The sequence below is a fragment of the Labrus bergylta genome, chromosome 24, assembly GCF_963930695.1.
Source record: "Labrus bergylta chromosome 24, fLabBer1.1, whole genome shotgun sequence".
NCBI lineage: Eukaryota > Metazoa > Chordata > Actinopteri > Labriformes > Labridae > Labrus > Labrus bergylta.
Window position 1 is genome coordinate 1,927,913 of NC_089218.1, and position 70,536 is coordinate 1,998,448.

At 44.9% G+C, this 70,536-nt stretch overlaps 3 protein-coding genes and 2 long non-coding RNA genes across 7 annotated transcripts; 1 reads left to right on the top strand and 4 right to left on the bottom strand.

The window, feature by feature from the left end:
- Positions 1–396: 396 nt before the first annotated feature.
- Positions 397–38,192, bottom strand: pudp (pseudouridine 5'-phosphatase). Of its 2 annotated transcripts, XM_065952167.1 has the most exons (5): positions 38,138–38,192; positions 27,234–27,329; positions 18,979–19,197; positions 18,083–18,312; positions 397–1,198 (listed from the first exon to the last, which is right to left on the bottom strand). In XM_065952167.1, the coding sequence occupies exons 2-5, from the start codon at positions 27,304–27,306 to the stop codon at positions 1,022–1,024; spliced, it is 699 nt and encodes a 232-aa protein (XP_065808239.1). In that variant the 5' UTR covers positions 27,307–27,329; positions 38,138–38,192; the 3' UTR covers positions 397–1,021. The 2 variants fall into 2 exon arrangements, with proteins under 2 accessions (XP_065808239.1, XP_020513481.1); XM_020657825.3 differs by lacking the exons at positions 27,234–27,329; positions 38,138–38,192 and adding an exon at positions 20,003–20,125.
- A 1,477-nt stretch (positions 38,193–39,669) lies between these two features.
- On the bottom strand, positions 39,670–43,275 carry LOC136178175 (uncharacterized). The gene is made up of 3 exons (XR_010665558.1): positions 41,959–43,275; positions 41,693–41,804; positions 39,670–41,422 (listed from the first exon to the last, which is right to left on the bottom strand). It is a non-coding gene; the product is annotated as an uncharacterized lncRNA (long non-coding RNA).
- A 52-nt stretch (positions 43,276–43,327) lies between these two features.
- LOC136178166 (uncharacterized) lies at positions 43,328–46,621 on the bottom strand. The gene is made up of 3 exons (XR_010665553.1): positions 45,925–46,621; positions 45,515–45,677; positions 43,328–45,281 (listed from the first exon to the last, which is right to left on the bottom strand). It is a non-coding gene; the product is annotated as an uncharacterized lncRNA (long non-coding RNA).
- A 10,091-nt stretch (positions 46,622–56,712) lies between these two features.
- pnpla4 (patatin-like phospholipase domain containing 4) lies at positions 56,713–62,398 on the top strand. The gene is made up of 7 exons (XM_020657829.3): positions 56,713–56,955; positions 59,466–59,654; positions 60,266–60,360; positions 60,716–60,851; positions 61,590–61,655; positions 61,735–61,887; positions 62,175–62,398. Exons 2-7 carry the CDS (start codon positions 59,475–59,477, stop codon positions 62,304–62,306), a joined length of 762 nt encoding a protein of 253 aa, XP_020513485.2. The 5' UTR covers positions 56,713–56,955; positions 59,466–59,474; the 3' UTR covers positions 62,307–62,398.
- Positions 62,399–63,406: 1,008 nt separating this feature from the next.
- sts (steroid sulfatase (microsomal), isozyme S) lies at positions 63,407–69,673 on the bottom strand. Of its 2 annotated transcripts, XM_020657827.3 has the most exons (11): positions 69,401–69,673; positions 68,918–68,955; positions 68,594–68,775; positions 68,336–68,457; positions 68,016–68,138; positions 67,516–67,927; positions 67,285–67,421; positions 66,249–66,386; positions 65,889–66,048; positions 65,546–65,667; positions 63,407–64,943 (listed from the first exon to the last, which is right to left on the bottom strand). In XM_020657827.3, exons 3-11 carry the CDS (start codon positions 68,755–68,757, stop codon positions 64,438–64,440), a joined length of 1,884 nt encoding a protein of 627 aa, XP_020513483.2. In that variant the 5' UTR covers positions 68,758–68,775; positions 68,918–68,955; positions 69,401–69,673; the 3' UTR covers positions 63,407–64,437. The 2 variants fall into 2 exon arrangements, with proteins under 2 accessions (XP_020513483.2, XP_020513484.2); XM_020657828.3 differs by lacking the exon at positions 68,918–68,955.
- Positions 69,674–70,536: the final 863 nt, after the last annotated feature.

Genomic DNA, 70,536 nt, shown 5'->3' on the forward strand with positions numbered 1-70,536 from the left:
ATTGATCTCAGAATATTTAGGGAAGAAACAAACTTGATTTTTCTTCTACAAACAGCTCTGAATGGGAACGAGAGGTGGCAAAAGTATGCATATCTTTAACCTGAGAAGTAAAGGTACTCCGGTTGCAGTAGGAGCACTGATTGGTCCTGTTTTATGCCGTGTCAGAGTAAAAAGCGTCCCTCTGAAGGACGATTCTAGGCGCTGTTTGTGTGCAAAGCTAACTGAGGACTACGCGATACCTGCAGCGATATGACTTTGACGATTCTCTGAACATCTGATGGTCATTCAAATAAAATGCAACAATAACTCAGATTCATTAATTAATCCAATTAATCATTAAAACTGATATCAAAGAGAAGAAGAAAGACATTAAAAAACCAACAACCAGGCTTTAGATTTGTGTTATGCATTCCTTTATTTGATTTAGAAAGTGTTGAAGCACGATGTGGACGAAGTCACGAGTAATAGGTTTGTGCTTTTTCTGGATGTTTTAGGCGATTCAAAGCAGGTACGTCACATGAAACCCCTCTCAGTGATGAGTTTGTGAGCAGGACAAGAACAGAACTCCTTCAGACTGTCTTCTTCTTGTGGATAAAAGGCCGCAGAGATGAGGATTGAACGTGAATGTGAGTGCAGTGAAATCCTATTTGAGCAGCTGAGATGCCAGGATCCTGCAGAAACACCCCCCCTCTACAAGGAAAGCATGCATGATGGGCAGACTGTGAGAGGGGAGTCAACTCGCAGCCTCTGCAGCCTCTTTACTGGATTACAGCGAGGAGAGGAGGGGCGTCTTTGGCATTTCAATAAGGCCCCTAAACAAAAAGTGCTGACACAGGCGGATCCTCTTTGGGGACTTTTACCACAAAGTAAAAACAAAAGAGGCACAAAGTACCTGCTGCAGGCGTTACAGGCTGATTCAAAGACAAACACCCCCAATCAAAAGAAAGTCAGATAAAACAGAGAAGACGATTTGAGGAGCTCTAATTTGACACGACGACTCGTTCATTTGGGTTCTTCCGGTTCAGTCAAATTGTGGGAGTCCAAAGAGCTGCGGCTGGAACTCCTCCATGCTGCGGAGCGTCAGCGTGGCCTCCCGGGTCAGGCTCCGGTTCATGTTGTCATCGGGGATCATCACCACCTGCATCCCCGCCGCCAGCCCCGCCTTCACGCCGTTGGGAGCGTCTTCAAACACCAGACACTGAGCAAGGACAGAGGAGAGGAAACACAGAGCGATATTATCCTTTAAGCCTATTAGGTGCCGAGGCTTTCACAGAGCTGACACCTCAAACAAACACACTTTTCCCTTTTCAGTCTGATGAGTTTGATATTCCTCCGAGGAGTCTCACTCCGACACATTAAAGATCCATTTCATCTACAGTTTTCACCCCCTTTTCATCCGCTTTGTTTGTGTTTGAGGCGTTCAGGCGCTGCTTTTAACACGATTCCATCAAAGTTATGTTTAAATCTCGAGGCTGGAAGCATCAAAAACACCTGCATGCAAAACATCAATATCAACAGTTTAGACCTAACTGAAATTTTCTCTGTTTGGGTTGTTGTTATTTTCCCTCCAGATATTTCATCCAGTCTGAAAACAAGCTAAGCACCTACAAAGAAGCTGTGCTAATGTTAGTTGCAGCTCAGCTCCCAGCCCCTCGGCTCCCAGCCCCCTGGCTCGCAGGCCCCTGGCTCGCAGGCCCCTCATCTCCCAGCCCCTCGGCTAGAAAGAAGTGTTAACGTTAGCTGCAGCTCGGCTCCCAGCCCCCTGGCTAGCAGCCCCCGGCTCACTGCCCCCTCGCCTCCCAGCCACCTCGGCTTGAAAGAAGCTGTGCTTATGTTAGCAGCAGCTCGGCTCGCAGCCCCCGGCTCGCAGACCCCTGGCTCGCAGGCCCCTAGCTCGCAGCCCCCTCGTCTCCCAGCCCCTTGGCTAGAAAGAAGCTGTGCTAACATCAGCTGCAGCTCGGCTCGCAGCCCCCTGGCTCGCAGCCCCTTCGTCTCCCAGCCCCTCGGCTAGAAAGAAGTGCTAACGTCAGCTGCAGCTCGGCTCCCAGCCCCCTGGTTCTCAGGCCCCTAGCTCGCAGCCCCCTCGTCTCCCAGCCCCTTGGCTAGAAAGAATCTGTGCTTATGTTAGCTGCAGCTCGGCTCGCAGCCCCCTCCTGTGTCCACTGCAGCAGGTTCAACCCTACAACCCGTCCTGCATATTTATGATATGAAACACTGCTCGCTCTCATTTTGTTTTATTGAGCGTACACTTTAATCTATCCGTCCCACTTCCTCTTCCTCTTGAATAGACGACCGATTGGAGCAGACTCCTCTCAGGCTGTCTTAGAGGGATTCTTCATACAGGTGTTCTTTTGACCTTAAACACTGAGGGATGCAGTTGCAGATTAATGAGACTCAGTCGTCCCTGCTCGTCTGATTAGAGTCACAGAAGCTCCAAACTGGATGATCTTATATCAAACACAATGAGGATTACTGGCTGAATACCCAGTATGGGACTCTCACAGCAGGGAGGAAACATTATCGTCTGAGAAGTCAGAGAAAACTCTTCCTCTGACTCGAGAATCCGGACTATTAAGAGTCTTTGCAAAACTAACAGGGCCGAACTCTGAGACTGAAACTCATCTCACTGAGACAAATTATGGAAATATGGAAATATGGAGGCTAACTGGTGTTTGAAACGCTTATTACTGCACGTGTTGAAAAGAGGACATATGAACAGCTGCAGTAAATTAACACGTCTGAACCTTCAGCGGGAGGTTAATCATTTTTCAGTATCCAATAATCAGAGAGAGAGAGAGAGAGAGAGAGAGAGAGACAGGAAGAAGATGAGGAGACTGATCAACAAGCACAAATGAATATTTACTGGTACAGATATACTGAACTGTGTGGGAGTCCAAATCAATGACAGATAACCTGAATGTGTGAGGATGAAAGTCCACATTTCTCTCTCATCTCTACAAATCTGTCCGTTTCCTGCAGAGGCTGAAATGAGGGGTTTTTTTTCTGACGGCGGTATAAAAGATAAATAAGGAGGTTACTTATCTTGCAAAGCTGCTCTTTAGTTTTCACACACTGACATCAAGAAAGGTGAACATGAGGAGGATACGAGATCTTTGAGAGAGGATATGAAATATAAAACGCGGCTGCACATTAGCTGAAGGAGACCCGTTCTGCGTCTACATCGGCCTGTGCAGCTCGTCCATCACTGTCATCATAATAAAGAGAAACTGTTGAAATGATTCTGATCTGAAACTATAGGAAATAATAATGAATAAATAATGAGTCCTTCTCTCCAGGAGAGTTCGGCTGCAGCTAATTTTCAGAGGTCGCCCTGCCTCTCTGCGCTGCGTGGTCATGGCAGTGCTGCAGGTTAATTGCACGACACACAATCAAATAATCGTCTCATGAGATATCGCAAAAAAAAAAAAGAGATTCATATTAGAATATTCATTTGCAGCACATTCTCCTGGTGAATCGTAGGCTCAAGTAAGGAGTTTGAGTATCTCAGGTCTCGCTCACAGTGAGGGTAAGATGGACCGTCGGCAGTAATGCACGATGACGCAGGGTGAGGAGCTTTGAAGGGAGCGCGGAGTAGAACCAGGAGTCAGTTGAGGTGGTTCAGGTATCTGATCAGGATCCTCCCGGATGCCCAACTGGGAGGAGACCCCCGGGGAAGACCCAGAGCTCTCTGGAGAGATTATTATATCTGGCCTGGGATGGCCTCTGGACCCCCCCAGGAGGAGCTGGAAGATGTTGTTGGGGAGAGGGAAGTCTAGGCTGACTTACTTCACATCTCAGATAAGAGGAGGAAAACTGAAGGATCATAGCGACGTCATTTCATGTTTAAGGTTTTTAAGGACTGCAGAGACAAATCACACGTTTACAAATCATCCAAAGGAGTTGATCCTGAGTCCCATCTTCAATCATCTGTACAACTTTTAATGTTTTATTTGCATGTTCTTCTTCTTTAATATCATTTATTGCACTCTCTGCTCTGATCAGGAAACCCTCCTTAAGACTAAACTCTCTGAGCTTTAACATGAATATACAGTAAATGGCTCTTTGTTTCTGCAGCTCAGAGTGAGTTCATTAGGGAGTAAAGCGCAGCTCGGAGTTTGTGCTGGGAAGCGGCACTTCAGTGAGAATAAAGCAAACAGACGTTCAGTGAGTGGAGAGCTGCACAGAAGGCAAAGCGGATGCTTTAAGAACCTTTGTTCATGTCGCCTCTAATACTCAGGTAGAACAAAGAGAACTCCACTCTCCTCCAAAACCTAATTGACTTCTGTGATGTCACTAAGCCTGAAAACTGGAGGATGAGGGGAACAATGGCGGCGGAAACACAGAGTACACAACGGAGGGCCCCCGCTTGCTAATTCCCCTGATTTTGAGCAATTAAAACCGCTAATTACCCCGAGAGCCGGAAAAAAAATGACCCTTTAATCTGCCTCCAATGTGCTGCAGTGAAATGCATGAAAAGAGACAAAGATATGGAGCCGTTCACAGAGGATCGATGGCTCGGCCAGAGGAGGACTTTACAACAATGAAAAGAGAAACTCTCATAAAAACAATCTACAGAACCACTCTACGAGAATCAATGCTTCGACTACGCCTTCATCTTTTAGGACCGAAAAGGTCAGACACAGCTGACGGTTCACTGTTACTGCATCCTTCGCTCTAAGAAGCACAAATAACTTTACAAGTCGTCCAGACCAGAACAAAGCTCCACAGAAGCTCCCCGTCCTTCTCCTTCCATCTCTTAGACCGTCATATACGTTTAATAAAGAACAACTCTTCTACTTGAGTGTTTGGAGCGGACACGGCGCTCTGCAGGGGAGGTTGTTTGGCCAGGTTTTACAGCTGCAGTGTTCAGCAGGTAATAACGTTAAGACGCAGCTGATCCCTGCATGAGGAACGCAGACACGATGAGATGGAACAGAGAAAGAGCAGAACACGTACTTACTAATAAAGCGTCATGTTCTGAAAGAAAGTTTCTGCAGACTCATCAGGGCTCTACTCTAAAGAGATCTCCTGTATGCATCAGGTCCCACATTCATTCAGCTCTCAGGGTTGCTTCTTAGCGATGCCAGCTGCTCTCTTGACAGGTTTTCCCTGCGGGTGAAACTGTGAGCCCCCCCCCCCCCCCCCCCCCTCCCCCTCGTCCGCCCCCCTCTCTCTCTTTAAGATTTACAGCCCGTCCTCCGGCCTGCATGCAGACACATGCAAGATTTATCAGAGCCAACAGAATCAACCTGAGTCAGCGAGACAAAGGTGTGCACATACATACACACACCTTTGCTATTGTCTCCAGCACAATCCCCCCCCCCATAACACACACACACACACACACACACACACACACACACACACACACACACACACACACACACACACACACACACACACACACACACACACACACACACACACACACACACACACACACACACACACACACACACACACACACACACACACACACACACACACACACACACACAGGGGCGTACAGTAAAGCCTTTTAGAGCAGCGACTTGTGGCGAGATGACAGCAGCCGATGCTCCTGTGATGTGATTTGGAGACGATCCAGATCTCTTTTGGCTGCGGACAGCAGTTCGATAAAAAACGCCTCGGCATGAGAGAAACCTGACGGAGAGCGGCTTCCTGCTTCATAATCACATGATCGTTTCCTTTACAGGCACACACATCAGACGTTCTGTGCTTTCACCCTGAGGGGGCTGCACCGCCGCCGTCTCCTCTGCATTCACTCCATCGCTGTTCGACGCAAAGAGACGAGTCAACAATGACAATGAAAGAAGATAATCACAGCCTCTCAGTTTCTCACATGAACCTTTGTTAGCAGTCCCTCAGAAATCAAACATCACTTCAGGGCTGTAGGAGAGCACCGGGCGCAGGATTTAACGCTCTGTGAGGATCACTAATCTGCTCTGATGAGATGCAAAGTGCAGGATGGGGAGCCGCTGGCAAAATGATACATTTTCACAGCAATTCATTGATTGCATTAAAGTGAAATTAGAGAAGATGCAGCGGGACTCAAACATACTGCAGCAGAGTACAGCGAGGTCGACACAGATATTAAGTTATATATCAAGTTATCCAAGTTGTCGTGGCTTAAAATCTAATTTTTGGGCCACTTGTTGAAATGTCTCGCTTCTCCTTCTCCATAATGTTTTTAAAGGACGGTCCTGACTTAACACAACTAACTCCTGCGAGACATACCTGCATTTTATTTTCTACCAGGGGCGTGTCCAGAGGGGTGGCATGGGCCCCCCTTGAAATCTCATTGGCCACCCCATGTGCCACCCAAAGAATCCTTAACTATGATTGGCTATATGCCTTCCCCACTATTCAGGCTGTTGCATCAGGCAGTGTGCAGATGTTTGTTTGCCACCTTTTAATTACTTTAAATTGAGACTTTGGATGAATATTATTTGGAGTCCCTGGCGGATTACGCTTAGAAGATGAGATGTTCCCTTTATCTTGCAGCCTCCACGGAGCAATGTGGCCCAGTATGACTCGCAGCTTGAAGCCGACGTGTCAGCTGCATATGTGACAGCGTGTCTGTGTGACATGTAACATGGCTGAGGAATGAATCTGTCAGCGAGGAGATGCTCGCCACACAAACCCGTTTGATAGCTCTCCTCTGCAGTGTAAACGTTCATCGCGCCCTCTGGAAGCACAGATGGAAAGAAAGCAGGTTTTTTCTGCAGCGCTCCCCCGTCGTCACTCTTTGGCTTTTCATTTGGCAGTGGTCGGGTGTGTTTTTAACTTTTCAGCAGGTTTTGTACTTCCATCCTTGGCTCCCAGCTTCAGCTCTGATAACCAGTCGATGAGGGCTGGGATTCAGTTCAAGAGGAGCGGGGCTGTTTGAAGCGGCGGCCATGTTTTCATCTTTTTGACATCTGCCCGTTAATACCCAGCGGAGACCACCACTCCTGGGCTGGAACTTGGAACATTTGGCTAAAATATTGAGCATTGCAGTGCTTCATTTACTTACTTAAGGATGCAGGATGTGGTGGAACAGTCAGATGAATTGAGTCCTCTGTGTTTGCCTCTAAATGATTCAAATATCACAAGGTCAAGATGAGAACGTGAGCGACCAAAACGTGGTTACGCGTCATGGTTCCTGCAGGCTGGATAAAGGCAGCTTGGTAAACTTAGAAACAGGAAACAGTAGGAATCACTCTCGTTATATTTCTAGAGGCTGCTCTCCTAGCGACTGATCTGGTGTTAAGACGCAGAGTTCTGAGTCGAGCACTGCAGGGGACCCGGGCTCTCGGGGACCGAGGGTATTAAAAGAATACTTAAAACCTCTTTTAGAACACTGAACGGTTTATGCAAAGCACATTTCAATTCATAGTGTGGGTGCATTCTAGATAGATTTAAACGTGCTCAAACAATCAATCAATCGATGTTTATATTGTCTGTCATCTTGAGGAGACCAGGTCCAGGTCTTTGTGTTTCATACACAAATAAGAGGAGTTATTGCTCGTCTCAGTGAGAAATGTTCCTCACAATACATCATCCAGTACGTCTCTACGACCTGAGCTGCACATGAAAAAGACTTGTGTGTTAACTCGGAGACGAGGCAGCGATTGTTCCCTGCAGAGCCGTGAAAAGAAGACGCATCACGTTAATGTAGCAACAAAACCCTGGCTGTTATTTACAGCTATGATGCACGGCTGCTGCCCGATGCGGGACTTTAACAAGCTGACGCACCGACGTGTGTGTCAGACACACTACACATCTGTGTGTGTGTGTGTGTGTGTGTGTGTGTGTGTGTGTGTCATACATGTATTTGTGTCCTGGGAGCAGTGGGGAGTGAATAAGCGACAGTGACAGATTGCCGACCACATCTTCTAAATGATGGTGGAGCCCCCGAGCAGCTCCAGCGCAGGATGTGTAACATTTCATCCTCTCCGTCGCAGAGAGCAGAAAATAAAAGCCAGCGCTGACGAGAGCAGAGCCTGATGATGGAGGACGAGAGCAGCGCGTATACGATGCTGCACAAACTGACTTTAAGAGTTCAAGTGTGATGATGAGGCTTCTGAGTCCTCAAGGATTGATTACATAAAACAAGATGTTCAGGAGAACATCTGGTATCAAATCCTGGACTGTAGTGTTGCCACGTTCTTCACTAATTTAAACACTGGTCCTTATTTTAAACATATTCTGTCTAAATAACCGAAAGGTACAAAACGTTTGGACCTTCTCCTGCAACAGTTGAACAGAATGTCATGGCTGCAAAGGAAAATGTTCTCCATCAGAATCAGAATTACGTCATCAACTCCTGAGTTAAGCGAGGTGAAATTGTTGATTTGTCCATGACGTCTGGTGACATTTAGGAGGCAGAGTTTCATAAAAAAAGGTCTATTTCTGAAAGGATTAAATGACAAACAGTGTTATTTTTGCCTTGCTGAACACAGGACTTCCTGTTTGAGGTTTTCATAACGCTCTCTCTCTGCAGGGATACTTTCTGTGATGATGTCACCCATGTGGTGAATAAAGGCAAACAGTGATCCTTTAGCAGATGTTTTTACACTTGTTTTAATCATTTGAGCTCACAGCATTCAGGAGTTAAAGGAGTTTATATTAATATGCAAATGTTCTTAATGTCATGGGCACTGACATTCTCCTCCATAATAACACTGACAGAGACATCGTTAATGAGACTGTGTTGTACTCTCACAATAGTTAAAAAGAGGGAAACCTGGGGCGAGTTCCTGTTCTGCTATTAAAGGATAAATATGTATTTATTCTACTTTTTCTAACTGCCTCAAAGTCCCATAAAAAGAACAAACCAGCCGCGCATTAGTCCGTCCTGCAGCACTTTTTTGCTTCCCGACGCTGAGTGTGGATTATTACAGTATTTGTGCAATCATTGTATTTAAATGTGACAACTTCAGGGCCAGTGAAATGTACATTTGAGTCGGCCATTTGCGAAAACACAAGCTTGTAATGGACACTTTGATTAGGAGCATTAGTGAAAACAGAGAATGTTACCGGCTGCTTCACTGCTGCAGGACGAAGCAATCACCCGGAGCAAGTCCACAACTCTTTCTACACTTCAGGTTACCAGAAAGAGGAGACAGGTTAAACAACACCAGATACCTGCTTCCATTATTTATGTTGTTTGGAGGGATCTCGTCGGCCTGGGACTTTTACCGCCTGGGACCTTTACCGCCTGGGACCTTTACCGCCTGACACAAAGCACCCGCAACAGAGTCAGCCTTTTTTTTTCTCACAACTGTTCCATTATGAGATAACGTGCGACTGTGCTGGGCGTAAAGAGATTGCAATACGCTGAAAGACGAGCTCGTGGACGGCCTGAAGACTTCACCAAAAAAAATACCACCACTGAGCTAAAACGAGAGTCTGCAAATCTCAGCGCCACCCTGGCCTCCTGAGCTCTGCCTGTGATGTGAGGAGGAGCCTGCAGCCGGCTTAGAGCCCACACATCTCCAAGTGTGTGCTGATAAAAGTATCCAGCCGAGGAAAAACACAAACAGGGCGGAGGGATGGATGCTAGTTTCAGCGAGTCATACGCTACACTAGATAAGAGAAATGCAGAGGGCTGCAGAGTGCCGGCTAAGTGGTTTGAAATCAACTCGGCCATCGCTGCACTTTAAACCATCCACCGACCCGTAATATTTAGTCCGTTTAGACCGGAAAAGCTTATGGTGATGAATTTTTCAGAGAGCGGGAAGAGGAAACATGAAGTGAGCCTCTTGGTCCGAGCTGCTTTGAAACCTTTCAGGACTGTTTTTAGAAACTTGGCATCAATTTTGAAGCACAACAGACGCGGCGACCCCCCGGCCGTCTGACTGCAGAGACACAAACAGACGACAGTGATGAATGAAGCGTGCAGGGTTGGAAACTCAGAGCTGATTGGGTCTTGTGTGAATCCTTGTAAAAGCCCTGAGGGCGGGGCCGACCCTCAATCATATAGTTGCCGTGTTGTTGCAGTATCATGATCTGATCCTGTGAACCAAAAGGGAATTCACAGACTGCATCCGCCCCGTGTGAGAAACCTTTTTCCTGCTCTCTCTCTCTCTCTCTTCACTCACTGCTCCTCTAAGATGAAGCTTTGAAAATGATTCATGTGATGTAATGTAATGTTCACAATCTTGATGGTTTTTTCATGAATACGTGCAAATTAACTTGGCCATTGTGTTCGGTTTGGGGCTGAAAATTGTTCCTCCATCGAAAGAAAAAGTTTGAGATCTGCTGACTCATCAGAAGATGTAGGTTCATGTATTTACTGGTTTACTGGGAGGGTGTGGGGGCTGTGGTGATTGGTCAAACCTGCACAGAATTTGTGAGGATGGGTTGAATCTGTCCTGGAGGGACGAGCGTTTCTGCTCCACTAGAAGGATCTTGTGTTCAGCGGCAGCCGAGTCGTAAATGTAAGGATGAAGTCTGAGCTCCACAATGTGCAGTGAAGAAACAACTTAAGATCACTTAGCATTTCAAGAGTGACCTGACCCTCTCCCCTACATTACATTTAACATTTCCATATTCAACACTTAACGCTGGGCCTGGTGTCCTCGTGTGCGTCTGAGGGAGGAGAAGGCTGAACGTGGTCAGCTCTGTCAGAGTGCTAATGGCACAGAAAAGGACTGCTCATGTCTTAATTGTACCTGATTTGAATTTGTGGATTATAAAAGGCTTCCCCAGGTGTAATGCCTTGTATGATTAACGACAGAGGAAGAAGCGGTCGCCTCTGCCCTCCCGCCTCCACATCATGAACTCGCTCACTTTCATGTTTCATTAATCTTCCTCAGGCCGCTGAGCACACCATCGCTAAAAATCTCCCGTCTCATCAACAGTGTTACTTTGGACTCGTGAAAAATGTCTCGGCTCCCTCCGAGGGAAAAGAGAGCAGCGCTTTTTCTTTCACTTTGGGTCAGCTCAGACAGCGGCGCCGACACCACATTACTCACCTGTGAGGGCCGCCGAGCTGCACTGTTCTCTCCGTGCTCCACCTCCAGGCTCTCTCAGCATCGCATTAAATCACATCAGCTAACGTATTTGCTTTGCTGCGGGGGACATTTTCATAAAGTCCCTCTGAATCGGACACTTTTCTAACACTTCAGCAGTCGTGTGTAAAGAAACCCGCCGACACTCGTCTGTCAGGAGCGAGAAAATCACAATTTAATCCAACGCTCATTACAAAATCTGTTCTCTGAGAACAAAATCCTTAATTCACCTTTACACTTAATAAACACGATCATAGCCCGATCCAGCAGACGTGGGCTATCGAGATCCGTCAGCCCCAAAAATCAAAAATCGTTTCATCCCGTGTCATAGTGAACTATGATAAAGGCCACATCACATCTGGGTTGCCTCACGACCTCTTGACCTCTCGACACAAAGTCTAGCATGTTTGATTTTAGCATTGCATTCCTCTCAATATCATGCTTCACTTACATTTTTGTATTTTGTGATTCTGCATTAAATGACTGATTAAATCCTTGTCAGTGAGTTTTACAGACATGATTTTAATGACTAAGTGTTTGTGCATCATCCTGCATTCTGCGTTTTTTTTTAAACTCTCCCTTAGTGACTAAAACAAGCAGTTTGCATCAGAGTTGAAATCAGGGCATGAAGAGCTGACAATTGGATGTATGTCACCTCCGTATGTCTGTTTCTTCTGTTTACATCGCCCTCTCCTCCTCCCTCCAGCTTTGCCTCTGTCTGCTCTCCTTCTCCCTGACTCCCCTCTCATCCTCCCCCCCTCCTCTGTCACGGAGCAGGAGCCGGGGAGTGACGCATCATCATTCGTTATTCCACTGAACACTCTGTCGATTCCCCCTCTGAGCCTCAGTTTCATATCTCATCAAGAAAAATGCTCGCCCTAACCGGGACCGGCTCCAGATTAAAAAATCAGGTGTGCCATGCCACAGGCGGACCTATTTGCAGCAAAAAGGCTTTTAAGTGAGAGCAGAAGGGTGAGCGAGAACATATCTATCAGATTTCCCTGTTAAATTAGGCTGCAAATATCCAAATGCAGTATGAGGAAGATGCAATCATTGCTCACTTTTTGAGTGATTTCTTTTTGAGTGCACCTCGTTTTTTACATTATCCAGGAGCTGTCTGAGGATGGGGGGGTTTGTAGTTAAACTGTGAAATACGGGGCTTATCATTTTTAAGGTTAGGGATTATTACAGCGGGGAAGGCAGAGCTGCTGGATGATGAAGATCTGATGTTACTATATATTTAGAGGGGAAGAGACCAGTTTACAACAGATATATCAAAACAATGATGTACTAACTGAGGGCTACTAAAAAAACAAGCATGACGCACCACAGGGAGCACCTGACTATCAAAAATCTCTTCACACATGATCAAATACAGCCCAATTTAACCAATATCTAAAAAAAATCCAGCCTTTGTTCATTTAATTTACTTTTACAGCTTTTTGGCTCCAGAGTGACCTGCATTCTGAGATTCAAGTGACTGCAAAGAGATGTTGTATAGAAGTCTACAAGAGAAGGTTCCTACTTGTCAGATGATTTATTCCCTCAGTAAACATTTTACGAACGAGTTTATGTTGTCGTTCTGAAGTTTTGAGTCTCCTTCAACAAGAGGGGGAGAGGTTACCTAGCAAATAACTAACTAACTTAGTAACCAAATAACCAACCAAACAACTAACCAACCAACCAAACAACTAACCAACCAACCAAATCACCAACCAACCAAATAACCAACAAACCAATCAACCAACCAAATAACCAACCAACCAACCAACCATCCAACCAACCAACCAACCAATCAAATCACCCACCAACCAACCAAATAACCAACCAACCAAATAACCAACAAACCAATCAACCAACCAAATAACCAACCAACCAACCAACCAACCAACAAACCAACCAACCAACCAACCAAATAACCAACAAACCAAATAACCTACAAACCAACCAACCAACCAAATAACCAACCAACCAACCAACAAACCAACCAACCAAATAACAACCAACCAACCAACTAACCAACCAACCAACTAACCAACCAAATAACCAACCAACCAACTAACCAACCAACCATCTAAATAACCAACCAACAAACCAACAAACCTACCAAATAACCAAACAAACAATCAACCAAATAACCAACCAACAAACCAACCAACCAAATAACCAACAAACCAACCAACCAACCAAAAAAACAACCAACCAACCAACCAAATAACCAACAAACCATGCAAATAACCAACCAACCAACCAACCATCCAAATAACCAACCAACAAACCAACCAAATAACCAACCAACCAACCAACAAACCAACCAACAAACCTACCAAATAACCAACCAAACAATGAACCAAATAACCAACAAACCTACCAAATAACCAACCAAACAATTAACCAAATAACCAACCAACAAACCAATCAACCAACCAACCAAATAACCAACAAACCAACCAACCAACCAAATAACCAACAAACCAACCAAATAACCAACCAAACCAACCAACAAACCAACCAAATAACCAAACAAACAACCAACCAAATAACCAACCAACCAACCAAATAACCAACCAAACAACCAACCAACCAATCAACCAAATAACCAACCAACCAACCAACCAAAGAACCAACCAATCAACCAACAAACCACCTACCTATCTACGTATCTAACGAACCAACTATAGAGCTCTTAGTTATTGAAATAGCGTCTCTGGATTGTGAAGTCCACCTGTGTACATTCCTGATCTCACACTGCACTCTAATAAGGGTTCACAGGTGTTTAAAAGCAATGTGCCTTGCTGACTATATACACTCTGTTCCTGTTGACATCCTCAGTAAAGGACGCCGAGGTGAAGACTCAGGGGATACATTGTTCTTTTTCTCACAGAGGTCAGAGAGGAAGTTAAAAAGTTCTGCAGTGGCAGAAAGCCAGGCAGAGGTGAGATGAGAGCTGAGATACTGAGGCTGCCGGACGATGTGACTCCATCTTTGTTGGAAAACTTTTTCAATGCTTCAGAACCCCGACCTGATGCTGACCATGTAAAGGTGATGTGAATGTTAAAGCAGAGGTTTTAGAAACAAATATGAATCCTTCAAAGATCTAAAAATCCAACCACACAGAGTAATAATTCACAATGTTTGATATCTATTTTTAGAACAGCATCATAGGGTGTGCAGCTTCTACAATTCTGACAACGCTGTCCACATCCGTTCAATATTTCATCCTCTCCTCTGTGAATTCTATTTTCTCGTTAACATTTTAACATGTGGTGCTTTTATTTTGAAGGTGGACAAACTGAAGTGTGGACAAGCTGTTCACAACACTCAGAGGCTTGTTGATAAACGGCTAGCAGTGAGCTGAATAAAGTTTTTCTGCGGTGTTGAAACAGGTCATAGGTCAACATTTCAATCATGATGTGGATATCATTAATGCACCTCTATCTCCACTTTGCCCTGAGAGACATCGCTGCAGCAATTACAGCTGCTTCACAGCTGCAGGCTGAAGCAATCCATTGGGGCAATTTGAAAATGTTTGCACCAAATTTTAACCCGAAAATAAATAAATTCAGTCAGACAGTTATAGAATATAGTTTGAGTCACTTCACATCTGTTTACTCACTGTAACATGTTCTTTTTTATGTTCATTATATCGTTCTTCCCTGCAGCAGTTCTCATGTAGAAACAGAATGTAAGGAGCTGTGTCCAATCATTATCCTGTAAACCTTGAGATGATTGACCTCAGACTTGTTTGCAATAACGCTGAACGCCATGAGTAATGTGTGTGGGCGGCTGTTCATGAAAAAGAACTTTAACACTTTCAGGAGAATTTAATTAATTTTTATTTTTATTTTACAGGGTTCACGTTGCGAGGGCGCGCTGCCAGCTCGTTCTTTGTGCTCGTCTGTCGTGAATGAAAAGGATGTCAGAGTCGAAGGCGATGCTTTGAAAATGACATGAATAGTTGTCCTTTTGCTTTCACTGCTCATTGAACGGGGGAAAAAAAAAATCTTCGTGAACCCGTTAGAGCTCCACTTAGTATCACTGGAAACAAATAAAGTCCAGCCGTGTATTTATAATCACTAGAAACACATTTACAGCTTTGAGAGGCTCGCTGCGGAGACTTTGTGCGTCTCTGTTTGGAATGTTAGCGCTAATGTTCATCAGAAATAAATATCCTTTTTAGTTCCACATGTGGGACAATTTGTTGTGTTCACAGTCAGAGAAGAAGAATACATCTCTAAATAAAGCTCGGCAGGCAGGGGCGTGGCCAGAGGGCCGTCTAGGGGCGGCATGGGCACCCCCTTAAAGCCTGATTGGTCACCCCAGGTGCCACCCCAAAATACAAATCTACGATTGGCTATTTGCCTAATCAGAGGCGGGACTTAAGTACAAATCAACTATTCTGGCTGATTTCAACATGGTCGTCTTTTCAGTTCAAACATGTTTGTGGGATTTCTTAGATTGTTATAGAATAAAGTTTATTATTTATGAGTAAATGTAGTTTATAGAGCTTGAATAATCCGCAGTAAATGTGTCCTCCATGTTTTTTTTCTGTGTGGTCCTCAGAGTGAGAGTGTCTCTATGAAAGTAGGTCAGCCCTCACACTGTCACTCGCCGTCTTTTACCGAGATATTTGGCAGCTATTTTAGACCGACTCAACTCGGAGAGAGACTTCCAGAGTGTCTGAAAATATCTCTTAAACAGCCCGTGAACCCTGACAGCTCTCCACTTCTGATCAAAGCGTGCTGCTGGAAATACGCGGGGCAGAGAGCGGCTGACATCAGGACCTGCTGCATCACGGCGAAAGGCAAAACATTTACTGTGAAGGAGAAGTAATCTGCTGACACACAGGAAGCGAAATACAAGCAGATGTAGAAGTGTTCGACGTACAGGCGGTTTTAAGTGCTGCGGATTTGAACGTGAAGGTCAGAGAACTTCACCAATAAAAAATACGCTCAAAGATTTTGTTGAAAAAAGAATGATGTTGTGAATATGAACCTGTTCATTGAGTTCTGCAGAGATTGTAGTTATGAACATATACTCACAAAGACAAAGAGAGAGAGAGAGAGAGAGAGAGAGAGAGAGAGAGAGGTGACAGCGGTGAGAAATGAGCGTGCAGCTGTGAGTTGGGTGGAGGAGTCGGGCTGCAGGTGGAGATGATTGACAGCTCTGAGTTCAGCTGAGAGCTTGTCACCAGGTTTATTCAGAGCATTAGTCACTCTGATGCTCGTTTATGAAAGCAGTGACATTTAGAAGAACATCAAATGCAGATAACTAAAATGCTAACTGACTAATATATGTTCAATAATATCTAGTCAAAACCCGGCGTGGGGACTGTGGAGCGTGCTCAGAAGGTCTGAACCAGTTATGGTCTGATTGAGGTGTAAACATGTCGGAGTAAATCGATCCCTTGATTCTCTGGAGGAGCTACCTGTAATCGTCTGTACTGACCTTCTCTAGAGGAGCTACCTGTAATCGTCTGTACTGACCTTCTCTAGAGGAGCTACCTGTAATCGTCTGTCCTGACCTTCTCTAGAGGAGCTACCTGTAATCGTCCGTACTGACCTTCGCTGGAGGAGCTACCTGTAATCGTCTGTACTGACCTTCTAGCTACCTGTAATCGTCTGTACTGACCTTCTCTGGAGGAGCTACCTGTAATCGTCTGTACTGACCTTCTAGCTACCTGTAATCGTGTGTACTGACCTTCGCTGGAGGAGCTACCTGTAATCGTCTGTACTGACCTTCTCTACAGGAGCTACCTGTAATCGTCTGCACTGACCTTCTCTAGAGGAGCTACCTGTAATCGTCTGTACTGACCTTCTCTACAGGAGCTACCTGTAATCGTCTGTACTGACCTTCTAGCTACCTGTAATCGTCTGTACTGACCTTCTCTGGAGGAGCTACCTGTAATCGTCTGTACTGACCTTCTCTAGAGGAGCTACCTGTAATCGTCTGTACTGACCTTCTCTAGAGGAGCTACCTGTAATCGTCTGTACTGACCTTCTCTACAGGAGCTACCTGTAATCGTCTGTACTGACCTTCTCTAGAGGAGCTACCTGTAATCATCGTTACTGACCTTCTCTACAGGAGCTACCTGTAATCGTCTGCACTGACCTTCGCTGGAGGAGCTACCTGTAATCGTCTGTACTGACCTTCTCTACAGGAGCTACCTGTAATCGTCTGTACTGACCTTCTCTGGAGGAGCTACCTGTAATCGTCTGTACTGACCTTCTCTACAGGAGCTACCTGTAATCGTCTGTACTGACCTTCGCTGGAGGAGCTACCTGTAATCGTCTGTACTGACCTTCTCTACAGGAGCTACCTGTAATCGTCTGTACTGACCTTCTCTGGAGGAGCTACCTGTAATCGTCTGTACTGACCTTCTCTACAGGAGCTACCTGTAATCGTCTGTACTGACCTTCTCTGGAGGAGCTACCTGTAATCGTCTGTACTGACCTTCGCTGGAGGAGCTACCTGTAATCGTCTGTACTGACCTTCTCTGGAGGAGCTACCTGTAATCGTCTGTACTGACCTTCGCTGGAGGAGCTACCTGTAATCGTCTGTACTGACCTTCTCTAGAGGAGCTACCTGTAATCGTCTGTACTGACCTTCTCTAGAGGAGCTACCTGTAATCGTCCGTACTGACCTTCTCTAGAGGAGCTACCTGTAATCGTCTGTACTGACCTTCTAGCTACCTGTAATCGTCTGTACTGACCTTCTCTAGAGGAGCTACCTGTAATCGTCTGTACTGACCTTCTAGCTACCTGTAATCGTCTGTACTGACCTTCTCTAGAGGAGCTACCTGTAATCGTCTGTACTGACCTTCTCTACAGGAGCTACCTGTAATCGTCTGTACTGACCTTCTCTACAGGAGCTACCTGTAATCGTCTGTACTGACCTTCTCTGGAGGAGCTACCTGTAATCGTCTGTACTGACCTTCTCTAGAGGAGCTACCTGTAATCGTCTGTACTGACCTTCTCTAGAGGAACTACCTGTAATCGTCTGTACTGACCTTCTCTACAGGAGCTACCTGTAATCGTCTGTACTGACCTTCGCTGGAGGAGCTACCTGTAATCGTCTGTACTGACCTTCGCTGGAGGAGCTGGAGGGTTGAATCTTTTGGCGCAGACCAGGAAGGAGTCGGGCTGAGGTTTGCTGTTCTTCACGTCGGGGTCGTCTCCCACAACGATGTGGTCGAACAGAGCGAAGAAATCTTTGTGGTTCCTCGTCTTTAGCTCGAACGTCACCCCTGCTGAGCTGGTTGCCACGGCGATGGGGACGTTGTTCTTCTTCAGGTGGTTTATCAGTTTCTCCACACCTGAAAGGGGGGCAGAAGTGAATAAAAGGAAGACACAAAAAAAACAGTCTCAGAGAGAGTGATGAGAAGTACCAGGATGTAGCAGGATGTATTGCATGTGTTCTTTTTAAAACAGCATGAGTAGCACAGGTTTCACGCTCTCCATTAACACTCAATGATGACGTGACATTTCAGTCAAAGAATGAAATGATGAGACACCGCTGCAGGAGCTGAATCATCGACTGCCCTTATATAACACACACTTATGAGACATGTTTTTAAAACCATTTCTACTGAACAACAGGTCTGTACCATCATTAAACTGACGTGTTTCATCATCAAGGCGACATGATAGCACGACTCATCATTCTTATATAACATGAATCTGTTATAAAAATGCTGTTTCTATTCATTTGTCAGAATATTTGAGGTTTTTCACGCACAAAAACATCAGAATTAAGGATAAATTTAGCTCCACCATTGATTATTAGATCATGATATTACAGAGTGTGCACACACGTACACACAAACAGAGGAAGCAGCCCTCCCACGTGAAGAATAAAGAGGACATCAGCCCACACACGAGCTAATGATAGTTCACTCCTCAGCTGGGAACACATCATCTGCATTTCACTGTTTCATATTTGTGTATTCTTCCTGTTAAACGGCGTGGTGACTCAGGCGTACCTGGCATGAGTTTGGCAGAGGGAAAGATCCGTTCTTGAATCTGTCTGGTTTCAGCCAGCAGCTCCTCGGCTGTCATGGGAAGCTCCAGCGTGTCCCGAATAAATTGAGCAGCGTCCAGAGCCTTTTTCCCCATCACTGACGACTTCACGTCCCAGGTGTACTGCTTTCCAAAGCGGTCGCACACTTCCTGGAAGGACACAGTGTACAGCCGCTCTGTGTCTGCAATGACAATCACAAAAAGAGAAATTAATAGCTTTTTAAAATCCTGTCATTTATTACGGAATATGATCTACCACATGACTATTTTGACTGAAAATGAAAAGAAGAAACAATATGTGGCTCTTTAAAACATTTTTTCTTACACATATAAATTACTACAATATTTAAAAAAAACCATATTGTTAGGGTTAATCTGCATTAAATGAAAGTCCAAGGGGACTCACTTTAAGAGCTAATAAGTCCAGAAACAGTGCTTTAGTATTCAATTGAACATCATTTAAAAAAACGTGGTAATTTGTAATGGTAGGGTTTACAGTTGGACAGACAATTGTCAAACATGTCATTTACGTTTTTAATATAATAAGGTGATCAGTCGCTTTAATTCGGCACAGTTGTTAAAGTAAAAAATACTTTAAATTGTCAGTAAAAGCTTAATTTTCTGGACCGCGTAATTGTCAAAACTGCAGCTAGAGGGTGAACATTTGGGAGCTTCGCTTAACATGCAGCAACGACATTAGGCAACAATTAATGTGGAAAAATGGAGTTTTGTAGCACAAAGGGCTTTTCATATGTATGCCGAATTGAACATTAGACTCTTCAGTGTAAAAATAACTACAAAGAAGTGCTCGATCAATCAGGATATTTGATCAATATGCACAAAATAATTAACTTCATCTATTTCCTACGGAGTTCGGCAGTGAAAATATCCAATACGGACTAAATGAGTTTCTGCATCGATGCAGCTTTAGCGTGGTTACAGCCTCGTGTTAAGTGTTGAACAAAAGCATTAAATACGTGTCAGGACCTAACAGTAATCCATCCATGTCGAATAAGACATGGCTCACAGGTGTGTAGCTGCTGCTTGACATGTTTCTTTCAGGAGTTTTGCTTCCGTGTTTCGTACGTGACGTCACGGGACAAGCAAAAACTAACACGGAGAATAATCTCCTGGCATGTAAAAGTCACTAAATGCATTTCATGTTGCAGAAACATCAAGAATTATAACTTTAAACATATTTAGGAGACATTATTGTGTTTTAAATGTAAACATTTTGACCTGAGAGAAGCTTCAGATTATTCCCGAGATCGTTTTTTGGTCGTCCCAGCGCAAAGGCGGCTGGGAAACGGAGTCCAGGAGGGATTCCAAAGTTCAATTTCAATCAAGTTAATTTTTTATCTGTCAGTTTAAGGTTTTCACAAAACATTTACAGAAGAAGACCAAAAGATAATAAACATTTGAAAGTTGTATGTGAGTCACAGAAACATGGAAAGAAATGTTTTTTTTTTTACAAATGTTGCAAAGGAGAAGGAGTTAGTGGAATATGTACACAAAGTTGGTGCTTGTGAGTCTTGTCCCTTGTTTTTGATCTTGTGTTAAATGTGATGGGTTCTTCCCGGTTCAATAGATCGTCATCCTTCCACTAAAGATTTGCACCGCCTCGCTGAATCATCTAGTAATCGTCAGGAGTGTGCGTTTGGAGGATTATTAATGTTAAAAAAAAAGGGTTGAAACTGTCCTCATGTCTGTGGTCTGCAATGTTTTTAGCTTTTCTGTAATCTTGCAGAAAGAAACAGACACAAGCAGGCTGACGGCGGCGACTTGCATGATAAAAAAAACTTCAAAAGTGAAGAGTTGCTGGACAAACACTGTAAAAATGCTTTTTATTAACCGGATAAATGTCCTCCAGAGACACAGCAGACAAGCAGACGCAGTACCTAACTGTTGTTTGGCTTCGTATGACTCAGAATCTGACCTTTATGTGTTAAAGAGAAAATCAACAACTTATCAAAGCTCGCACTAACAGCACAATAAACACACACTCATCCCCTGAGCAGGCCTATAGGTGCTCGTCTTCAACATGCTGAAAAACAAATATAAGATAAGATTCAGCGTCGAACGTCTCCATCCTCCAGAGTGTGTCACAGAGACGCGCTCCTGCAAATTAGTGGCAAAAGGCTGTTACCGCCGCTGCTGCCACATTTCTCTGAATAATTGGAAGCTCCATGTTAACAGTGTTCTTCTTGTTAGTGTGAAAGAGACGTCGGGGGGGGGAGGTTAGAGATCCGTGCAACCTGGATGTTGTAATGAGCCTGTGGATTTCAGGTCTAATTGGAGGACGGCGGGAGTGAAACGGGAAGCTTTGAGTCCAGGCGAGTGTGCTTTGTGTCAAATTGTGGAGTTTAGAGAATTGCTCACTGAGAAGGAGCAGGAACCTTCTGTTTCTCGACAAGGAAAACACAAAGCCATGATGAAATATGTGTCCTTCCTTGTTGTGTGGGAGTTAAACAACCCTGACAAGAGAGAAAAATATTATTATATCGCTCCAGCGACAAAAGGAAACAGCAGCAGCAAAGAGTATAAACCCGTTGATGCTTCCAATCCCACAAATCAGCGCGGCAACAAAAGAGATGACAGTCTGGAAGAAGTAGCAGGAGATCGCTATGAAGCTAGCCCGGAGCGACACTTTGCTGTCTGACTGAAACGACGTGTCTGTAGATATAAATAGTGGAGTGGTGGAAATCACAGGCAGAAACACTGTTAGTTAGTTTTCACTTCTCCCTCTGGAGTGGGACTGCTGCACACACACACACACACACACACACACACACACACACACACACTGCTACGCTTACACTGAGAGATGCTCCCTTTTCAAAAGCTGCACAGTTGCTATGCTGCCTAATTATCACGCTGAGATCCAGAAATAAACCTTCATCCGGCTGCTCGTTACCCGTCAGTGTGGTCCAGCTTTGATGTGATGGATAAATCACAGTTTACTCTGTCACAGGTTTGATTGCTTTACCCTCTTTCCTCCCTCATATACCTTAAACAACCCTTTATCTCCCGCTTGTTTAGTTCTCTGTATTCTGCACATGACCTCAGGGGCACCGAGGAAAATGATTGGCAGGGTGCTTGTTAACGGGGAAACCTTGTATTTTTAAACCTGCGCTCTACTTTTACATATTCAGGGGTGAGAAAAGGCTGCTGTTAACAATCCCCTCTGCACAGATGCCACACTCCATTGACAAAAACAGTCACTTTACCTCCCACCACACCGGGGATGTGTTCTGCTGCCGGCCTCATTTAATGACTTTGTTTGTCATCTTTGGAGTTTCACATGGTTAGTTTGTACCCAACAGAATATTTGTGCAGCAGAAAATCACACAAAAATATTCATAATTGAGCGAGTGGTGGAGCAGCAACTCCCCAAGCATGTCGCTCCTGTCTGTAATGTTGTCAGACACGAGGCTGTTTTCTTCACACAAGCACAAAACTCCCTGAAAATGTCCTGAAATAGTCCTGAGGAGCTGCATGTGTGAACGCAAACAGCTGCATTTCTCAGCCACGACTTTACAGAGACTTTTTCCATTTCAGCTTCCCTCTCTCTCTGTGTGATGTCGGGATGATGAGCGGATGAGTGAACGCAGCAGGAAATACTCTGGGAAAGATTCAGCATGAGCGGGCGGCTGGGGATGTGGCTTTGTCTGCTCGGATGTCAAAAAAATTGGACCTGAAATCATGATACCACACTTGAAATCGGCCTCGTCTCCAGACCACTTTTTGAAGATTACGCTAAATTTAGAAATTAAAACAAGAATCATTTTTCAATCTAATCAAACTCCAGGTCATCAAAAACATTGAATATGTTTTAAATGTGTTTCCTATGCTGGAAACTGCAAAGAAATAACACAAGGAGTTCTTTTGAATAAAACTAAACAAGTCTTTTTGGCACTTTTTATGCCTCAGCTTAACTCAAAATGCAGAAGAACTGGGTGTGTTAAAGACTGTTTCTAAATGATGCACACGTGTACCCGCTAAAGGTGAATCTCAGGTAGCATAAGGATTAAAGTGTGAACACATCCTGCATAATGGACGAGGAGCTGTGTTAGCTCGTTGTTATTTTAATGGGAGGAGCTCGGCTGCAGAAGTGAAATTGCAGATTTAAAGCGGGGCATCAACACACACACACACACACACACACACACACACACACACACACACACACACACACACACACACACACACACACACACACACACACACACACACACACACACACACACACACACACACACACACACACACACACACACACACACACACACACACACACAAAACAAGACAAAAGTCACGTTGTGGGGAGGTGAAGTGAAGCAAAAGCCGGGATATATTTTCTCCTTTTAAGTGCTCAGCGGTGGAACAACAAACCTGTCAGGGCTCAGCTTCAAAGCGGCCGCAGTAAACACGCAGAGCCTTTGTGCATACTGTATGTCTCTAAATGGATCTGTGTAGACCTGAGGCGGCTGCTCAGCGGGTCTCCTCGGGTTGCGTTTGAGGAGCTCTCCAACTGAATCACGATACCATCAAGTTCACATAAGACAAGTGAAAGTTCAATAATGGAGAAGTAAACTGCAGACAAAGCTACTGAACAATAAAGACTTCTCGAAGATCTTGTTACTGATGGAGTTTTGCAGCATAGAATCTGTGCAGTTTAGCTTCAAGGGTTTTTTAAGTACCCCTAAAGAAGAAATGAATCAATGTTTTAATTAAAGCTCCAAAAACAAAAAGGAATGCAAAGAAAGAAAGCCACTGCAGCCGCTCATTACACTGAAGGAAACTGAACTTTTTCTCTTTACATGTGAGGATTGGAATAAAAATGGGTTCACAACTTTGAATGTTCTAGTTTTCCCTCCATCCAATCTCTCATTTTCTTCTAGAAACTTGTGGGCAGACCATCTTTAGCTGAAGCATCTTCATGCATAGAGAGGGGATTTAAAACATTTCTAGTGTTAGGGAACCCCGAGGCTTTTCATTTCAAAGGCTGCTCGGCTACACCTGGTGAGTGCATATGGAAGAAATAAAACTTCTTTTTAAATAATCTTTTCCTGCAGGGGTGTAGATAAAGACTTAGGTGAACATCTAAAAACAAGAGCAAGCAGGTAAACAAGACAAAAGGCTTAAACTGCAGTTCCTCCAGTGTCCACTAGAGTCTGTCTCCGGCAGTGATTCAGTCCCCAGAAAGAGATTCTTCCCCCCTTAAGGAAGTTCTTAAAACGCTCATTCTTACACATGAACTGAGAATCCCTCCTGAACATGCAGAAAGTATTCAGAGAGGTCACGACCTGAGTGTTCTTAAAACACGGCCATGATAAGAATTTGATTCCTCTTTAAGGGTAAGTGTGTGGCAGAAGTGAGAGCGATTAGATTCTTGAGGCAGCAACAGCAGCACAAACCTTGAAGCAGAAATGGAGGAATAAAGCCGCTCTAATGGCACTAACACAGAGCACACAGCTTTATTTATAGCTGACTGGCTGCAATCAGCGGCCTCCTCCAGGCCCGCAGAGCCTCTTACCTGAGCCACAGGCTGTTAGACGGCTCATCAACATGACTGACAGCTGCTGAGGCTGGAAGCCGACCAGCTGAGGGGGAGGAGGGAGGGACAAACAACACACCGCTGCCATGCAGAGAGCTGCACATTAACAGCTTCACTGACGGTTTGTTTCTCCTTCTTAGATCACCACAGAAAGCGTCACAGATTGACAAGAAGCCAAAGCGTTTAATTAAACAGGAAATGTTGCGCTTTTTTCATGCCGGGCTCCATTTCCTTTACAAACGTACATAACAAATAGGGACAAACGTTTTGGGATTCCTGCTGAAACAGGATGTTATGACTGTGACGACATTAAGTAGTCAAAGATCAGCGCATCCTGTCAAATCAGCATAAAGAGTCATGGTGACAAACGTTCATGCTCCAAGCACCAATAAGGTCTCCTGTGAAAGCTAACACTCTGAAGGTCATTACAACATTCAAACAGCAGCGGATATGATGCGACGCTTTGTCACAAACCGAACTCTGTTTGGATCTAAAAACCCTCTCCCTGCTTTCAGGATGTTTTTATTCATGGAGTCTGGTGGCATTACATTTTTCAGCCATTACAGCCTGCCCCCTCCTGCTAGCTGCACCTAATCGTTAATTGGACCCCAAAATGAGAAATACATATAGTCACTCTGAGCTCCATGTACAAACTCAGACAAAAGAAAGTGCATTAAATTGTCTGGCTTTAGCGGTGTAGAGACCGCAGCAGCATGTGAAATATATTTACATTGCAGGAGAATAACACTGAAAGGTCTCAGAGATCAAAACTTGATCACAGACGAATAAAAAAAGAGCGAGATAGAAATCGAATTCAGCCCACGCTGGAGGCTCTCACTTCTCTCACTCAGGTCTATTACAAAAACATCCCGAACACATCTTTCACCTGCGGTCTCGGTGGCTGCATCCCTCTGAAAATACATTTATGCTTCGATTTTTGCCTCGGGGGTAAAAATCTTGTCTGCTTCTCCTGATCTCAGATTCTGTGTGAACCTCGCAAAGACGCAGATACGAGGATGTTTTCTTCCGTCCCCATTTTTTTAAGGCACCTGATGGAATTTTTCATGAACTCTAAAGCTTTGAGAGAAGCAGAAATGGCTGAACTTTTAATGGCGATATGTGAGAGTGTAGAGATCTGCTGTTTGAGATTAATTCTTTAAATGCTCCCCTGGGTGAGACTTTAAAGCATCAATGAACTGAACTCAAAACCCCTCCTTTTAGATATTCCCACAGTTTCATCAACACTAAACCTCACTCTCTAACTAAATGCATATTCTGCTGCATGAGAACTCACAAAAATTCACATTTACAGATGCTCATTACTGTAAATTCTCAGGGCCATTTCACATGAAGACCCTGTGTACTCAGCACCCTTCTCCCACCCGGGTCGATGCCCCTGCAGGCTGCAGGAATAAACTGTCAGTATAAACATTTTACTAGTCCCTCTGCCATGACATTGACCATGACACAGTTACAGACTGTCGCCTGTGTGGGCTTCATGGGCTCTTTATGTGTCGACAGACCTTCCTTTAGGGACTCACTCGTGTTGCATAGAGTTCTGATGTTTCCTTACATCTGAAGCAGATGATCACAGTCTTAAAACACTAAATACCGTGTGCAGCCACATTTGCAGGATTGGGAGTCCTACAACGACTTCACCATCTGCTGTTATGTAGGGAGACAGATTTCCCCCGTGTATTAGCCGCCTCACTCTGGATGTTAAACACAGACTGACACCCAATATAACCATCTGTAAAACCTACAGTGTAAGCTTTGTATCACCGAAACTTCACCCTTTATTATCAGGAACATTTAGAACACTTTGAACCCTCCAATGAACTCCTTTAACTGAACTTTTTAAAGCCTTGATAAATCCAGAATTCATCAGAACATGATTGGAAGTTTGAAACCAGCAAACTGAAGGTCACTCCAAATCATCGCACCAAGGTTTCCCGCTGCATGATGGTTAAAAAAGAAAAATGGAAGCCAGATGTTTCTGTGAAATTGGCGTGGACTTTGAGGCACTGAGGGGAATCATCTCAGATTTGTTTTTTGTTTAGCTGAAAACATTTTATGATATCAAGTACTTTCATTCAGAAGTGTTTTCTTCTGGGACATAAATCGGAGTGTCATCTGCATAATGTTGATGCTGGATTTTGTTTTTCTCTGCAATATGAGCCAGCTGTGATTAAATATAAAAATATGTTTTTGGTGTTAAACAATGCAAGCTAAACCATGAAGTGTTTCCTACTTTGCTGTTTTAGTATCAACTTTTTTTTCCCAACAGACTGATTAGGATTATAAAATGATTGAACTGTGGACGTGTTTGTGTTTGAGGCTCTGAGCACCGCTGACATGTGTGCTCTGGTTTTAACAGTTTGATCATTTGCAGCAGTTATTTTCCTACAAATACAAACACACTGCATTACCTAAATGATAATGGATAAGAACATTCTATTCTGCAGAAACAGAAAATAAAGACGAGATGAAGTTTATTCCCTCATGAGGTCAGCAGCCGCTCTCATAATCTAACGTTATATTTCTATGTTCATCATGTGAGCTCTGATCGCTCATCAACACATCTGCTGAGCCTTTAGTATCCGCAGTGTATAATCAAAGCAGCAGCATTAATACTTTACATTTAATGACCTCACATTATACCTCGGTGTCCGGGGTCACATTCAACACGAGGCGGAACATCTTCACGCTCTGATGAGGGACGGGAGATCTGCATCGACCAGACTTCTTTCAGCAGCCCTGCAACACAAAATCAACATTTTCAAACATGTTTCCTGTAAAGTGCAATAACTGAAAGCATATTCTCTCATTGGGAAGATGGAGAACAAATAAATTCCAATGAAGACGATATAAAGTTCCCCTTTTACCCACCAAGAAGCAAACCTAAATTGCCTAGTGGTTGGTGTGTGCACAATGGGGGGAGGCTGTGTCTGCTCCTTTAGAAAGGCAGGATAATATTAGTTCACGTTCAGAGCCACGACCTGACCTCAAACCGTCCACCTCCTGTCACAACACATCCGCAGCTCCATTTAAAACCAGACCAGACAAGTCTCTCTGCTGGATCTGAGCAGAAACTTAAGTGCCCACAATCAGAAGATAATTATTATTTAAACTATATTAATATGAAATATCTTGGATTCAGTGTTTCTCAGAGCACAGACGACAATGGAGTAATTGTTTTGCCTCATATATTTAGCCTCCTCATAGCCAATGAAATGACACACTGCTGACAACACAATTAATCTCTCTGACAAAAGAAGCAGCGATGCACATCTGACTTTGTTATTTCTAATTACTGGTGTGTAAATATGTGAAGTGGTATTAGACGTCTGATCCATTTGTCTCTGTGGGAGGCCCGACGAGGCAGACGTGCATCAGGCCGACTTTACTGTTAATCACTCTGCAGATCCTCGTAAGCTGAGGGAATCAAAGACGACAAAACCAGCCCCTCATCATCATCACTAACACGCCTGCAGATAAACAGTATCCTTTTTCTGATCAGGAACAAACTGGCAAGCGGAGAATAGTCCGCCCAAAGTGCTCTCTTTGTCTGGCAACGTGTGAATAGATTGCTTTACATAACACTCTGTTATCGCTAAAACGCAATTCACACGCAGGAGAATGTAATTTGTGAATATCAACAAGTCTCCTCCGAGGCACAAAGTAAGAGAGCCAAGACGGAGCGGTGCCACCAAGCAACACTTTGTGGAGCTGATCCCCTGCCAACGAAGGAGCTGGCAAGCTCAGTATCCAAGGTGATTTTCTGGGATATGTGCACGTTTCTCTGCTTCACAACCACAATGACACCGAGCGTAGTCAGATAACTCCAGACGAACACCCAGAGTTTAAAGAATAAGTTCAACATTTGGCGTAATGGAGCGGCTCCAGGACGGCTGTCTTTATAGAAACATGGATTAAAGGAATAGTTCAGCATTTAGGGGGATGATGCTCAGCTGCTGTCTTTCTCAGAGGGAGACGTTACATCAATATAAATGTCACGTTTGTGAGTTTAACAGGAATTTAATTATCATTTTTAAACCTCTTTTTGGGGTCTAAATAACAATAATTTCTCCAGCAGGTTACCTTAACCAGCAGCAGTGAAACAGGTGTTCAATGGAGGCCTGAGTAGCAGCCAGTCGGCCTGCCGAGTATAATGGTGTTTTTTTTACCATCTTTGTGATGCAAGTGAAGCCAGGTTAGCAACAAGGGACGACAGTAATAGCCTGGACTCTCTTATTCCCCGAGCTATTAGGTTGGAAAAATGCCGCAGAGAGAGAGAGAGAGAGAGAGAGAGAGAGCTTACCATCACGCATAGTAACCAAACTCTCACTCCTCTTCCCCAGCATCTCATTCCCCAGTTCATAAAGCCTGCGCGCTCAGTATGTCCAAGGATTCCCCCACGGGGAGACTCACACAGCGAGGTCAGCTCCGTCTTTCCCCGGCTGAAACCCTCAGGGGGGATGAAGACGAGCGAGCGCCTGCATTGTTCTCGTCTTCGCCTTTATTTGGTTTTTTCAAACCAAATAAAGAGGCTCCCGAGTAGCCGTTGGGATGCTGGAGCGCCAGGTAGACTCCCTCTTAATCTTGACCCGAGTGCAGCAGATGTCTGTTAACCAATAAGTCCTGCTCAAGGTTTTCTACCAAGATTGTCTTGTTAACGTTGCCAAATCTTCGCTCGTTCTGGATTCATGTTGACTCTCTGTAACAAGAGTACGATCTAAGCCTGCTGTTTATGGAACGAGTCCCGAGCAGAGGAGCTGCTTGTCAAAAGCTAAGGCAGGAAATCGGCTTGGGGCTCCAGGACCGTGGGCCCCCACAAGGGCTGATAAACTTTGAACCACCGCAGTGGCTCAAAATGCACAAAGCTTGCAATGACAGTTGGAAACCTCCCTCAATGGGCCCCACTCAGTGGTCGAATATTAAATGACTGAATGTTGCTAGTCCAGCCCTGAATGTGGGGGAGAGACCCTTGAAAAATATAACTTCCCCTACGTTATGGTGTTTGTTTTTGGGTCAGCTGAAGAGAGAGACAGGAAACGCTGGGAGGAGAGAGTGAGGGAATGACATGCAACAAAGGTCAAAGGTCAGATACCAACCCTAAGATGACAGCCAATGTACAAAAGGCATGAAAAATAACCACTATAGACTATCTGGCACCCTAAAGTGTTGGATTATTTATAATATGAAGGAGAAGTCTGGTTGAGGAGCTCTGATTTGGTTCTCTACATAGCTTCCTCTCAGGCTGCCACATCTGTCCAGCTGTTCTCCTCCAACCCTCTGTGGTCATTTACATGTGAGCTCATCCCAGGTTCATCCCTCCGCTCATTCTTTCTCTTATTAATGGAAACAGCGTTGAAACATGGTCAGCGTTCTGATTTACGGCGGAGGATTCCTCTGAATAACACATTCCCCTCTCAGTCCCCGGTGGACCGCGTTGACTTTTTGAGGGCTTCCTCCGGCTGTAAACACAATGCACAGCTCTGCCTTGAGGCCTTGTTAGTCACAGCCAATTAGACACACATTATTTCCAGCTTTCCACAGGGTTCAATTTACACAAATGATTCCAGTTTGTCCGAAAACCTCAGCGGCTGTGCATATTTCTAACATTTACTCAGAATCCCTTTCACAGAAAAGAAGTGCTTTTTCTGTGAAAATCACGGGAGGGAGGAGGGGGGGGGGGGGGTGAGGAGGTTTTGCGGTTTGCGGCGGCGTGTCCCGCGCTGATATGAATATTTTATTGCGTCGCTCAGGGGTCAGCGTACGTCAGCCACGACAGGCACATAAATCACGAGGCGTATCAAACAGGAAGATGTTCCTGAGGTGCAGCAGACTGTTAATGCGGGGCAGCGGTGACCCTCTCTGCTGCCGGCACACAAACACACAACAGGAGCGCAGATAATGGGCCTCATTTATCAACACTTTTTGTGGCTTTATGTCGTGTGTGAAATAAACAAACTCCAACAGAAAACACGTCTCCAGCTGCGCGCTGTGGCGTCGGTTCAAAACCACGCAGAGCAGGTGAAGTCTAACGCAGCCTTAACAACCCTTTAATAAATCTCTTTTAGGAGAATTCTTGCTCAAGCCGGGTTTTTGTTTTTGTGACTGAACATTATTCCTATCAGTGGTGACTTTTCCCAGCATGTTAAACTAGTGTTTCTGTTTTTCTCATAAATTCAGATCTCTCTCAGTTTAACCACATGATTAATATCTAAAGCACACATTCACAGAAAGCTTTGACCTAAACGTAGCCGTTCAGTATAACACATTATTTAAAGTTTCTGTTTCCCCGGAGAACCTGCAGAAGAAAAAAAAACTCCACACTCAGCAAACTGTGTTCGGAAAAGGGCAGCAGATATATTTACTTTGGCTTCAAAACACATAGCTGCTTAAACCGTGGACGCTGAATCTCCTCGATAATTCAAGTCGCTAATGGCATTTATTGTTGGAATGCATCATCGCCCCCCCCCCCCCCCCCAAAAGATGGAAACAACGCCGACCTTTAAAAAGGTATTTGTGTCGGACACGAGTTTAAGAACTGTGGCTTTGCAAGCTTCCAATGTCTTCACGCTGCAGGAAGTCGAAGAACAAAAAAAGACACCTGACAGAGAAATACTTTTCAGGGTCGTGGGGGGGGGCGGGGCCTATCCCAGCTGTCATATGCCGAGAGGCGGGGTTACAGGTCGCCAGGTCAATCACATCCTCACACCTACAGGTTATAGAGTCTGTTGGGGCCCTAGGAGGCAAAAATTCATAAAGCCCTCCAACTAGCAGACCAGGGCAACGGGAGTGAGTTCTGTCAGATGGGGCCCACTTAGGGAGGTTTCCTACCGTCAATGCAAAATGTTCACATTTCCACACGCTGTAGTTGAATGCCTTGCCTGTTGAAAAGCAGCACCTCTGCCTACAGTCATTTTTTTGTCATCTCCAATGAATCTAACGAGCATGTCTTTGGACTGTGGGAGGAGCCTAAAGGGAACAGGGAGAACATTCCCGGTCCATCTGGGGATTCAAACCAGGAACCGACAGCGCTAACCACTGCACCACCCTGCACCCCGACATGTGGGGAAAAAAAATGATGCGATTATTTGATTTTGTTCCAGGACGAGAAGAGACGCGTTTAAACTCCAAATATCAATCCCACCACCTGAGTAATTAAACTTCCTGTGAGATGAAAACAGTCAACCTTTCGGGGTCTTATTGATTGACAGGCGATCATGCCGCTCCGCTCTGACCCTGATGTGATTATTGATCGTCTCGGCCGTCACAGAGAAAGAAGAGGTTTTGATTTTGATTGGAGCAGAATGTAACGGGACCTCACCTGTCATGAAACCTAATAATGACGGACAGGTGAACCCAGGATGATAAATGAGTGATTTATGAGATGTGATTACTGTGAGGTGTTCATTCTTCACTCACGCTTTAATGAGCAAAAGTAAGAAAAACAAACCTCGCTTTGAACTGCTTTTATCTTTCTGATTCATCACACAGTTTGAAGGGGTTTTTTGGACATCACAAATGTTTGTTTGCTTTTTATTTTAAAGGTAACTAAAGCCTTTAAGGGACAGGCTGTCACATCAGAGTCAGATATTGTCTATCGATGGCGTCCTCATAAAGTATTGGTCCCTTCCATGACCTTTAACGGTTACTAATTCTATCCTTTCATGAAGCCGCTGTTCTCGTCGCTTTCTGTGAGGATGCAGAGCTGCTCAGTAAATTCATTCACTTTGATTTGTTGTGGAGGGATCGATGAGTGTATTCTGTGTTATTACTGCACACAGACGCCCCGTTTATAAATTCAGACTTCTTCCCGCACGACGGCGAGCCGGGGAGGATCATCGTTCACAGCCCACACTGTCACATCCACACATGATACAGTCATTTGTAATTCTCCTCCAGTTTATCCTCTGATTACTAACCATGACACTTCCACAGTGGGGGGGGGGGCAGCCCTAAAGCAATCAACACACACACGCGCGCGCATGTACACACTCAGAGAGCTATTTACATTGTGATGATAAGCTCGTTAACTCTCTGCGGCTGATCGCTATCGCCCTCAGCTGCAATTCCCCCGCCAGCCATTTGTCCTGGGTGAGATATCAGCAATCACCATTTTAAATGAGGGAAGGTGATATGAAATGCTAATTCAGCGGCTAAGATCAATACAGCACGCCCAGGGGAATAAAGCAAAGCCGGGTAACAGGTACAGGCCGCTGCTGCCCTTGAGCCCTCCGTGAGAGACGTGACATTTATCTAGAAAACTCAGAAACAAGCAGAACTTTCACTAAGCTGAGTTTCAGTTAGTGACCAGCGTTAAGATTGTGTTTACACAGAGCTCAACGACGTCAGGCTGTCGTCATACAACCTGAAAGATGGAGGGAATAAATCAATAAATGCAGGACTCTAACAGAGAACATCAGTGTATAGAGTCACAATATCTTCCCCGTGGTATGATTCATTTCCTAATGTTAACTAACTCCTTTTTGTGCTTTTATAAGCACAGACTGCTTCATACGAGAATGTTTTATAAGCAAAGAAAACAGCAGCTCAGGAGTCCCTTCAAACAGAAGCCAAACATGACCTTTAAAAATGACAAATCACCTCTCAGAGAGAAGAAAACAGACCTCACAGCTGATGTTAGAGAGGTACTTAAATCAGACTTTTAAAGGGTACTGAAAACTACTTAAAGACCTTAAATCAGACTTTTGAAGGGTACTTAAAACTACTTAAAAGACCTTAAATCAGACTTTTAAAGGGTACTGAAAACTACTTAAAGACCTTAAATCAGACTTTTGAAGGGTACTTAAAACTACTTAAAAGACCTTAAATCAGACTTTTAAAGGGTCCTTAAAACTACTTAAAAGACCTTAAATCAGACTTTTAAAGGGTACTTAAAACTACTTAAAAGACCTTAAATCCGACTTTTAAAGGGTACTTAAAACTACTTAAAAGACCTTAAATCCGACTTTTAAAGGGTACTTAAAACTACTTAAAGACCTTAAATCAGACTTTTAAAGGGTACTTAAAACTACTTAAAAGACCTTAAATCAGACTTTTAAAGGGTACTGAAAACTACTGAAAGACCTTAAATCAGACTTTTAAAGGGTACTTAAAACTACTTAAAAGACCTTAAATCCGACTTTTAAAGGGTACTTAAAACTACTTAAAGACCTTAAAACATTCTTTTAAAGGGTACTTAAAACTACTTAAAAGACCTTAAATCCGACTTTTAAAGGGTACTGAAAACTACTTAAAAGACCTTAAATCCGACTTTTAAAGGGTACTTAAAACTACTTAAAAGACCTTAAATCCGACTTTTAAAGGGTACTGAAAACTACTTAAAAGACCTTAAATCCGACTTTTAAAGGGTACTGAAAACTACTTAAAAGACCTTAAATCCGACTTTTAAAGGTCACTTAAAACTACTTAAAAGACCTTAAATCAGACTTTTGAAGGGTGCTTAAAAGATGCCTTGTTACATACACGTAGGGTACCTAAAAACAGAAGAATAGGGCAACTTGAAACATAAATACTCATGTGTCCAGACGGAGGAATGCAGACCTAAAGGAAATGTTTCCAAGGAGGACAGGAAAACAGAGACTGAGGGTGTCACACTAGCGACCTGGGCCCAGATCAGAGAATGTTTGACCTCAAAGTCTGGTTCATTTTATCAGTATGAACACAAACGTACCATTTCATGCAGAGGCTGAAATCCCAGAAGCAGATAAATAAGGTTGTGTAAAGTGAGTTTATAGGTTTCACAGACTGACGACATGAAAGGTGAACACGAGGACAATATGGCAGCTTTAAAGGATTTCTGTTGAAAGACGGGAGGGTTTATTTAGAGACATTACTGTAAACCCTAAAGCTGCAAACATTTAGTGTGAGGCTGTGCTGTTCTCTTCATCAGGCTCTAGCAGGGTGAGGAGTTTCAATGTGTCGTATATAAAGGTATAAACACAAAGTTGATGGAGGTGGTGAGTCATAAAGTAAACTCACTCCGCCCTGCTTTAACGCCGGGACTGAAGTCCTCCGAGGGGCTGTGAGCTCTGCAGACTGAAGTGTTTGTGAAGTGTCTTCCTCTCACTGATGATAATGATAATTACAGCGCTCATTTGGAGGCATCTTCATTTTCAATTAGCAGGTTGATTACAGGAAGAGAGTGGATGTGAAGGAGTTCACTATTTTGATCTTTTTAAGTTACTAAGTGCACGACTGTGAGACTGGAAATTACATCAGATTTAATATTCATGAGTGAGGTTCAGAATAAGTTTGAGAACGGTGAGTGTAGCAGAACAAGCTGAACAACCTGCCGCTGTTCTCAGACACACTCAGGTTTTTATTCTGAGTCACACAAATCAAATCAATTGGGACATTTGGAGTAAACAGGAGCTTTACTTGCACGCTGTTTCTGGGCTCATCACCAGGCGACGTTGGAAGATGTGTCTGCAAGTCTAAAATGTGATGTAAGAGACTTTTTTAATCAAAGATGCAGCCATTGTCACCTCTAGTTTGTCAATTTGCGCCTCATAATGTTGTTGTTTTTGGGGGAAAACAGCAAATGCTAGGTTGTGAAAGCCAGTCTGCATGTGGCTGGTAGTATAAAGTGGAGCTCAGACTTGTTGGACGGTCTGTTAGTTCAAGAAAGGCTCCAACAGAACAAACACGGCCCAGATGTGACACCTAGCAGCTCCCACCTGTCACTCAAAGAGGCCACGCCCCCTAATTCTACATCCCTTTAAGCATGCAGCATGCAGGATCAATGCACAGGTATCTATCTTTCTATAACTCAGATCTAATGGATGCATCATCATCAGAGGGAATGTGCACATTGCCTGCATTCTGGAAAACACGTCTTTGAATTTATCTCACATTTAAAAAAATAAAGCTTCTCACTTCGGTGACTTAATGACACTTGAACTATCCCCATGGCAACTACATCAATCTGTTTGCAAAAGACAGTTTGATAAAAAGGTGAATTAACCTTCGAGCTCAGATGTTTTAGTCAGAAATGTGCAGAGGAGGGCATCATTTAGTGATGATCTCCAAACACTAACTGAAATATCTAAAAGGACGATTGTAAAATAATTTGAGAACGGTGGCTGGAGATAATAAAAAACTGAGTGTTTCTCCGTGCACGTCAGCAGGGTCTGAGTCTGCTGCAGGATTAAAGACGTATGAAGAAGTCACAGATTTGAAAAGCAAAGGCAGAACATCCTCTGCGGTGGGAGGGGTCTGCGGGCGAGCGCGGCCTCGTCACGTCTCATCTGCAGCTCTTACCATTAACTTTTAATCCTGAGTGGTGTGAAGACTCATGGCGCTGTAATATTGCATGTTCCGCGCTCTGCTTCTCCTGTGATCTGCTCATAAAAATGCATAATTTGTACTGTCACTGTGGGAGAACTAGAGGACAATATTAATGTATTCTGCAGAAATTGGAATGCATGAAGTGCTGGGAGCGTTGCCCACTGGAGCGAGGATCACGCGCTCTGTGATTACAGTGCTTATCCCTCCAGGAATAATTCAGCACAATACAAGCTTTCTGCGACGCGTTTACTTCTGATAAATCTGATTTTCAACGAGCCGCTCGCTCCTCCATACACGATCCATCAACGCCCGGAAAAACTGAGGCGGTCCAGAGGGAGCGGAGCTTTCACAACAGTCCTCTCAGTAAATAAGAGACGATTGAAATCCGGCTCAGAGATGTATTATGATCGACTGGAATCGAAGCGTGTCATTCTGAAAGGAAAGGAGCGTTCTGAAGACGTTGTGTCATGATGCTCACCTGAACGTCAGAGATCAACTGAATCACTGAGATTCACACCTTTCCCCTCTTCGTCTCCTCCTTTTGCTATTTTCCAGAACATTAACCAGAGTTTGATAAATATCCTTCACTCCCACCCAGAGGACTCAAACACACAACAAAAGATGGAAATTATTTAAATTCAGCAACAAGGACGAGTTTTGAGACGCTTCCCAGTCCCCCCGCTCTCATTGGCTGTTGCAGGTGTTCAACAGTCAGTGCTGCAGGTTTGTGCAGCATCAACATTCAGCCTATTTTAAGTTTCAGTGACATTTTAAATTGCGCACCAAATACAAAAAACATTTCCACTTGTCTCGCATAATTTCACTTGTTCAAACTTCGGTTTCCAATTTTCTTTATCTCACGTTGACATTTTGAAGCGGAGTGTCTTCTGCCTGCCTTCAGTTAAATGTGTTCATAAAGAGTTCTGATGACGTTAATCTAACTCCCGCTCAATCCAGCATGAACTCTTTCTAAACTGTGTGGTCAGACTCCATTTGTTCCACAAGCAGGGGAAGCAATTTATTGAGTACATTTACACGAAGAAGACGATCAACAGTAAAAAAAAGAATAATGTGTTGAAAGGAGGAAGGAGGCTGCAGGAGGGAGCCGAGCAAACACAGCTGCACCAGAGAGTTTATGATGATGTCATTTTTATAAAGCTAACAATACCTCCTTACCTCCTCTGTCCTCCTCTGTCTCCTCACCTCCTCTGTCCTCCTCATCTCCTCTGTCTCCTTACCTCCTCTGTCCTCCTCTGTCTCCTCACCTCCTCTGTCCTCCTCATCTCCTCTGTCTCCTCACCTACTCTGTCCTCCTCATCTCCTCTGTCTCCTCACCTCCTAACCTCCTCTTTTTCTCACCTCCTCATCTCCTCTGTCTCCTAACCTCCTCTGTCTCCTCACCTCCTCTGTCCTCCTCTGTCTCCTCCCCTCCTCTGTCCTCCTCTGTCTCCTCCCCTCCTCTGTCCTCCTAACCTCCTCTTTTTCCTCACCTCCTCTGTCCTCTGCACCTCCTCTGCCTCCTAACCTCCTCTGTCCTCCTCCCCTCCTCTGTCTCCTCACCTCCATCTCCTCCACCTCCTCACCTCCTCTGTCTCCTCTGTCATCCTCACCTCCTCTGTCCTCCTCAATCTCCTCACCTACTCTGTCCTCCTCACCTCCACTGTCATCCTCACCTCCTCTGTCCTCCTCTGTCTCCTCACCTCCTCTGTCCTCCTTACCTCCTCTGTCATCCTCACCCCCTCGGTCCTCCTTTGTCTCCTCACCTCCTCTGTCCTCCTTACCTCCTCTGTCATCCTCACCCCCTCGGTCCTCCTTTGTCTCCTCACCTCCTCTGTCCTCCTAACCTCCTCTTTCTCCTCTGTCCTCCTCACCTCCTCACCACCTCTGTCCTCCTCACTTCCTCTGTCCTCCTCACCTCCTCTGTCCTCCTCACCTCCTCACCTCCTCACCTCCTCAGTCCTTCTCACCTCCTCACCACCTCTGTCCTCCTCACCTCCTCTGTCCTCCTCACCACCTCTGTCCTCCTCACCACCTCTGTCCTCCTCACCTCCTCTGTCCTCCTCACCTCCTCTGTCCTCCTCACCTCCTCTGTCCTCCTCACCTCCTCACCTCCTCACCTCCTCAGTCCTTCTCACCTCCTCACCACCTCTGTCCTCCTCACCACCTCTGTCCTCCTCACCACCTCTGTCCTCCTCACCTCCTCTGTCCTCCTCACCTCCTCTGTCCTCCTCTGTCCTCCTCACCTCCTCATCTCCTCTGTCCTCCTGAAATCATTCCTCCTCCTCCTCCTCCTGCAGCGTCTTCAAGGACCTCCTTTTCTTGTGAGCGCAGCTTGAAGAGATAAAAGAACATCCAGCATGTTTACACTCAAGTGACTGAAGGAGTGAGGAGTTCTTCATTTACAGATCGAAGGCTATGGCATTGAAAAGTCCACAAGTGGCGGTTGTTATAGTTACGGATAAAAAGGTCACAGTTATGACAGATTGACATTTCAACATCCAGATACAGAAAAGCTTTTTGAGCCTGCAGGTGGCAGTATACACTCCAATGTAGGTGTCGGCAATAGACGCAAAACACTTTTTTCTCGACGTGCCAGAGCGAGGTCCCTGCCCTTTACCCCCCCTAACTTTAACCACATTGGATGGATAAACTGTCGTTGAGACTCATAGACCTCCACATGTAGAAGCAGAGAGCGGCAGATGAAGGTTTGGAGTTTCTTCATGAACATGCAGACGTTAATTAAAGGCTGCAGGTCTCCTCCTCGTCTAAAGGTCTGACCTCCTGCTCCCTGCACTCACATTATTTATAATCCTGGCGCTCATGCACCACCTTACTACTGTTGTCTCTGCGGTTTGCTGCAGCCATGTGGGAGGGAAGCTGAAATCAATACTTTCTTCTCTCCCATGAGTCCTCCATGACTGACTCGTCTCTCTATCTCTCCCCGTGGCTGTCCGGGCGTTCAATCTGTCTTCCACTTTAAGTGCGAGTGCTCTTTCGCGCTCCTGGCCCCTGGAAGTGCTGAATGTCACGACCCTTTATTACCCCGGGCCGGGCAGATCTCTGGGCTCCTTCTGCTCCTGCTAACTTTTAAGTGACACAGGCGAGGTGTGGGCTGTCCGTGCAGAGTGGAGGTAATTCTGCAATGTGCTGCATCGACCTTAACTTTAAACTGGCCCACTTAAACCTGACACCGGGGTTCTCGTTTCATTCGAGCGGCCCGGGTCTTTTTGGAGAACGCCTCTCACCCTCGGCTGAACCAATTTGAGTGATGGAGCGCTGCAGATGGAATGACCTGTCTCCAGCGCGGTGATTTCTAGCACGGCGCTTGGAATTAGCTGCTGCTGCTTCAGGATGTTGAGCACGGAGCGGACTGTTCCAGGGCGGCATGAACGATGTGAACACCAGAGGTAAGAGCTCCCTCAACAGTTCAGCAATGACCTGCCATACACAACCGCCACCATTCATAATTACCCGTGAAATAAATCTTTCTGAGGTGGGTTTTGGACTTATTATTAAAAAGCTGAGGCCTGGACAACTTCACACTTCCAGCTTTTTTCTTTTTGCACATTTTTGACTTTGCATCGTTTCTGTATTTGCAGCTTGTTTGTCAGATTTATTTGACTGGGGTCGACTGAATTGGGGCCTGACTTCTTGAAAAGCATTAACTAACCCTTTCTTTGTAAGACTATATGATACCTTCTTTTTTTACAGACGCACAGTCCAAAATCACAATTTAAAATACTAACCAGATGAAAAGGGCGACACTGAAATGCAAAGGAAGCTTCAAGCAACCAAAATAGTTGAGTTGAACAAAAGTCCCGCCCCTGACAAGGCAAACAGCCAATCATAGCGTCCCTGCTGTTTGTCTGGCTCAGTGCAGTGTGATTATCCCTTTTGGCAAACGCCTATTTTGTAAAACAAGTTGCTCTCCAACTAGCTCATCAACGTCCAGATATAAATCACTTCCTGGTTGCTGCAGAAATAAAGACATGCAGTACATGTGGTGTTTTATAATGACCTCATCGTTTGAAATACGGAAGCCTTCGATTTAATCAGGATTATGGAACTGGGATGTCATGCAATCGTCCATGTTCATCCGGTAATAGATGTGTTAAAAAAGCAAAGTTTAAGTTATTATTCTCTTACGTTTATGTTTAACGCCCCCTGCTGGTGAATCTAGAACAGCGTAGCTGCTCTGCAGAGAGAGAAGCTGCAGGAAGTCATTACACACATTATAATTAACAGCAGGAGCTAAATCATGGAATCCATATCTGCAGAATTCTCATTTTCATGGAGAGGTCAGATACGCGGGGAGCGGGAGGACGACTCGGCATGAATTATGAAACACAATGGCTGACGCTCTCTATAGAACATTTCTGCTGCTGACGCCAAAAGTCATTTTACAGAAGGCCCAAACTGATATGACGTTTAGTACGAGAAGTCGGCGGTTGAACAAGTTTCTGCTGCATGCTCTCAAATGTGCAGGAGGAGGAGCTCTGATTGAACATGCAGCGCTCGGTGGGAGAGCCTGCAGGGAGGTTTAACCACAGCTGAGTAGATCCACAGTTTGGAGAGAAGAAGAAAAACATCATCTCCTGTTTCTTCCTACGTTGAACCCCGAGCTGCAGGTCAGACTCTTGGATTGTTTCACCGTCTTTCAAGTGGCAGCACGTCACCGGCTGTTATCTGCAGCCGCAGCAGGCTGAGACTGATGAGCTGCGGTAATGTTCATCATCAAGTTCACCGGACTCATTTATCACGCAGAGTTATGACAACAATCACAATGGATGCAGCTGAACTTCTGTCTATGATGCAACACCAGTTTCTTTCTCTGAGCAACCCTAAAACATTTGAAGGACCGCCTCCTCTTTGACTTTCACTCGTTAATTTAACAGCGACACATGCAATGAACATGGCTTCATATGTAAAACACTCAGTAGGATCCATGCAAACAGGTTACTTCTGGTCTTCCTACCCTAAAGATCCCGTCAATGTAGCCTAAACGCCTCTCCAGACGGGAACAGAGATTCAAAAAGCTATTTCCTGGAGAGATCAGGTATTCTGTGGGCACGCCCTCTCACTCCGCTGCAGGATGTAGAAACCATTAATAACTTTATTTACGCTGTATTTGGTACAAGACGGCTCTCTGAAAGAACTAACATTCATCATTCAGCTTCAAAGAAGTCAGGAGGAATAATCGTTCACAGCTATCACTGGCTAACAAAGAGAGCATCATTAGCTCTCCAGGTCGTTTGTCAAATCAGGGACATTCTGAAGATGGATTTGGTATTTAATCATCAGCGCTGAAGAGGAATGCCGTACACTTTAAGTTTAGAGAAGAAGACCCCCGGGCTCATCGTCGTGTTTTACCGCTCGTTGCTCGTCGGGTCGTGATGTTCACCTGAGCTCAGGTGAAGAAGACGCTCCTCTGAGAGTGGAAGGGGAAGGAGTCAGCTGTGTGTCTCCGTGTCTGTGGGCTGTTTGTCTCTCTGAGCAGCTGACAGGTTCACTCTGCTGCAGCTCTGCTTCTGAACAAACACACACTGAGCTGAGACAGAAAACATGGCCTGTGTGTGTGTGTGTGTGTGTGTGTGTGTGTGTGTGTGTGTGTGCGTGTGTGTGTGTGTGTAAATCTGATGGCATCAGTTTGTCGAAAACAGAGGAGACAGGATTCAACATCTAAGACGAGACAGGAAGTGTGGGGTAAATGAAACCCAAAGCTTAGATGATTGCTGTGATTTGTTTATCTGTGTGAAACATTCAGAGAATCAGATTTTCTGTGATTGTAACACACTAACCTGCTGTCAGCCGCTCGCCACCATGACTGTAAAGCTGTGAATCTTCTCCGTCTGTTTGTCCCTCCCTCACACTTTAATCTCAGACGCTGCTGGGACACTGATGGAGCTGCAGCTTAAAAGCAAAACAAAGAGGAATATTCTCGATAAAGACGAGTTATAAGACGATTGAATGTCCCTCGGGAGGAAATCACAAAAAAAGTATTTACACGCTGGACTGTGCAAATCCAAAACATTCAGATGCATAACTTAACTTATGTGTCACCCACCTGGGGGAGGGGCTACTGCCCTTTGTGATGTCATGAAGGGAAAATCTCCAAACGGCCTGCACACATTTTCTGAAAAGTGGAGCAGGCAGAAGACGGAGAGGATGGACTTTTTTCAGACTAGAGACACATATTAGAGTTAGAAAAACACGGTGAAGAGGATTTTAAATAATATGTGACCTTTAAAACAAAAAGAAGAGCAGTGCAAATGCATGCAGAGAGCATCAGTATTATGAGTTTTCTCATTGAACTAAATCAGCGTTCACTCTTTGGTGGACCAGGACAAAAAGCAGAACAAGGAGGTTCAAATCTTTGGTAGAGTATTTGAAGATGTGTTGGTGACTCTTGTATTTGTGCTACTTGAAAACATGCAAAAAAATCACACTGATTGAAAACGAGTTTGTTTAGAATCCTTTCACATCCCGCAGCTCCGCTCGATGAGTGCCCAAGGTTGACTCATGTCGTCGTGAGCGACATTAAGAAGAACTGGAAAGAAGTCTTTTTACTGAAGGTCTGCTTTGCTTTTGTAGAGACACACTTCAGTGTTTACGTGAGGCTGTTTCATAAACACCCATTCAAATATAAAGGAAACAAGGCCAGCTCCGAAAAGATCAGTCACTCATTTGATCGTCCTGTAATGCAGAAATGGACGAGGAATGTCCAAACACACACAGAAGACGCTGCAGAAAGACAGAAACAAAAGCATTAACAGCAACAAGCTGCACGGACACAATCGATTCAAAAACCGAAGAAATAATGCAACAGAAAAAAAACAACTTCTAATCAAGTTATTCCTGCAAAATCTCTCCAGAAGTGTAGGTGGCGCTACGTGTTGCAGCTTTATTCAAAACATGAGGAAGATCAGAAATCAAAGTGATGATAGTTGAGGTGTTTGTCCTGGCTGGGGCTCACTGACATCTGTGCAAAAACAGAACTTCACAACGTGCATGAAAAACGAGGATGATTGACCTCGACGGCCACCGTACTGTGTGATTATTGTGGTTTGTCAAACTCCTGCAGGAGACGTGCATCCCTCATGAAGCACCGCCATCGAACCCCCCCCCCCCGACAAGAAGCCTGAACATGTGAGAGCCGCATCTCATCGCTCATTATTGATACACAGAACGCCCCCCGCAGGCCCTCTGCTCACCCCGCCCCCCCCATTCCTCTCTGTCAGATATTCTTATTCTGTTGTACTCCAGGGACACGAGGCCTGAAGGGGAAACACGAGCATCACACAGCTGAAATATCACACACACACACACACACACACACACACACACACACGTAAGAGTAACCAAGAGCAGAAAATGATAACAAAGCAAACACAAGTCCACTGAGGTAATGGGGGGGGGGGGGGGGCGTAGTTTGCATAATTTAGCACTGGGATCATCGCTCAGCCGGGTTTGCTTGTGTAGAAAGAAACGTCCTCAGCGTTTTTGTTTTTTTTCTGGCTAAATCAAAGCACAGCAACGATTACTAAAACATCAATAACAGTTTAAAGAGCACTTTGCTCTCGTTAATTAGCATGCCGGTGTCACCTTTTCTCCGGCTCGATGCGCCGACTGTGTGCATACTGAGCGTGTGTGTGGGGGTGTGTGGAGCTCTCCCTCTCTGCTAATGAGAGCATTAAACATCGTTATTAACATTTTTTTAAAACAGCTCCAGATCTGAGCTGAAGAAGAGTCTTTACATAATTATATATCATCAGAGTGCGCGGCTGATTAAAGCCGTGACCGAGCTCGTTAACGTGTCGTTATGGAGATCACAGAGGAGCCATATGCTGCTCGGGCTGTGACCCCGTCCACCGGTCAGAGAGTCTGTGGACTTAGTGGGGAGTTAATTGAATCAGGTTAACGTGTAAATATGTATTCAGGCACTTAACCAAAGCTTTTTATTCTGAGATCTGTGAGATATATATATATATACATAAACTCAATGGAACTACACACAGGAGCTGTGGACTAATGGAGGGAGTACTCAGGAAGTGAACCTCTCCAGCCACCAGGGGGCCCCTACAGTTTCTAACTCGAGTCTAACCAGACGGCAGAGAACTAGTGGCTACGAAGGCCGCCTTTTGTCTTGGCCAAAAAGTTGCACTTGAACACACCGCAAAGACTGCAGCCGACCGCCAACCACTACATACATTCTGCACATGCATGAGAGGAAATAACTCTCCATGCCAGCAGGCGGCGCTAGTCTGTTGTAAGTTGAAAAACGGCACTGGCATTGACTGACCGCAGACGACGATTCATCATGTCAAATCGGCCAAAAAAAAGGCTGACGGGTCGCGACCGAGCCGGACACACCGCAAAAACTAGGGCGAGGACCGATCTCTTGGAACATGCAGAATCCTGCAACAGAAGAGTTGGTTAATGTTGTACTGAAAGGAAGAATGTGCGACTTTCTGATCCAGTAGATGTCGCCCTAAAGCAAAACAAACTGCTGTTTGGCCACGCCTCCTCCATACTGATCCTGAGATGACCTTCACTCACAGGAGGAGGAGGGGAAGGGGGGGGGGGGGATCTCAGGAGGCAGGACATGCTGTAAATAGGAGGTAAAGTTTTTAAAAAAGGACAGATAAAGTCTCAAACACACACGTGGGAGATGTGTTTGTTTGTGTTATTTTCTACCCAGACTGTTGTGGTGCTTTAAAACACCTCAGGGAAGCTAAGAGTTACATTTCCTGTCTTCACTTAAAAAAAGTAGATTGTTTTAAATCCTTTTGTCAATATGGAAGATTTTCCACCTGAAGAGGCGATCTGTGCTGTAGTATCAGTCAGAGCTGCTTTAATGGTCCAGCCTGTCTGCAGAGATGATCTAACTTAATCAGAGATTAGAGGAGACTGGCCTCACCTCACCGACACACACACACACACACACACACACACACACACACACACACAGGATCAGAGAGCCGGGGGGGGGTTATTTATTTTGCATCTCCGATCAGCAGCTCCTCACTCAGATAAAATCTAAAAGGCGTTTTTATCTGCAGCTGCTCTTAATGTGGCTCATTACTCCCACGGCACGGCGTTCAGCTGCAGGAAGAAAAGATGGAGGACACCTTCAGCTGCTCCCCACCTCACAGCAGCCCCGCGGCACATCTCCACGTCATCGTCAGACAGAGGTGTGTGTGTGTGTGTGTGTGTGTGTGTGTGTGTGTGTGTGTGTGTGTGTTGTTTATCCTGAGCATCAACACCTGGGAGCAACTTTAAGAGCATCAGTCAGGAGCTGCTGACGGAGCAGAGTGTTTACTCATCACCTCCTCCGCCCACATCGCTCCAGTCGTGCCGAACAACAGCTCAGATGTTCCTGTGGTCGGCCTGCAGAAGAAACAAAACACAGGTTACAGAGAAGACAGAAGAAAGATCCAAAAATGACATATCATGACTTTGCAAGAATCCGACTTGACGTCCTAAAATGACTTCTAAATTTGAAAATCACGTCACAACTGTACCAAAAAGAGAAGAGCAGGCACAAAATAACCTCAGGAAGTAGAACTCCCAAACAGAGGTGGGCTCTTTAAAATTCATGCAACAGCCTCACAATTACCTACCGTATATGAATGTTGAGTAAATCCCAGAGTTTCTCTCCGAAGTCGCTCTGCAGGGCGGGATTACCATCGGAGCAGAGCGAGCAGCAGACCCCCGGGCTCTTTGGTATTTGATCAAATTTGTTTGGGGATTTTCCTCCACAGACAGCAAAACATCAGCTGGGTCCTGTTAGCGGATTTACCCGAGCACGGGTAAAAAAAAAATACAGTGAACATAAATTAAGTGAATGCATGCTTTACATCAGTTTAAAGGCTGAAACAAACATGTGGATGCAAACAAACGACGCAGAAAAGCACAAAAAAACAGGAAGCCACAGCAGTGACAGAACTCTAAAATATAAATATACACGCTATGTAGGAAGCATCCTGGAGTGACAGTGAGGCTGCAAAGTGTCTGTACATCCAGAACTCACCCTGTTATTTGCGCAGCCTGGAGGCTCTTCTCCTGTAAATCCTGTGTTTTTCTTATTTAGTTGACACGGCGCGTCTGTGTTTCTTTGAGCGCGCCGAGCAGAAACTATCGATTGTGAGGAGGTGAGGAGATAAAAAAAAAAAGAAAAAGATAACAAACAGTGTGTGCAGACAAGAACATGTTGAATACAACACCTGTATGCTCTGAACAAACTGTCGTTCATAACTCAATCCTCTGTAACACGGTGCACTTTGATTGGACGATGTTGCAGCCGTTACAGCCCGTTTCACTGCTGCATGTTGGAAACCTCCAAACACTTCTGTCCCTTCACATCAGTAAATGTTCATCCAGAGGCTTTCCAATATTCCTGAGACAACTTAAATGTGTCACTTGACGTTGGTGTCAGATGTTTTTTTTACATAATGGCGATGAATGCTTGCAGGAGGGCCCCCTAGTGAATTTTTCTAAGGGCCCCAACAGACTCTAGAATCGCCCCTGTGTCACACCGGTGTTGCATTTTAGCACCGTGGCAAATTTCCTCCGATAAATATGCAAAGAAACACACCACTGCAGCCTCATAAATCATTCTAGTGTGATTAAAAACGTTTCTGAGGGTCACATTCTCCCTCGTCGGTGTCTTTGAGATTTCTTCGGCCTCCAATAAAAGAACGTTTAAAAATGAAGAGGAGCGTCTGTCCTCGGAGTGTAACAGCCTGTTTCACACCACACTGCACCACAAATAGGCAACGAGTGCTCACAAGCGCTCACCGCTCCACGGCAGCAGAACTCACACTTCATCACACACACACATCCCACCTTTACTCTGTACAGTACATTACAGTTCAGAACTCCCAATGGGCTCCTGTGGGAATAAAAAAAACACCCTCAGAAAGAGGATGTGTTATTACTTCTGCTGAGTCATGAATAATGGATCAAGTTGCTGCATAATCCCTGGGTGTTACAAAAAAAAGAGGGAAAAGGATGAAAATAGAGACAAAAAAAAAAGATGGATGACCTCCTTTGATGGATCTTTTACAGCAGCAGCAGTGTGATAACCCCCCCCCCCCCCTCTCCCCCTCTCCGTCCACCTCCACCTGCTGTGACATCACCGCCCTCTCTCATCCACATCATTCATTCTGCTGTTTGCAAATCCATCCACCTTGACATACAGTGAGCTCTCGGTGGACGCAAGGTCCGGCTTGAGATGAGGAGCATCGCTATAGCAACAAGGATGCTTTATGTCACGCTGCATCCTCCTCATCGTGGAAGGCTATCAGTAACACCTCTTCGGTAAGTGATTGTATTACAGTGCTTGACGGGACTAAAGCACATCTATTTCAGAGCAAGGTTCTTCTGTGGAGAGAAGAGAAAAAAAAAAAAAAAAAAGGAAGCACAGGAGTAGAAGCAGCAGAGCTCCCCCACATGGCAGCAGGCGGTACTGCATGTCTCCCTGCCCTCAGAGGACACACCTACGCATCAGATGTAATTCAGCATATTCACACTTACTCTGCACTCTCACACTGCGAGGGAGAAAGCTGCAAACACTCCCACACACAGACTAATGCATGCATGATACTCACATCCACAGGAAACGGTCACAAAGAGAAGAAGAAAAAGGATGATACTAAAACGAGGTCTAATGTTTTACAAGCAGCTTTTTCTGCACGTTTACAATCGTCATTGTTGCTTCATCCTTGAAAAAAAGAGCTTCTCTGTAAACTGTGACAGTAGACGATGATGTCACAGCATGCATGTGTGATTTAAAGCTTTCTAACATGCATACAGCTGCAAACACTGGAAACATAAATATGGCAAGTTATTTTTAGATTACTGCAGTTTTGATTTTCAAGTCCATTTTAATGTGTTTCTAACACTTTCCTCTTGATTCCATTCACTCAGCACTGGACCGGCTTGAATTAGGGGATCGCTTTAGCTTCATCTGACTGCGTCGATATGAGAAAGCATGACCGATCGACCCAGAGCCGTGTGTGTGTGTGTCAGGTCAAATGTCAGCATGCTGAGTGAGGATCAAGTCAGACCTCTGTGATGTGTAACTAGTGAGGGCTAATATCCCGATAAAGATGATGGTGATGTGTCTGTAACCGAGTCTGAACAGGGTCTGAACAGGGTGACATCACAGGGTGACATCACAGCTAATTAGTGAGAAAATTAACCTCTGCAGAAACGCAAAATATCACAAAGTGTTTAACAAGGAGAAACTCTGCTTTACATACAGACTGCCAGAGGGGGAAAAAAAGACGTCAGGCCAAATGTCTTCTTTTTTTTTTTCAAAGAAAACTACAACAGTGAGCGGTGGCTTGACTTTACAGAATGGCGCCCTAACCTTCGGAGGTCAGATCCTCGAGGGAATATAAAGAAGTGAGAGAAAGGTTATCTGCATTCTGCTCGGGGAGTGTGTGTGTGTGTGTGTGTGTGTGTGTGTGTGTGTGTGTGTGTGTGTGTGTGTGCATGTTGCTCTGCTGTGACAGAATAATGTCAAAACTCAGAGACAGATCCCGAACCTCGACTAAAAATACTCTCATTAGATCAGAGATAAAAACACGAGTCTTTCACGCTCTTACTTGACTCCCGGTACAAACATTTTGTCACACTGATTACTGAGGCTGCAGCTGCCACGAGCACGCCGTACGGGGATCAGTTAAAGTCCCGCTGCACATCCAATTCTTAAACTCAGACGTGCAGAAAGAAGAATGTTTCTTTTTTTCACTCCAACACGAGCCTTTCACAGAGCGATCCGAGTGTCTGACTTACAGAGCATCCTGAAATGTTTTTCAAAGGATCCATGAAAACTTTCTGTGTTTGGGCTTTTCTATACATTTCATAGCATGCAAACATAATGTTCTCCTCAATTACAATTCTTAAAGGTTCCATATTCTGTAAAATCCACTTCCTCATGTTCCTCTAACTCTAATATATGTCTCTGGTCCGTCTACAAACCCCCCAATGATGAGAAAAGTCCATCCTCTCCGTCTTCTGCCTGCTCCACTTTTCAGAAAATGTGTGCTCAAACAGGCCGTTTAGAGATTTTCCCTTCATGACATCACAAAGGGCAGTAGCCCCTCCCCCAGGTGGGTGACACTCCCACAGCTAGGTGTTTGTTCTGCCCTCTGAGTCTGCCTTCTCACCGTAAACAATAGGACATGGAGCGAGAAAGAGCGAGACACCCAAGCACCTTCCAGAGAGGGGGCGTGGTCAGACACAACTCATTTACATATTTAAAGGTACAGACACAGAAACAGGCTGTTCTGAGCAGGGCTGAAATAGAGGGGTTTATAGATATGATCAAATACAGGATCAGAGTGGATTTAGAACAAGAAACAACTTGTTCTATATTAGTGAGCTGCTTTCTCAACTTCTGCAGCAGGTTGCTGATTTAATTATGTAATAAATATCTAAGCATAACCACACCTATTCAAACAGAGTCACAGAAAACACAGCTGCAGAGTCACACACATGTTTAGAGAGTTCATGTTCAAGCACACTGAACAGCTTTAGCATGCACGTAAAGGTTCTTATTATCAGCGCTAACAAACACTGAGCAGAGCTGAACAAAGAACGCAGTGTGTAATGATCTTTGTGAATGTTTTCATTCCCGTAAGCTCCACAGTGTGTAATGTGCTCGTTGTGTTTCTCCTTTAATGACTCTTTTAACTAATTATTCAGGCCGCCCTGCTCAGCACTTCCAGACCGAGCGTGATCAATGAAAATGATCCGTCCTGCTTTGACCGGGGGCCCAAACAACACACCGAGAGCTAACGGCGGCTAACGTCAGTCTGCGGATGTGTCAGTGTGTATTGATCATTCCTCTCACACACACACACACACACACACACACAAACACACACACACACACACACACAAGGCGCTCTGGGGCGGCTGCGACGTGCTCCCACGCTGTGATGCAGCATTGAAATTGAAAAGAGAGAACGCCCGGCGGCCTCCTGTTTATAATCAGTTTGTATGTTGTTCAAATTAGTCAGGACATGGCGTCTGTCTCCTTAGAGACTCGCCTGCCCTGCAGCGTACAAAGCGTGAAACGTTGTTATGTGTGCTTATGTGTGCTGCAGAGGAGCGGGATCCCCGATGGAAATTACACGTAACGCACAAATGTGACAGATTGGAAACAAAAAAACAAAAAAAAACATGTCTGCTCCCCCTGGTTTGTTTTAAATAAGATTCATCTCGCACCAGACAGCCGCTCGCACGCTGACAGAAAACAAATAAAGCCACCGTGCAATTGTTCAAACCTCACCTGTAGCCAAGCAATCTTCAAAATGACAACGCGGCGAGATTTACAGGAGATAAACCTCTCATCCCTGAAATGACTGCTGGATATCAGGGATCAACGTTTGTGTTTGAATCAGAGAATGGAGGAAATCCTGCAGCATGTAAACATAATATATGAATACAGAAACAAGCAGGAGCTCGCCATGCATCCCCGAGGAAAAGTTGTGCTTAAAGGGACAGTTCCACTAAAGTACAACATGCAGTAAAATCCAGTCAGAGGACAGAGTCTCTGCAGACACAGTCACCAGCACACATGTATGGAGGCCCAGAAGGGACAAAGGAGCAGCTTTACTTCAGGAGAAGTCTGTATTTTATTTTGAAGGAGGAACTGACTCTACCTTTAAGAGAGTAAAATCTGATAATCATTTAAAGGAGATGGATGTAAATAAAGGTCAGTCCTCTCTCCCTCTCTGCTGTGGTATCTCCACTTTATTTGTGTATTTTTTGAAACACAGGGTGTAAAATAAAACTGCTCACATGAAGTCCACATCTATCTGGAGGTTACTTATTGATGGGATCTGTAAGCGGAGCCTGAAGTCTGCGCTGCTGTAGTGGAACGGCACGTCACTCGGACGCGGAACAAAGACAAAGAGGAGAATGTGTTTCGGGGCTAATGATGACACAAAAGCTCCGCCGTCACTGCTCCTCCCAATCCACAGATGGATTTTCAGCTTATTTTTGGAACAAAAGATAAATATTTAATCAGAGTGAAAAAAAAAACCCACAGAGTGAGGACGCGCCGTCGTCAGTAGCTTCGAGGTTTGGCAAGAAGCAATAATTCATGATGGGGTCTGTTTGATGTTTGTCATTTTTATCAGGAAAAAAATATATTTTCTGCTAAAAGAAATATTACAATAAACTCCCAGTCCATCCCAGACTGTGTCATCAATGCAATGGGTGCTAACAAGCGTCTCCGCTGCTGCTGACCACATGTTCAGGGTCCAGATATCGAGCTGCTGCAAGAAACTACTCAGAGGCGCTGCTGGTCAACTGGCAAACCAGCTGAACACTGATGGGAGGGCTAATGCATGCATTAAGAAAAGACTGTATCCAGGACTTACAGGATGGTGACGCAGGAGGTCATTCCCAAGACATCAGTCCAATGAAGAACTCAGATCCAAGAAGGTTCAGGAAGGAATGACGACGATCAGTGTGGAGGTCGGAAGAGGCTGGTAAACAAGGAGAAGGAGACGTTAACGGCTTGACAAAAAGACCTAAAAGACAAATGAACAGTCTGACATGATCAGGTTTATATGGGATTTAGACTGATGAGGGAACACAGTGCAGGTGTGGAAACGGGCGGAGGAGGCTCAGGTGGCTGCAGCAGGAGAGGGAACTGAGGGAGGTCAAATCTGACAAAGCTCTGCATGGTTTGGCTTCCTGTACTAGAGTGGACATTTAGATGATGTCACATACTGAAAAAACACAATCTGCTCAGTTTTGAGAGCTTTATGCATTTATGTTTCCTCAAACTTGTTTTTAAATGTGTCAACAATCTGGCCCCTGAACCTCTCTCCAGATGCGTTCAAAGACAAGACGGAAACACTGTGAGTGGAGGCTGTAGCGTACAACATGGTAGATCTACGTTTGGTCAATCAGCCTTCTCCATTAAAACGCTGTAAACTCTGGAACACATTACCACCTGAAATAAAATTAATCTCTGACTTAAAATCTTTTACAAAACAGGTGAAATGCTCAACACAAGCCAGCGCTGTACCCACTTTTAATGAGTATCTTCAAACTTTATTTTAAACTGGTTTATAGCATTTGTATTGTTGTAGGTGTATTTTATTGTATCCTCATATGGTATTATGGAGTTTTATGTAACTGAATGTTGTACATTTTAATCTGTTTGTTTACACAAAGGCCCGACTGGGGACACAAGTTGGAAATTAGCAATAGTTCTATACTCTTTATGCAGCACATCAGTTTCATGCTTTGTATTGAAATTATGTTAAATTGCATTGTCCCTATTAAATAAATAAATTCAAATTCATTTGCGTCGTCCCACCTCGTCTCCCACAGGCTCTGGAGCGCGTTCCAGGTATGTGAGCACTCAATATGGTTATGCAGCTCTGTCTGTCAGGTAAGGTAGCTCACTCTGTCTCTTACCTTTCCTGGCCACAGGACGGATCTTTATCTATGCTAATTAGAAAAAACTGAATTATTCACTTACAGACACTCTGCTCTTTTCTTTCTCTTGGAGCACTACAGGTAGCATACCCACATTTTCTTTTCTAAACCCACTCGCTGTTTGCATGCACGGCACATATCCCAGATACTTCAAAGTCATGCACACACACACACACACACACACACACAGTCTGTGCGGAAGTCCCTTCAGAGCATCCTGCTCGGCTTTCTCTGACCTGAGACGCTCCACGTTCTGTTGTTACTCTGCAGGCTCTCTTATCTTATCTCCATGTTCACATCATGTTTTGCAGAACACAGATAACGAGACGTGTTTTTTAACAGCAAGGTGTAATGTTAAGTTTTCTGATAGATGTTATCTGGGTGTGGATTAGAGTCTGAATTATCATTCCTGGATGCTGCTGCTGTCGTTCTTACAAACAAACCCGGGGCTTTGTTTTGGTCATTTTCTTTGACTCGTCCAAATGGGAGCTTAGATTGGGGATGTAGTTGGATGTGAACTTGTCCAATTACACCGTCACCCTGAAACTTTTAGCCCTTTTCTCTCCAGTAAACTCGTCCCATCACAGGAGGCGATTGAGTTTCCACTGAGCCTAAATGTGATACCAAACAGCTTTTCCTTTTTTTTTTTCTCTCTCTCTCTCCTTTCCTCCCCGGCTTGAGCATCCGTTGCAGGAATCACAATCACTGTTTTTCATCCTCCTCTCTCTCCTGAAGGATATCCAATTTTCCCTTCCTTACATAGTTTGTCCTCTATTTTCCTGAGGAGTCGTGGAGAGATTTCAGAAATTGCTCCTGCTCGTTGCTGTCATCGATGCAATGTGTTGTTGTTGTTTTTTGGGTTTTTTTGCACATCTTCTGCCCTCTGAATGCTTAACGTCCTCACACAGCTCGCCTGGATCTCAATCTGTGCTTGGATGTGATTCAATCAAAGCCGCTTGTGTTTGTGTTTGTGCAGGAAAGAAACTGTCTCCCTTCTCAGTCAGTAACTAATCTTTAATTAGTCCCAGAGGATTGGGGCTGTGCAGTGAGGAGCCTGTGATGCTGAGCTGTTATTATGATGAATCATGTTTAAATGAGGTGAGTAATCCTCGATGCTCACGCTCCATCTGCACAGGTATGATAGTTACATGTTTCGCTGATGTGATTGTCCTAATGGCCTCTCAGCCAGCCGTCACCTCTCCCCTCTCATCTGTCACTTCCTGTTTTTATTTTTCATCCCTCCACCGCAGCCTCCCCGCTCTGCTTTCAATTTCACTTTGATTTCTGCCTCTGCTCCCCCTCGATCTGCAGGATCCATTTGATCTTTCCGCAGATTTATTTTATCTCCCTGACCTTGCGATGTCTTTTCAGCAGGAGGGAGGGTCAGCTTCGCCTCAATCTGTCTGTAAAGGACTTTATCACCCGGCCTGAGAAGTGTAATTACCTCGGAAACACAGAAACCTGCAGCCCACTCCTCACAGAACAGGACTCTGATAATGTTCCCTCCAGCGCTCTTCTGAAAGTGTCTCTTAATTATAACTTTGCTCTGGATAATGAGTCTGATAGCTGAAATTGGACTTCTTCCTTTCCTTTTCATCCCTGAATTTTTTCATGCGCGCTCCCTCTCTCTCTCCGCCTCTCTCTCGTTCTCGTTGCCCCCGGCCTTTTTAAAAACGGAACATCTCGCAGCTCCTTTATCTGAGAGAATAATTCAATCACAGCTCAGTGCTAAAGCGTCATGACCTCTGCTGGTACAAGAACAATGCTGAAGGAGTCGGGCTAATAAAGCGTCACTCTAATTCTGATTGACAATCCACAGAAACAGACAAAGACAGAATCCCACTGTGACATCACAAGGGATGTCTCTGTGTTGGAAGACTTCTGCAAAGTGGATTTTTCATAATATGTCCCCTTTACGGCGTTTCTGTCTTTGTGTATGCATGTTTCCTGTGTATTTAAACGCTCTGTTTTCACGCCTACAGATGAACATGGGTTGTAGTTTTCACTCTCTCCTGCAGCTTGTTGCTGGTTTGGTGAAGCTGTGAAGCGTTTGGAGCATCGTGGAGACTCTGAGAGAACCGTTCCTCTCCTCTCAGAATAAGTGTTGGGAGGTGAGTCAGCAGCTCCTGGAGGCAGACCGAGGCGGCTTCACAAACTCTCTGCTCTGAGGACCAGACGCTAAATATCTCATCAGGTCATCTCTGTTCTGTTTTCATGGAGAAGATGTCAAGACTCGCTTGGAGGACCGCAGCCTCCCCAGCACCCCTACATAGGACACACTGTACTTGATTTCTGCTTTATGCATGAGTGAAATGTTGCACATTCTTCCTTCTATTTTTTGCTAAGTATAAGATCCTTCCACGACTGTTTTTTCCTGCAGAAACTGAATGCACCAGCATGCATTTTGCAAGTGCTAGTGTGTACATGTGGCTGACCTGGCCCTTTAAATATGATGACAAAGAACCATAAAGGAGGCACCTTGTTTTTTTTTCAACATTCTGTCTTCTCTGATACTAAAGGGAACTAAACTCTTGTTTTTACTGTTCAATAAAAGTTCTTTGTTACCCTGAGGGCTTGAAGTGCTTCAGAAGAAAGAAGAGCGAACATTGTTTTTAAGGATTTCCCTCCAGTCGGATCATCATCATAAACTCAGCATCAACCAAAGCTCATCGTGTCGTGACTCACGCCTCAAAACCATCATCATCATCATGTCTGCTACTCCTCCACCAAAACAAAAAACACATTATCCTCCCTCCACTAACACCATCACCTCCTCCGATGGAGTTCAGCTCTGCCTCTCCTCCACTGTGTGGAACCCATAATCCACTTCAGGCTATACATAATCAGAAGCAACGCGTAAGGAGCGGGGAAATTTGTGCTGACGTGCGGGGAAAGCAGGACGAGAGCAACAACAAAAAAAGACGAAACCATGAGGAGAATTCAGATGATGGCAGAGTCCAGGGGAAATAAACGCTGACTGAAGAGGAAGAGGAGGAAGAGGAGTGCACTCCAGGGAAGCTGCTTCAGGCGGGAAAACCTCAAGGTAGAGCTCGTAATAAAAGAGCACTCTGGTTTATTATTTAGGTTACTATATGATTGACTATTAAACATCCTGTGGGGCGAGTTTTAATGCAACTTCTTTGGGCAAACTACATCAGGAATGTGGGATATATTTCATCCTGGAGAAGTGAGCAGATATTTCCACACAGGGGGGTGGACAGGTCTTTATTATGTTTGGAGGCAGCTGCAGATGTGAGCTGTGTTTCAAACAGACCTTGAGTCTTAACCTTGCACATCAACACAGCAGCAGCATCAGACTTTTAATTGGGCTCTTGTGATTCTGCGTGGTTGTCAAGCAGCTGCAGCTCCAGACTGAACAAGATGTAACGCAGAAGTGGACAAAAATACACCATGAGAGAAACTGCACAGGTAGCCCCGCCCAGACTCCTCCCCCCTTCTTTCTGGTCTCTGTGACTCTAAATGGGACCATGATTTCTAAATGAATATCATGCTGTTTTGAAGAAGACTTGTGAAGGGGGGGGGGGGGGGGGGGATTTGGGGAATGAGAATGAGGGTGGGAGTGGCAATGGAGAAGGATCTGTCCACCCAGGACTGGTGGTTAGTCCTGCAGGGGGGTGGGGGGGGGGGAGCGTTGTGTCAGCAGAAACTGAGAGTGTGACTACTTTTTGCATATAGTGGATTCGCCCCCTGCTGCTCTGCCACAGGAAACTTTCTGGATATTCATTTTCAACTTGTAAAACCTTAATATTGGACGAGAACCACTCAGTAAGAGTTCATATTTTCTGTTACGACGAAGGAAATTGAGATTTTTTATAATATTTAAAGAAGGTAAGCTGAATCCAACACCTGTGTTTGATCCAATCTGTATTTATTCACCTACCTCATACTGTATGTTCCCCACTTTTTTCAGTGTCTTCTGTTAATGACACTGCTCTTAGATTTAATTCCATGGAAACACTAACTATTGTTTTTTTAATCTGTCCTGTCTTGCTGTTGTTACGAGCTACTCTGTCTCTGGATGATTGTGTTATTCACTGCAAGGAGACAGAGTTAAGTATCTTGGTGGGCTCTTTGATCAGACACTTTGTTAGATCTACTCATAAAGGACGTACCAAGAGTCCCCCTTTTGTTTTTGTTGTTATTCTATTACTAATATTGTTATTTCTATCATAATTATTAATATTTATATTGTTGTATTTTAATTATATTCATCATAATTATTAATTATTAGGCTTCAATATTCTTAATTTGGAAAAAATTACCTGAAAGCATGGATATCGGTTGAAGTGCATTTCGCAAGTTTTACTCTGAAAATCCGGAGCGGAAGTGGCTTTGTTTACCTTCCGCCGCTGGCCGCAGCTAAAAGCTACAGTGGACATAACGGAGTAATAACCTTCATATTTACAGTCTGTGGTAATAAACAGGAGTGTAGTTTAATAACCACAGATTGAAGGGTAACATGTGAATTTATGTTGGACTGTAACGAGTTATTTTAAAACAGGAATATTAAATTAAACGTTAAAAGTCCCCGATGAGACGGTTAACACGGTGACTCTTCTTCTAACTAAAGGTTTGTACTTTATTTTGATAAATCTGACTCTTATTATCATTAATCTGACTCTTATTATCATTAATCCGACTCTTTATTAAGCTTAACTTGACCCTGACGATGTTTCATTATGTAGAGAAACACAGAGTAGAGGCTGACATGTTGATGTGCAGAGAGCGCATGCGCGAAAATACACTTTTTATTATGGATGTGATAAATCATGTAAACAGTGATGGTGTAGGTGTGTGTCGTTAAAACACATTTTATAAGTCACTATCTTTTTTCTGTCATGTTAAAATAACTAACTAACCCAGAAAAAAATACTTTATTTTATATTTCAGATACTGAAACTGATATTACTAAACCTTTTATTATCTTCAGTCAAAGAAATGACCCTGCTTTTATTTGGGAAGAAAAAGTATGTGAACCCTTTGGAATTTCTTAGTTTTCTGCATAAATTGGTCATAAAATGTGTTCTGATCTTCATCTAAGTCTCAACAATAGTCAAAGTCAACTTGTCAATTTCTAAATATGCCAGACATACAGTGGAATCAAAATTTCGTTTGTCTCCGTCCCGCAGTGCAATACAACCAAAATAAGGTAAAATAAGATAAGGTAAAAGAGATAAAATAAAATGAGGTAAATATAAGATAAATAATATTTACAGTAATAAATTCTAAATTGTGCAAAAGGTACAAAATGGTAAATAAAATAAAACGTAAAGAAAAAGTAAACTTGTGCAATGTGCAGTAAACAGAGTGTACTTTTGAAAAGTTAGCTTCAGAGTTATTTAGTCCAGAGTTCTGACACAGTCTGCTTAAACTAATACCACACAAACAATTATATGTTTTCATGTTTTTGTTGAACACAACATGTAAACATTCACAGTGCAGGGTGGAAAATGTATGTGAACCCCCAGGCTAATGATTTCTCCAAGAGCTAAGAGGAGTCAGGAGTCAGCCAACCTGCAGTCCAATCAATGAGACGAGACTGGAGGTGTTGGTTAAAGCTGCCCTGCCCTATAAAAAACACACTTCAGTTTTGAGTTTGCTACTCTCAAGAAGCATCGCCTGATGTGAACGGAAGAGCTCTCAGAAGACCTACCATTAAGAATTGTTGACTTGCATGAAGCTGGAAAGGGTTACAAAAGAATCTCTAAAAGCCTCGATCTTCATCAAATTGTCTGTAAATGGAGAAAGTTCAGCACTGTTGCTACTCTCCCTAGAAGTGGCCGTCCTGTAAAGATGACTTCAAGAGCACAGCGCAGAATGCTCAATGAGGTGAAGAAGAATCCGAGAGAGTCAGCTGAAGACTTACACAAATCTCTGGCACATGCTGACGAATCTACGATACATAAAACACTAAACAAGAATGGAGTTCATGGTGAGGACACCACAGGGAAAGCCACTGCTGTCCAAGAAAAACATTGCTGCACGCTTGATGTTTGCAGAAGAGGACCTGGATGTTCCACAGCACAACTGGCAAAACATCCTGTGGACAGATGAAACCAAAGTTGAGTTGTTTGGAAGGAACACACAAACACTGTGTGGAGAAAGAAAGGCACAGCACACCAACATCAAAACCTCATCCCAACTGTGAAGTATGGTGGAGGGGGCATCGTGGTTTGGGGCTGCTTCGCTGCATCAGGGTCTGGACAGATTGCTGTCATCGATGGAAAAATGAATTCCCAAGTTTATCAAGACATTTTGCAGGAAAACTTAAGCCCATCTGTCCACCAACTGAAGCTCAACAGAAGATGGGTGATGCAACAGGACAACGACCCAAAGCACAGAAGTAAATCAACAACAGAAGACAATACGCCTTCTGGAGTGGCCCAGTCAGAGTCCTGACCTCAACCTGATAGAGATGCTGTGGCATGACCTCAAGAGAGTGATTCACACCACACATCCCGAGAATATTGCTGAACTGAAACAGTTTTGTAAAGAGGAATGGTCCAACATTCCTCCTGACCGTTGTGCAGGTCTGATCTGCAACTACAGGAAACGTTTGGTTGAGGTTATTGCTGCCAAAGGAGGGTCAACCAGTTATTAAATCCAAGGGTTCACATACTTTTTCCACCCTGCACTGTGAATGTTTACATGTTGTGTTCAATAAAAACATGAAAACATATCATTGTTTGTGTGGTATTAGTTTAAGCAGACTGTGGTTGTCTATTGTTGAGACTTAGATGAAGATCAGAACACGTTTTATGACCAATTTATGCAGAAAACTAGGAAATTCCAAAGGGTTCAAATACCTTTTCTTGCAACTGTAGTGTTGTAGTTGAGACCACACTAACCGAGACCGAGACACCTGCCCACCAAGACATTTAGAGGTCAAGTCCAAGATCAGGGCAGGGCGAGACCAAGAGCATCATCCTGTGTGCAGCGGGCGTTTCCCTCACTTAGACCATAAAACCGGGAAGGTCGCGGTCGTAACCGGTGGATAAAAATCAAACTACAAAGTGAAGTTGTTCCTTCTGTTGTAAATGAGATCTTACCTGGTTGATGATTGTGGTCGTGTCTCTGCAGGTCTTTGTGATGGCCGTCCTGAACCTGTCCTTTGCTGCGTGTGGGTTCTTGGGGATCTACCACCTGGGGGCCGTGGGGGCCTTTCTCCGTCACGGCGGCCGGCTGGTGGGGTCCCTCAGGGCGTGTGCGGGGGCTTCGGCCGGGGCGCTGGTGGCAGCCTTGATGGTCACAGCTCCTGATAAATTAGAGGTAGAGATTCCTCCTCATCATCATCATCATCCTGCTCACAGGAACAGAGAGGAAACCTTCCCGGGTCATTTTGAGGTTTTCAGAGCTCCCACAGGACGACAGAAGAAGAAATGAAGTTATTTAGAATAAACACTCACATTTGCAAAGCTTTGATTGACGGTTCATTCTGACAGATTACAGATGGAGGGTGTTGGATTAAAGACTCTGTCAGGGTGGAGAGCTTTTCTCAGATACTCAGCATCAAAAGATTTGACATCAAGCAGGAGAGCTGTCTGTCCTGTTAATATTTAAACACACACCGGCTCTTCAAAATGCATGAAGTAACATCTAAAGATCACAAAAAGCAGAAGGATACGAGGATCCCTACATTTAGATTTCAAACAAAGAGAGCCGGGAGGTATTTTCAGGAGGTGAAAGGTCTCATATTGAAGGTTTTAAACCCTTTTTTTTTAGCAACACTGAGCAGGTTTAGTGACTTTGTAGTTTCCGTTTTGCTCTTTTTATTTCAACATTTGCATCAAAATGTCTGGTTGTTAAATGGATATTCATAAAACAAAACAAAGTGAAGACAGGGATCTTATGGTGATGGGGTTTGCTTCCTTCTTTTGCAGCACTGTAAAGATTTCACGTTCAGGTTTGCAGAGAGCGTGCGGCGTCAGAGGTTTGGAGCCGTCACACCGGGATACGACTTCATGCTCACGCTGCGGTAAGATCCTCAGCAGACAGGACTGATGTGGAAACATCTGGATTTGATCTGAACTGAAGCAGAGACTTGGATTTATTTTTGGTGCAACAACACCGACATCTGCGTTAAAAAAAAAAAAAGAGTGAAACTGGGACTTTATGTGGCGTTTATGTGTTGTGCAGTTTACACCGTGTGCAGGAGTTCGCAATTACTGGTGATTTAAATCAAGAAATTAGGCGGCGCCGGTGGCCTAGTGGTCAGTTTGTGCGCCCCATGTACAGAGGCGTAAGTTAAGAGAGACAGGAATGTGTCACTCCTGGAAGGAAATCTGTTCAAAAAGCTGACAAACGAGCGTCTCTGTGTGACCCGTCTCCAGGGAGGGGATTGAAGAGATTCTGCCCGCCGACGCTCACAGTCTGGCCTCGGACCGCCTCCACGTCTCCATCACACACTCCAAGAGCGGGAGGAACCACGTGGTGTCCAGGTTTACCTGCAGGGAGGAGCTCATACAGGTACACGCCTCCTTCGTCTTTATGTTTAGAGCTTCCTCATGGAATCTTTGATGGGTTTTGTTTTCAGATTACGTACTGCACCTTTAAATCTAATTTGACTATTTTCTAATCGTTTCCCCAAAATCCCCCCAAACTACGGAGCCCCTGAAGGTTCATTTAAGTAGAAATGCAAAGTGAAATGCAGAGATGGCGTCATGAACGTCAACAGCGCAGATAAAGTTACTAGTTAATAAAGCTTCTGATGGCACATTGATGTATATTTAATTATTCATGGCTCACAAGAGAGAGAGAGAGAGAGAGAGGGAGAGCCAATGTTTGACATCATCATGACAAGGGGCGGAGTCTTTGCAAAGCTTCAAGAGGTGGTTAAAACAGAGCGCCAGCGTCAACATCTTCATCCTGACGATCAGTAACACAAACTCGATATTCAAGGCTGCGTCTCTGGTTCACAGTCTGCCTGAGGGTAAAGCATCATCACTGCACTCGATGACTGCTCTAAAGGTCTTCTTATCTCCAACCAGGTCATTGAAGTCAAGAGAAACAAGCTAATTATTATAAAGATGTTTTTTTTTTTTAGAAGTTCCTCACACGTTGGCCTCGTGCACATCCGGGGTTCCAACACTTGTTTGCATGTCCAGCTCCTGAAGCTCCTGAAGCTCCTGAATCTCCTGAAGCTCCTGCTGCAGTGTCGTGGTGTCATGTGACTCAGGGTCTAAAAGGTGTTCATTTCTCCTCCAGGCTCTTCTGGCCAGCAGCTTTGTGCCCGTCTATGCCGGACTCAGACCTGTGGAGTTCAAAGGAGAGGTAAAGATTCATGACTGAGGAGGGACCCGGTATAAGAGGGGGGGTCTCTGGAGTTAAGATTGTTGATTTGTTTGATCAGAAATGGATCGATGGAGGATTCACCGACAGTCTGCCCATCCTGCCCGTGGGACGAACCGTCACCGTGTCTCCTTTTGCTGGACTGCAGGATGTGTGTCCTGTCCACAGGGGGCGCTACAACCATCAGCTCAGACTGGCCAACATGAACGTAATGGTAGGAACTGGATCTAAATCTTTCCCATATCGATGTAGTAAAATAAAAGAGCATGCAGTGACATCGTAAATATCTCTTCTTCACACCTGTGAAAAGAAAAATGTAGGATTTCAGATTTATTTTCTTCTGAATGCTGCAACTCTTAACACATTTCTAGTTTCTAGTTCAAGCTGAAGTCGTAGAGAGGCGTCCTCTGTTGCTCCTGAAATGCACAGATCATTTCCTGTGCTGCTTTTTCTTTCAATTTTCAACATAAATATTGTTTTTTTTTTCTTGCATTTCCTCAGTTCTCCATGGAAAACATCAAACGTCTGAACCGGGCTCTGTTCCCTCCGTCCAGCAGCGGCATGACGTCTTACTACGAGGAAGGTTTCAGTGACGCTGTGAGGTTCATGAAGAGAGAGGCCTGGATGAGCTGACGCTGAGAGAAGACTTTTTAAAGACGTTTTAAGAGTTTTATTCTGCTGCGTGATTTGAAGTGTTCTTAATAAAACCAGAGGATGCACCCGTGTCACTTTGTTTGGATCCTTTCTTCTCCTGGATCAAGGCTTCACTTTTTATTCACAAAGCCGAGCATGAAAGCGTGCGTGCAGCGCTGCGAGCTTCAGTCAGATAAACGTTATCAAACACACGCTCGGCTCCATGTGACAGCAGCAGAACATGATGAAAAGCGCTCAGGAGAACATGGACTCCTCATCCATTTTCCAAGGAGGCTTTTAATTTCCCCCCAGCTGGAAGCGCCGAGAGAGAGAGAGAGAGAGAGTGAAGAATCATTGGGGCGGTGCAGCACTTCAGAGGACGTCACGGATGTCGGCGCTCCCTCAGGACTGGACGATGGAGCGTCCTCTTTGAAGTGCCGGACGTTTCCACAGGGTTTCTGTTTGATTCCCTCCAGCGACGGGAGACGTGAGCAGGTTCTCCATCAGCTGGTTGTGTGGGAGCGAGTGGCTCCTCCCTCACCGCGCTCACATGTTGAAGGAGACTCTCTGAGCTGCTGCTGCTGCTGCTCCGGGGAGGGAGAGAGGCGGGTAATTGATTACATTGTAGTATCTACACAGTCTGCATATGAATGCTCTAAAGGAACCAAAAGAAGACCTTTGTTCTCTTTACTACACAGGGAAGACTTTGACTTTCTGCAGCTCTAAATGAGTCCGCATGCCTCCAAAATCTGATCAGGGCCTCATTTCCCAGAAGCTTCTCCGGCTAAGACGAGCAAACAATCAGTCTTGGATCTGGAAGTGTTTCCTACCAGCATCAAAACTAAAGACAACATGAATGTTAGGAGGTTTACTGAAGACAATCTTTAAAAAAAAAAAACACATCTGAATGTTTTTACTGTATCTCTAGTTTGTAGGAGAAATGTCAGCTCCGTTTAGAGGTTTAACTTTAGGATTGCACACAGAGGAATGTCTCAAACGTGCTGCCACTGCTGATCATTTAAACTCTACGTTTGGTCATTTATCTCCAAAAAGAAATCTATCCGACAGCAGCACAGATTCATTCACGTAAGAACTGGAGGTCAGTGTGCAGATTTCTTTTTTTCTTTATTTCACATTTTCTACACAAAAGAGATTTTTTGCGATACAATCAGAATCCAAGAAACACATCCTCTCTTCTCAAGAAAATGTGCGCTCAAACAGGCTGTTTGGAGATTTTCCCTGCATGACATCACAAAGGGAAGCAGACTTACAGCTGTTGCTCAGTTGGTAGAGTCGGCCGTAGCAGCCTCTACCATCAGGGTGTGAATGTGTCGGTGTGTCTTCTTCAGTAACTCTTTCTGTTCAGCAGAGAGGACGTGAGGTCACATACCGAGGGATAAGAAGTGTTCTATGAGAGATACTTCATTACATCATTTATCCTAACATCACATTAGCACTGTAAACCTGTAAACCAGCTCTCCGATGTAAAAGCACAAACACACAGATGTCTCCTGCAGCGTCCCCCCCCCCCCGCCCGCTGCCGTTATGTAATCCCACCTGCTGCTTCTGCTAATGAGGCTCAATTAAGGCTTCCCCTTAAATTACAGTTTCCACCCGGGGCGAGAGATTCCTCTGCTTTTGTTTATTACTCGCTTAGTTTCGGCGCGTCTCGTCGGAAAATATTCTGCCCTGGCCGGCTGAAGGAGCAGCTTTATTACAGCAATTATTCAGCTGCTTAGACGTTCAAAGCATGCACACACACACACACACACACACACCTGCAGAGTGTGACGCCTCCGATGAGCACACAGAGGGATGTGTTTCAGTTTGATCACAAGTCCTATATAGACACAAAAAGAGAACAATCATGTCGTCTTGGGTTTTATTGAGCGTCACAAACTAATGTGGAGTCTAAACTCAGGAGGTCTAAACCTGCTCATGAACCAGCTCACATGGCTCCTGATTCTGGCTTTGATAATCTCGTGGATATGGCGTCTGATTTCTGACTCTAATGACATGATTGTAAAATTAGCTCTGAACATTTATCCTACAGCTGAAAACCAGGCAGAACATTTCTTCTCCAAATCAGAGTGTGAAAGTCTCATGAGTCACAAGATGAGTGTTTTTTGTTTTACCACGAGAACTCCATCCCCTCCTCCTCTTCCTCCTCCTCGTCCTCCTCGTCCTCCTCGTCCTCCTCGTCCTCTTCGTCCTCCTCGTCCTCTTCGTCCTCCTCGTCCTCTTCGTCCTCCTCTTCCTCGTCCTCCTCTTCCTCCTCCTCGTCCTCTTCCTCCTCCTGACACTGACAGAGCTGAGAGAACGTGGAGCAGCAGGGCTGCATCCAGGGTCTCCACAGCACGTCCCCTGCAGATATCTGGTTCTCCCCGGGCGTCACCGACCTCCGATGCGCCTCGGCGGCCTCGTTCATCACAGCCAGGACGGAGCTGAAGGCGGGCTCGGCGTCGGGAGTCAGCGGCGTGGTCTCCGACGGGTCCCTGGAGAGATCGAAGAGCAGCGGGGGATCGTGGTAGGTCACGTAGTCCGGCTCGCAGAAGCAGAGGTGCGTGTGGTGGCACGCCGTCTCGTTCTCAGGGTAGAAGTTTGGTGTGAAGAAAAAGGCTTTCCACACTGAGCTACCTGCAGAGAAAACAAAGGTTAATGACCTTTCATGCACGGAGCAGTCGGCTCGAAAACAGGCTGTAATGGCTGCAACATCTGGGTGCTACTTCTGCTAACAAAAGCATGCATTAAATCGTGCTAAGAGGTCAAAGGTCACTGAAGTGGGTCCAGTCCACAGGGACCGTTGTTAGTCATCATCACAGTTCCTCTTATAATCTAGCTGAGAACGCTGCAAGGAGCCTCATTCGTCAACAGAGCTGTCAATCATGACGTTACATCCCGTCTCTTTTTTTTACACTAATCAACTCATTAAAACACTGAACACTTCATTCAGAATGACAGGTAACCATGACGACAGAGTATTATTTAGTTGACGTGTATTTTAACATCCTGGTTCGACCCCATGTCCCTGTCTGTTATCATAGAGGAGGCGGGGTTTATGACCTATACTGCAGCCAGCCAGCAGGGGGAGCGCTAAAGGGGGCTTTTTCTCCGTCCATGTTAGGCCACTCCCCCTTTTCTGCAAGGTCAAATGATGTAAGAAGAACTACCTGAGCCTGTCAGGGACAAAAACACCAACTTCTATTGGACGTTTGTCCCAAAAGTTAAGATGGACTCACTGTTTTGAGGATGCCATCTGAGTGCGTTCAGGTATCTGCTGCAGTAATGGAACAGAAACTCGTGGTCTGATCTGTCCGTCTTCCCCTGCAGCAACGGCATGAGGTCACGACCGTCGACCTCCCTGCACACGAGCCGAGGACAAGAAGCGACAGTGAGGCTCAAAACATTTCCATCATCTCTTTAAACCTCCCGTTTTTCATTTTCAAACACGTTTCCTGCGGCTCTGAGTCGCTCTGAGAGTCACTCCAGCTCTCTTTTTGAAAACTGTGACCCAGATTTCAGACTTCACTCGTTTTGACTGACGTGTTGAAGGAGCGCTGTCTCGCCGCGCTGCGTCCTCACCTGTCCTCGGGGACCGACGCTCCGCTCAGCCGCACCACCGTCGGAAACACGTCCATGTTGCTGGTGGGCTCGTCGACCACCCTGCCGCCCGGGATCATCCCCGGCCAACGCACGATCCCCGGCACCCGGATGCCTCCCTCCCAGCTGGTGGACTTCCCCGCTGCTCGGCGGGAAGAGAAGAAGAGAGTCTCAGAACAGACAGGCCGCTCGCCGAGATAAAAGGTCAGAGCTGTCAGTCATCTGTTCAAAACTCAGAGTGCTCTTTGAATCAGGACCAAACACAGAAGCAGCCACATTTCATCTCCATCTACTCGGAGTAGTTTTGGAGAGAGAGCATCAGTTTTCACCACCGTGCTGTACCTTTGTAAATCCCGTTCCAGCCTCGGTGCACCTCTCCTCGTGCAGAGATCTCCTCCAGGTGAGCTCCCTGATCGGAGGTCAGGTACACCAGAGTGTGTTCTCTCAGTCTGAGTCTGTCCAGAGTCTGCATGAGCTCGCCTGATAAAACACACAAAGACAGAGAGCTTCATCTGACATTGCATTTCTGTTTTTAAAAACAAACAAATGCTTTAATTTGGTTTTCCACCTTTAAGAGACAACAGAAATGTTCCCACTGTGCAGCTCTTTGGAGTGGAAAAGGATAATCCAGCTGCTGTGAGACGAGTAAAAAGTATCTTTGAACAAGCGCGCTGCTTTCCTCACATGCACCTGACGCTGCTTGAACTTTTCAAGCGGACGCAGGTCAGTGAAATGTTAGCATACATAATCGTCTCCGCACGTCGCTGCAGCTGCAGACCGAGAGCGTCAGGTAAAAACAAAAAGAGAGCGAGCAAACGAATGAGAGGAAAGACGGAAACATTGGGAGAGACAAAAGGAAATGGGATTATTCCCCCTCCTCCTTTGTGCTCTTACAATCGTCCTCAAGCTGAAATAATTGGAGTAATTACACGTTCATTAGGAAAATAAGCCCATTGAGAGCTCGTGTTGTTTGCAGGCTGTCCTTGAGACTGAACAGCAATTAGAGAGAGAGAGAGAGCGAGCGAGGGAGAGAGAGAGACCTATTTCAAATGATATCAACAGAACCTCATCATCATAATGAAGGACCAGCTGATGTTACAGCAGCCTACACAAGAAATATGACGGTGACTCTTTTCTAGAAGAAGATTTGCAGCTGGATTTCTGGAGCAGATTTTTGTCCGTCGGTCTGAGAGACAGGAAGAGGAAAGAGGAAGAGGACTTTCCTTATCCGTGTCACAATGCTCGACGGTCAAACCTCCTCTGGCAGCCCTGCAGCGTTCCGCCCCACTGAAGGCTTACAGGCCAATCAGAACGTTGGCGTTGAGACACATCATTATAAAACTAGAAAAGATCCTAAAACTGAAGTGTGCAGACTGACCGACGCTCCAGTCCACCTCGTGGACGGCGTCCCCGTAGATGCCGTGTTGGCTGCTCCCTCTGAAGCGTGCAGAAGCGAACATGGCCGTGTGCACCTGGATGAAAGAGAAGAACAGCAGGAACGGCGTCTCAGCGTTCCTGCAGAAACACACAACACACAGAGCAAACACGAGTTCAGGATTCCACCTGCAGCTTTTCTCAAAGTTTACTCATGGTCATCGGTGAGCTGTACCTCTCCATGAAGTCCACGGCCTCGCGCGTCATCCTCTGCGTCAGGTTTTCAGACACAAACGGCTGCTCTATGACTCTGTGCTCCCTCATCAGGATGCAGTTGAAGTACGGCATGAGCGTGATGAACCCTGCGAGCAGTCCTGCAGCCAGCAGCAGCAGAACCAGCAGAGCCAGGATCAGCCTTCTGCGGACGACGATGAGGCCGCAGTAATGGAGGAAAACTGAGGTGAGGAAGACGATGAGCAGCGTCCTGTAGGGCAGATATTTGTGGAACTGGAACACGGTGCCGTGTCCGGGCTGGCAGTCCCGCAGGTTGGTCAAAGGGATGCCGAAGAAATAGTTGAAGCCGTGCACGCTGGGGTGGTGGCAGTGATCGTCGCTGCTGTAACAGTTCAGTCCCAGGTGCCATTTTCCTGCAACAAAACAAAAAAAAGCGAGAGAGAGAGAAGATGAAACACAACAGGAGGAAAGTTTGAGCTATGGGAAACGTCAGCAGCGTACCGATTAGCGCCGTGTCATAGCCGCGTTGTTTAGCGATCTTTGCAAAGGTGATCTCTGTGCTGGGGAGACCTCCGGGCGCTGTGTTCAGTATGAAGACCTGGTTTCTCCCACTCCCATAAATCCCTGGAACAGAAGCATGGAGATAAAGAAGCACAGAGCAGGTCAGGGCAAACTAAAGCGCCTGCAACGATCTTGTCTCTTCAGGATGTTTCCTTCCAGTTAAATAACGGAGTCGGCGAACAGATGGCGTCCCTGCAGGTCCAGATCTGTTTACAGTGTCCGCCTGCAGACCAACATTCAGCCCCGCGTCCCTCACTGACCTGATCTTATCGGGTAGCGCCCGGTGAGGAATGCGGCCCTGCTGGGGGTGCAGAGGCTGGCTGCAGCGATGTGATGAGTCAGCTTCACCCCTTCCTCCGCCAGCTGGTCGATATGGGGGGTCCTGGGATCACAGTTCATTATCAGTCACAGGACAAGGACATGTGCAGGCTGATGTGAATTATCTTCCTAAACTCACAGATATCAAACTTTGACCTCAGCCAACCCCGACACAGAGAACATTGTTTTTCTTTTTTCACCTCAGAGTTTTATTTCCGTAGCAGCCCAGGTCGCCGATCCCGAGGTCGTCCACCATCATGAGGACAAAATTCGGCCTCCTGCTCTCGTGCAGGGACTCAACGCTCCCCTCCACGAGAAGCAGCAGCAGCAGCAGCACGGAGGACGTCAAACATGCCCGCTTCATGTTGTCGAGGTCGGATCACTGGAGGGACAGATCACAGCACATTGTAGAAACACCCACAGCAGCCAAAAGACTCCGGTAAAAGTAGGCGGGTTATGATGGAAGAGTACAGCCAATTAGAAACCAGAGGAGTTACATCACTGCTGCAGCTTGAACACTTTACCTGACACACTTTATAGACTGTGGAGAGGTTTCTGAACTCTGGACAGGAGACAAATTAACAGATACTGTTAATGTAGGCCTATATTAACAGAGATAGGCCTACAGTGTATTTTAACAACAAATATTTTCAGAGGTGGTACACAGTTTGAAAAGTTTGAGAAACACTGGAATACACCATATGCACATTCAGGAATATTTTGGTGAACATGTTGCAGATTTAAAACCTGAAATGTCAAATGTTCACATCACAATGTTGATATTTTTGATGAAATTCTGCAACCTTTCACTGCAGTTACAGGAATTACTCTGAGTATATTTATGATGAAGATGCTTTGTGACGTATTTCCGTCATGCAGGTGTTCAGACACCTGTGACATAACTCCATCTTTAACATTGACGCAGCAGTTGAATCCCTCACAGACTGAATGTCTTTAAAAAACATTCACAGCAGTGTCCGTGTTAAAGGGCAGTAAATCACTTTTACCTTGTTCACGTGTTCACCTTCAGTTCCAGCTTCTCACCTGGCCAAAATCAACCACATTCAAAACTGTCCGGACTCTGAGCCCGGGGCGGAACTTAGCGGACCAAGAAGTCACAGCAACACTTCCGGTTCGGAGTTTCAAAACAAAACTCTCAGAAAAATATTTTAGCCTTTAAATGCAAATGATGAACCGTGTAAGACTGAAGCCAAAAGCTCTCCTATAAGGACTCAACCTCAACTTGTAACATCCTGCAGAAGAAAAACCGGAAATTAATTAAACTTGTCATTTGTTGAATTGCACGTTAAAAAAGATAGATTCTCAAAATGAGGAGCGTATAAATCTCCTTGTTCTCTTTCTCTCCTGACTTTTACGACTCGTTCTGAAAGCTGGTGCATTTTTTTATTGTTTGACGATAAAAATAAGCCTTATAATACATTAGGCTAGTGGATAGAGCACGCCCCATGTATCGCCCCAGGCAGGCGACCCGGGTCCAAATCTGACCTGTTGCTCCTTTCCCACTCTCTCTCTGTCTCTCTCTCCCTGATTTCAGACTCTATCCTGTGGCCATCTCTACAATAAAAGCACCAAAAGCCGAAAAACAAATCTTTAAAAAAAAAGCCTGATAGAAATGTTATCATGCAATGTTCCATATGTAACACAAATATGTGCTTTAACACATTACTGTTAATGGTCTGGTTGTTTGCACATCGTGTTCCTGCAGCGTTCTCTGCAATTACTCCACCACTTCTAAATGTACTGAAGAGGAGAAATAAGGAGACTTCATGCGTTGTTACTTTAAAATGTGTTTTGGCTTCCATTTGCTTTCACTTGAATCATTAAAGGATTATAGAATCATTTCTCCTGGGCTTTTATGGTGTGATAGACTTCTGCACAACCCCTCACACAGCTCTCATAAAAGGTACAGAAAGTAATTTCTCTAATTCATGGTCACAGGCACATACGGCCTGGACAGGTTTTCAGTCTGCATGAATGGAAACGTCCTCGCTATTCAAGCCCCTTTTCAGAATCATTTAGACGCCTTTATTTCTGCAGCTGGAGGAGGTGTGGAGAAATACTGGCATCTGTTGTTTCACTCCAACATTACACGATCCAGACCTGAGGATGGGATTTAGGGGTC

What these genes read in the sequence shown, in the direction of transcription:
- sts (XM_020657828.3), bottom strand. Translation starts at nt 68,757, where the DNA reads ATGAAGCGGGCATGTTTGACGTCCTCCGTGCTGCTGCTGCTGCTGCTT. An exon ending in GCGCTACCCGATAAGATCAG is followed by an intron (nt 68,139 to 68,335) that starts GTCAGTGAGGGA and finishes CTTCTGTTCCAG; the next exon opens with GGATTTATGGGAGTGGGAGA. An exon ending in CTATGACACGGCGCTAATCG is followed by an intron (nt 67,928 to 68,015) that starts GTACGCTGCTGA and finishes GTTTTGTTGCAG; the next exon opens with GAAAATGGCACCTGGGACTG.
- pudp (XM_065952167.1), bottom strand. Translation starts at nt 27,306, where the DNA reads ATGCAGATCTCCCGTCCCTCATCAGAGCGTGAAGATGTTCCGCCTCGT. An exon ending in ATGTGACCCCGGACACCGAG is followed by an intron (nt 19,198 to 27,233) that starts GTATAATGTGAG and finishes TTGTCATTGCAG; the next exon opens with ACACAGAGCGGCTGTACACT. An exon ending in CTCTGCCAAACTCATGCCAG is followed by an intron (nt 18,313 to 18,978) that starts GTACGCCTGAGT and finishes CCCCCCTTTCAG; the next exon opens with GTGTGGAGAAACTGATAAAC.
- pnpla4 (XM_020657829.3), top strand. Translation starts at nt 59,475, where the DNA reads ATGGCCGTCCTGAACCTGTCCTTTGCTGCGTGTGGGTTCTTGGGGATC. An exon ending in CAGCTCCTGATAAATTAGAG is followed by an intron (nt 59,655 to 60,265) that starts GTAGAGATTCCT and finishes CTTCTTTTGCAG; the next exon opens with CACTGTAAAGATTTCACGTT. An exon ending in GCAGGGAGGAGCTCATACAG is followed by an intron (nt 60,852 to 61,589) that starts GTACACGCCTCC and finishes TTTCTCCTCCAG; the next exon opens with GCTCTTCTGGCCAGCAGCTT.